The 72,089-nt window shown below is 37.0% G+C and overlaps 3 protein-coding genes and 1 pseudogene across 3 annotated transcripts; 1 reads left to right on the plus strand and 3 right to left on the minus strand.

Annotated features, from left to right (window-relative positions):
- Nucleotides 1–367: 367 nt before the first annotated feature.
- LOC127207782 (uncharacterized) lies at nucleotides 368–562 on the minus strand (annotated as a pseudogene).
- An 8,307-nt stretch (nucleotides 563–8,869) lies between these two features.
- Nucleotides 8,870–18,510, minus strand: LOC127207612 (olfactory receptor 1094). Its single transcript, XM_051167046.1, has 4 exons — nucleotides 18,375–18,510; nucleotides 18,099–18,175; nucleotides 10,898–10,934; nucleotides 8,870–9,819 (listed from the first exon to the last, which is right to left on the minus strand). The coding sequence occupies exons 1-4, from the start codon at nucleotides 18,508–18,510 to the stop codon at nucleotides 8,870–8,872; spliced, it is 1,200 nt and encodes a 399-aa protein (XP_051023003.1).
- Nucleotides 18,511–26,919: 8,409 nt separating this feature from the next.
- On the plus strand, nucleotides 26,920–27,846 carry LOC127207468 (olfactory receptor 141). Its single transcript, XM_051166893.1, has one exon. The coding sequence runs from the start codon at nucleotides 26,920–26,922 to the stop codon at nucleotides 27,844–27,846; it is 927 nt and encodes a 308-aa protein (XP_051022850.1).
- A 41,987-nt stretch (nucleotides 27,847–69,833) lies between these two features.
- Nucleotides 69,834–70,793, minus strand: LOC127207471 (olfactory receptor 5T3-like). Its single transcript, XM_051166896.1, has one exon. The coding sequence runs from the start codon at nucleotides 70,791–70,793 to the stop codon at nucleotides 69,834–69,836; it is 960 nt and encodes a 319-aa protein (XP_051022853.1).
- Between the last annotated feature and the right edge of the window lie 1,296 nt (nucleotides 70,794–72,089).

Consider the following 72,089-nt stretch of genomic DNA (forward strand, 5'->3'; position numbering starts at 1 on the left):
TATATTCTTATTACACTTTTTCCTAAACACACGTTTTAAGGGTTACAATGTATCATGAAAAATAATGTTCTTGATTTAAAACAATTTAACATATGAATCTACACAAACTCTCTTCAGTCATAATAAGACATTTTTTTTATTTTGAAGATTTATCAGTTTATTTAATGTACATGTGTGTAAGAGCTGAGAACTGAAACCAAAGCCACTTTTCATCACACAGAGTACACAAAGATACTCCCTGCAAGTGTAATAAAACCTTACTACCTGAAGTTAATGTACATTAAACATGAAATGGCACAACTAGCTTATACACCAACATGGAAAGCTTAAGAAAAGAGCTTTCACATTGATAACCACAAGAAATAAGTCCACTCAGACTGTGTTCCCTCCCTCTCACTCGCCCAAGGGAGAGAAGAATGATCATGAACGGCAAGAGGCAGCTGCAGAAAGCAGCATCTAGAGCTGGCTTCATGCTCAGGAGGGAACACCACGTCTCATCCTCATGGGACATTCTTTAAAAAATCTGTAACCAAACAAAATGGAAAATACAAATTTTTGTTTATTTTTTATTTTTTTACCTGTGGCTTCAGTGATTTTTTATTCTTATTATTGAACATAGATTTTTAAATAAAATATGTTCTTATCACTTTTTCCTCATCCCATATTTCTACCATATCTCCCCACTTACCCAAATCTATACCCTTGTTTTCTTTCTCGTTAGAAAAAAAAAAGACAGGAAATGAAAGAACAAGAAAAGCAAAGTAGGCCAAAACAAACATAAAAATGGGCTAAAGAAAAAGCATGAGAAACACATTGAGATTCAGAGACATACACATTCATTCATACAGAAAATCAGAATCCCTAATATGTGAGCAAAGAAACAAGACCACTCTTATCTTCCTGTTTCAACCCTCTCTCCCTTTTCTGATCTATTTCCCTCTTCTAGATTTCTGACTGGTGGGGTCCTCCTCCCCCACCATCTGACTACAGCTTATCAGGTCTCATGTGGATAGTCTGTATCCCCTTCCTCTGTTTTCCCACAGGGCCTCTTCTCTATGGAGCAGTGATCAAACATTAGCCCCAGAGATCTTTTCAGAGGCAGTCCACATACCCCGCTCCACCCAATCCTTTCCATCCCCATGTGGAGAATGATCTGTCCATTGGCTCCACCTGAACAGGGCATATAGGCCTTCTACTTGCATAGTACTTGATTGGAGCTTCAGTTTGTGAAAGACCCCCTGGGTCCAGATCCAGGTAGTGGCATTGTGGAGCTTCTGACAACCGCCCTTGTGCTCTTCTCATCTTCTCAAACCCCCAATCTTCCAAACAACCCTCAGCTCTTCACTCAGAGTCAAGATGCAAATCCCAGTATCTCTCCTGGTCCAACACTGGGTGGAGTTTCTCAGCGGACACTAACAATTGAGTATATACTATGCCTGTCTTCTGGGTCTGTCTGGGTGACCTCACTACAATGGTGATCTTTTCTAGTTCCATCCATTTGCCTGAAATATTCAAGATTTTTTTGATAGCAGAATATTATTCCATTGTGTAAATGTACCACAGTTTCTTTATTCATTCTACCTATTGAAGGACATCTAGGTTGTTTACAGATTCTGGCTATTATGAGTAAAGCTGCTATGAACGTAGTTGAGCAAATGTCCTGTTGTATGGTATACAATCTTTCAGGTATATTCCCAAGAGTGAAATAATAGGGTCTTGAGGTAGCACTATTTCCAATTTTTGTGAGAAATGGTCAGATTGTACAACTGGGCACTCCTACCAGCAATGGGGGAGTGTTCCCCTTTCTCCACATCCTCACCAGCATGTGCTATCACTTAAGTTTTTTATCTTAGTCATTTTGATAAGTGTAAAGTGGAATCTCAGATTCATTTTAGTTTGAATTTCCCTGAAGACTAACGATGTTGAGCATTTCTTTAAGTGTCTCTCAACCATTTGGTATTCCTCTGTTTCGATTTCTCTTCTTAGATCTGCACCTCATTTTTTGGTTGGATTCTTTTGTTTGGTAGTGTTTAGTTTCTTAAATTCTTTATATATTTTGGATATTATCCTTTATCAGATGTAGAGTTGGTGAAGATCTTTTCCCAGAATGTAGAATGTCCTTTTGTTCTATTGACAGTGTTCTTTGCTTTAGAAAAGATTTTCAGTTTCATGAGGCCCCATTTATTAATTGCTGACCTTACCCTGAGCTGTTGGTGTTCTTTTCAGGAAGTTGTCTATTTTGCCAATGATTTCAAAATTCTTCCCCATCTTTTCCTCTAATAAATTTAGTGTGTCTGGTTGTTAAAGTCTTTAATCCACTTGGGCTTTACTTTTGTGCAGGGTGATATATATGGATCTATTTGCATTTTTCTACATGTAGACATTCAGTTAGAAAAGCACCAATTATTGACGATGCTATCTTTTTCCATTATTTGGTTTTGGCTTAATAGTAAAAAATCAAGTGTCCATGGATGTGGGCGATTGTTTCTGGATTTTTGATTTGATTCCATTTATCAACCAGCCTATTTCTATACAAGTATAATGCTGTTTATTTTAAATTGTTGCTTCATAGTACATTTTTTAGATCAGGGATGGAGATTCCTCCAGAAGACCTTTTATTTTAAAGGATCATTTAAGCTATTCTGGTTTTTTTCCATATGAAGTTAAGAATTGAACTTTCAAGGTCAGTAAATAATTGTTTAGCTGTTTTGATGGGAATTGCACTGACTCTATAGATTGCTTTTGTTAAGATGGCCATTTTTTACTATGTTGATTCTCCCTATCCAGGAACATGGGATCTCTTTACATATTCTGAAAACTACATCAATTTCTTTCTTTTGGTATTTGAATTTTTTTCATATGAGTCTTCCACTTTCTTGGTTACAGTTATACCATGATACTTTATATTATTTGTGGCTATTGTGAAGAGTGTAGTTTCATTAACTTGTTCATCAACCTGTTTTTTATTTGTATACAGAAGAGCTATTTTTTTTAATTGATTGTGTATCCAGCAACTTTGCTGGTGGTGTTTATCAGCTGTAGGAGTTCCTTGGTAGAATTTCTGGGGTCATTTATGTATGCTATCATATCATCCACGAATAGTGATACTTTGACTTCTTCTTTTCCAATTTGTATCCCCTTGATCTCTTTTATTGGTCTTAGTACTCTAGCCAGGTGTTCAAGTACTATAATACAGTGGAATTTATTTAAGTCTCTTTCCATTTAGTTTCATGTTGCCTATATACTTGCTGTGTATAGCCTTTACTATGTTTAAGTGTATGCTTTGTATCACTGCTCTCTCCATGTCTTTTTACATGCATAGGTGTTGTATTTTTCAAATGCTTTTTCAGCTTTTAAGAAGATGTTCATTTTTTTCTTTCAGTTTCTATATGATGCATTACAGCTTTGAATATGCTAGTTTCCGCAGTCTACTCTCTTGGGTATGTCTGCTTTTTTTTGTTCTAGAGCTTTCAGGTGTGCAGTTAACTTGCTAGCATGGGATCTCTCCAATTTCTTTATAAAGCAACTTTGTACTATGAGCTTTTCGCTTGGCACTTCTTTTATTGTGTCCCATAAAGTTGGTTATGTTGTGCCTTCATTTCATTAAGTTATAGGAAGCTTTTAATTTATTTTTTATTTTGTCCCTGACCCAGAAGTCATTGAGTAGAAAATTGTTTAGTTTTCATGATTTTGTAGACTTGCTGTTGTTTCTGTTGTTGTTGTGAACCAGCTCTAATCCATGGTGGTCTGATAAGATGCAAGGGATTATTTCAATTTTTGTGTCTGTTGAGGTTTGCTTTGTAACCAAGTATATGGTCAATTTTGGAGATGATTCCATGAGGTGCTAAGGAGAGGGTGTATTCTTTTGTGTTTGGGTGAGATTGTCTGTTAGGTCCATTTGATTAATGACATCTATTAGTTTCATTGTTTCTACATTTAGTTTCTGTCGTGTTGGTCTGTCTATTTGGGAGAGTTGGGTGTTGAAGTCTCCCACTATTAATGTGTGGGGAGTTGATGAATGATTTAAGCTTTAGCAATGTTTCTTTTATGAATGTGGGTTCTCCTGCATTTGGGGTATAGATGTTCAGAATTGCGACATCAGCTTGGCACATTTTTCTATGATGCATATGAAATGTACTTCCCCATATCTTTTGATTAGCTTTGGTTGAAAGTCTATTTTAGTAGATATTAGAATGTCTACCCCAGTTTGCTTCTTGGGTCCATTTGCTTGGAAAATTGCTGATATGTGCTTGTTGTAAGCAGCAGAATGATGGGTCTTGTTTTGGGATGTGTTATGTTAGACTGTGTCCTTTTACTGGGGAGTCAAGGCCATTTCTGTTGAAAGATATTAATGACCAGTGGTTGGTAGTTCCTATTATTTTGATGTTGATAGTGACAGAGAGAAAGAAGGAGAAAGGGGGGAGGTTCCTTTCTTTTGGATTTGTGGATAAAGGGTTATTTACTTTCTCTGTTTTTCTGGGTGTAGTTAGCTTCCTTGGGTTGGAGTTTTCCTGCTAGTTTCTTTTGTGGAGCTGGATTTGTGTCTGGGTAGTGTTTAAACTTGATTTTGTCATGGAATATCCTGTTTTCTCCATCTATGGTGATTGAAAGTTTTGCTGGGTACATTAGTCTAGGTTGGCATCTGGTGTCTCTTAGCATTTGCATGATGTCTGTCCAGGCTCTTCTGGATTTCATAATCTCTGTAAACAAGTCGCGTGTAATTCTGATAGGTTTGCCTTTATATGTAACATTTCCTTTTTCTATTGCAGATTTTGATATTCTTTGTTTTCTATATTTAATGTTTTGATTATTATGTGGTAGGAGGATTTTCTTTTCTGGTCCAATCTATTTGGAGTTCTGTGGCTTCTTGTATGTTTATGTGCATTTTTTCCTTTAGGTTAGGGAAATTTTCTTCTTTGATTTTGTTGAAAATGTTTTCTGGAACTTGGAGTTTAGAGTCTTCTCCTTCTATTCTTACTTTTCTTGAGTTTGGTCTTTTATACTGCCCTGGATTTCTTGGGTGTTTTGTGTCAAGAACTTTTTAGATTTAATGTTTTCTTTGACTGATGTATCAATAATTTCAATAGTAGAATCCAACTTGAGATTCTCTCTTCAATCTCTTTTTTACCATTGACTTTGCTCATGTCTATGGTTCCTGTTCTCTTCCCTATGTTTTCCAACTCTAAGATTGCCTCCGATTGTGTTTTCTCTGTTGCTTCTAATTCCTTCTTTAGATCTTGAATAATTTTACTTATTTATTTCATGTCTTTGCTTGTTTAATAGAACTCCCCTGGAATTCTTTATATGACTTATTCAATTCCTTCATCTGTTTGAATGTATTTTCCTGAATTTATTTAAGAGGTTTACTTTCTTCCTTCAAAGCATCTATCATTTTCATCACCTCAGGTTTCATACCTTCTTATTGCATTCCACAAGTGTTCATGTTTCCAGGGCTTGCTGTGGCATGATCATTGGTTTCTAGTGGTGTCATATGGCTCTGCATTGTGTTGCTTTTCTTCCTATGCTAGCCTGTAGCCATCTGGTTGTCTCTGGTGTTAGCAGGCCTAAAGGTTCCTCCAAAGTGGTTGCTGTCACTGTGCCATGTGGGGCACGTAGGTTGAGAGCAAACAAAGAGAGCTCCAAGCTGGAGATTGTTTTCCAGGGCTACACAGAGGCCACCTCAGGTTCCCTGTGTTTATCCCAGTTTGGTCTGATAGTACAGAAGCAGGCTGAGAGAGAACAAAGCCCAAAGATCTTTGGGTAATCCATAGTCTTTCTCAAGATGGCAGCTAATGTGTTTTGTGGCATGCTCTGGACTCAGCTCTGCCTATCTGCTCTGTGTCCTAGACGGGCCACGCCAGTGAGCTGCAAGTGGGAAGAGAGTGGTTCGAGCCTAGTGCTGCTTGGGTGCCACTCAGGCCTTCTAGTGATGCAGGCATCTGCCTATCTGCTCTGAATCCCCAATGGGCCATGCTGGTAAACAGCAGGTAGGAGGAGAAAGATCTGAGCTCAGAGATGCATGATTTCTCACACTCAATGGATTTTCTTTTTAACACTTCAGGTTTTCTTTTCCTCAAAATGTATGTTTATTCAATTCTATTTTAAAATTCAGAATTATGTTCATTATTTTACTAAACTATTTGTTTTGTCCTTATCTTCATATGGCTCTTATTTATTCCTTCTATAGATCGTTTGAATACACTTATAATTGATATTTAGAAAACATTATCTTTTGTGTCCTCTGAGCTTCCATGTTTATGGGGTCATTAATATTATAGGTAATTCATATTGCCTTAACTAATTCATATTGTTTGTTTCTGGACTAATACCCAAACATCTGGACACTGATTGTCAATAGAATTTCTCAGTTTAAAAATCTGGTCTCATTTTTGTTGATTGAGTGTGTGGAACTCCATTTTATTTTACCTTCGTGTATCGGATTATAGTTCAACTAATGGTATTTACTTTCAGCCTTCAGACACCTAAGTGTTGATGTTTGAATGGGGTGTGAGAGGTCCTCCCCAGACCAGCTAGGACTAGGTATAGTTTCTGTAGTATTACCTCCAACAGCTTTAAATTTTCAGGGCTTTCCTTCAGGTTTTTGATACATTTTAGCTGCATTTATTAAGGGTGAAATATGAGGACTTAGTTATGTTTTATGACTCCAAGGGTTTGAGAATTGGAGATCTGGCCATGGGCTTAGGTGGGTGCTGGACCCAGGTGAAGTTGCCCCATCTCCTCACCTCAGCTGGAGAGCTAACCTCACTAGCCTGAGTGGGAGGGAGTAGTTAAGCTAACCAACTCAGCTACCACCAGATCCCCTATCCAAGGCTTTAAGTTTGTCTATCCCAACATCTACCCCATCTATAAAAAAACTAAGCCTGTGAAGGGGGTGGTCGTCTAGAAATAAACCTGCAGGATCCATGACACAGCACAAGTACAGGAAAGCCAAGAGGAGTCCCAGTGAGGATCCAATCCTGACAACATTGCAGAAGCCAGAGGCCTTGAACCAAACTGATAACTCACTGCTCTGAACACTTACAGAAAAGTTGTTTGGGTAAAGGATATAATCTATAAGATGTCAACACTCTGTGACATAGTGCAGCTTTCATGTGAATTTTTTTTTTCCTTTGGAGAGAGAACCTGCAAAGCCAGAGGGTGAACACTGAGAAACAGGGAGATGAGTGAGATTGAGGAGCATGATGAAATGTACAAAAAAATCTATAAAGAGTTAACAAATACCCTTGGGGTAAAAAAATAAAAAATAAAAAAAAAATAAATAAAAAAGAGAAAAAGAGCATAGCCATAACATAATAAAAACTTTAGATGGTATTGAAATTTTTCAAGTGATTTTAAAACATATCCATAAGGACAAGGAAATTCAGAATTCTGATACTGAAATGGAACTGAGATGAGAGGAAAGAAGAAAGGTTTATTCACTTGAATGTATTGACTGGAACAAATAGCAAGCCAGAAAGATAAGTCATGCCACCTGTTGGTTTTTGTGAATACTTATGTTTAAAAAGAGAAGATGAGTAGATAATTGAAATGTTGAAGAAAAGTAACACTGAGTGTGCGTTATTCATAAATTTATTAAAAATTTAAAATATATACTTAATTATGAAAAAAATCATTCTTATTCTTTGTGTTCATCTTTTTCTTTCCTTGATAATGACTATGCTTGTTCATTTGAAAACAACTACAGAATCATATAAAAATCCATTCCCACCAAAAATTTTAAAGGCAGATATATTTTGATACACTATTATAGAATATTTTTAAAAATAACTATGGTTCACTGTTATAATTTTAGTTTAGTAAGATAGGAATATTAATTTTATTTATGTAGTAGGAAATTCATTTACTCCATAATACCCACCTCAAAATATAGTAACATGAAAAGTAATGATGGAGTGGTGTTGAGTACATTACTTTTTATAAAATGACCTCTTGTCTGCAGTGATGATTTATACTGTGTCTTTATAAAATTAGATAACTTTAAGAAGGAAAAATATGAGGAAGAGTGGTTAAATGGGGCAGAAATTGTGTTTACTAAGTGGAAGAAATAACATTAAGTGATATACCTAATACTAAATAACTGAAAAAAGCCATATGGATATACACCAATATAGAATCTTCCTAAAACATGCAATGTACATATTGTTTCAGTGTGTTTATTTTAATTTTGTATGGGATTATTAATATTTATTTTATGAAAGAATGGAAACTTACCTTTGAATAATAATTTTAAAATCTAAGGCTAATCTGTAATGGTGGCTGTCACTTTTAATTAAATCACTCAAGAGGCAGACACAGACATAGGCATATCTCTGTGAGTTGAGGCTAGTCTCATCCACAAAATGATTTCCTTAGGAGGCAAGGATATATATAGAGAGACTCTGTTTTGACAAACAAAACAAAACAAACAACCCCAAAATAAAAAAAAAAGAGAGAAAAAGTCTATGTAGTAAGTTGAACATGGATAAAGCTATTAGAGGTGATTAGTTCCTTACAAGAATATTAGGAGAAATTAAGAAATTGCACTAAAGCCAGGGGAAGGAACTAAAGAATGACGTATTAAATGTAGAGTAGGTGAATTGGCTTATTACAAACAATATGGCAAAATTCAAAGGCACAGCCTCCTGATGACATAAATGCTAATGAAAAATCAAATAAATTAATGACAAGAACATATATATCAATAGCACTTTATTATATCTGTGTTTGGATTTCTTCATATCTATGTAAGTGATGCACCCATTACTACTATTGACAAGCAGGGACAGATTTACTATTATCAAGATAGCTCTAACATTTTGAAACATAGTCACAATTAACAAAGACTCAAAATTGTTTTTCTCTGTACATTTTAAAAATGTACTTTATTCATGAAGCAGTTTCTTTCACAAATTTTTTTCATTGCCTCTTTTACATCTTTGTTTCTCAGACTGTAGATTATTGGATTCAGCATTGGAATCACAATAGTGTAAAATGTGGACACAATCATGTCATGCTCCAAGGCATAGTTGGAACTAGGTCTCACATACATAAAAAGAATTGTCCCGTGATAAATGGAAACTCCTGTAAGGTGAGAGCCACATGTAGAGAAAATTTTTCTCCTCCCTTCCGTAGAATGCATCTTAAGAATTGCAAAGAGTATGAAACTGTAGGAGACCAAAACAATCAGGATGGTGATAATCTCAATGGAACCCACACAATAGAAGAGCAGAAGCTGGTTTATATCTGTGTTAGAGCATGAAATCGCGAGCAATGGAGGGATGTCACAGAAGACATGCCTAACTTCATTGGATGCACAGAAAGAAAGGCTAAAAGTAGCCACTGTGTGTATAGTAGCATGCGTGACTCCACCTGCATAAGATGCTATTATGAGAGGTATGTAGACACTTGGTGACATGCTCACAGCATACAGAAGTGGGTTGTAGATAGCTACATAACGGTCATAAGCCATTGCTGCCAACAGAAAGCATTCTGTAGTTCCAAAAGTAACAAAAAGAAACATCTCCATCACACATCCAGTGTATGAGATAGACTTATCTTTTGAAAGAAAATTTACTAACATTTTGGGGGTGACAACTGTGGAATAACAGGCATCTAAGAATGATAAAACACTTAAAAAATAGTACATGGGATTGTGAAGCCGGGAATCTCCAATGACTATCAAAACCAATCCCAAGTTGCCTATGAGAGTAAAAAGGTAAATAACAAAAAACAAGAGAAATAATAAAACTTCTAGGTCAGCATCATCTGTGAATCCTGTCAATATATACATGGTGATATCTGTCACATTGTTCACTGGAACTCTTGGTACAGCATAACCTAGTGGTTGTCTTGACATTTCTGACTTTTACAATTTATAAAGTCAATGTCCTTTGAGAACTGTGTCACTCATCACCTTGCTGAACTTGTGTTTAAGAATTCCTTAGTAAAGCCTTTCTTCTTGGTGGCAGCAGCTGAGATAAAGTAGTTGAGACTAGGTAGATGCATTACCCTGTTAAAAATAAAACGGAAAAAAAAACATGTTTACATTTTTGCTGTGCCTTTTATATTTGGAATCAGCTAATCTATGAGTTTAGTGGGGTTAGCCTGCTCTACATAGCCATGTCCAAACCAGCCTGGGCCATAATGAGACCCTGTCTCAAAAAACAAAACAAAATAAATAAATAAATAAAGATATATCTTTGGATTTTTATATGAGATACATTTTTTTCGTGATAATGCTTAGTTGTTCTCTTAGTACTAGTTCTATGGAATTGATAAATCTACTGTAAGCTAAATATCTATCTCTCAGGAGTTAGAGAAATAGTTCTTGAAAGAAATGTTATGATATGAGCCACAAACATGCAGCAACAGGAAATTCTGACAACACAGTAAGTTTTGTATTGAAACTTCTATTTGTCAGCTGTAGAGCAGTTGGACTATTCTAAAAGAAGGAAAACACTTGTTTTTTTATTCCAGAAGAAATCTTAGATCTGTGATGAAGGCTGGTTTGTTTTAGAGTTAATAGTGTGTGGTTAAGCAAACAAAGCACTTACTAAGTTCTTACACACAATTTTAGTAATATAAAATAAAAAATACCAAAGACTCCCAGTTTTGTGTAAAGAAAACTTATGCATTTTGATAAATAAAGATATAAAAATAACAGCTTCTGCTTTAGTTTGAATATATTAATGAAAATAACTATAAAGCCAAGAATAAACATATAGAAATACATGAATAATAGCGTATTTATCTAACATCATATAAACTGTGTTTCAGTTCAGTAAAATGTATTGTCTTTTTTCCATTCCTTATCTTGTACTTACAGGATCCTAAGGTCACATGAGGAAATAATCAGTAAACGTTATCAGGAACACAATATAAATTTGAGAGGTCAAACTGTACAAAGAGACAGTAGACGGTACCCCATTTAGACTCTTAATGAAACACATCTGAACACTTTGACATATCACAGCAAGAAAAATCTCAGCTACATCCTAAACTTTACCTTCACATCTTGAATAGGTGATAAAAGATGGTTATAAGGAATTAGAAACATATTTTGAATGAAAATTCTGTGTTTAAAACTCAAATGTGTGACTTATTTTTCATTAATACAGGGAGAATTGTTCCTTCCGTATTTAAGCATAAATAAAATTTTAAAAAATTGTTGGTGGCATTATACCATGTTCAATCTTAATAGTGTAAATGAATCATGAACATTCTGGAAGACAGAAATAAAATGAATTAGGCACTTCCGTCAGAATAAAATATTACTCCAGCGGCATCAGAAACACAGAAATCACATGCAGAAAACAGTTACTTCAGCTGCTGTGTTATTTTCTATTATTAGAGGGGTTGATAGGATTGTGTGTGTGTGTGTGTGTGTGTGTGTGTGTGTGTGTGTGTTGTCTTCTACAGTCTATATGACAACTTGTAAAATAAATTATTCAACATACTTTCATTAAAGTTAGAACTGACATTCAGTGAGACGGTGTCACAATTAGCAAAGCTAGGTTCCAAGCCCAGGCCTCTCTGTGTTTATATCTGTGTTTTTCTGGTGGATTTGTTGTGGAATTTTTAAGATGTATCAATACTTAGGAATCGTTAACTTCTGGAATCAACAGAAAATCACACACCTGATTTATTTTACAAAATAGGATAGTTTATATGATAGATTAGGATTTTGAAAAAGGCCGAATAACTTCTACGTAGAAACCTGACAATTTAGAAATAAAAGGTAATGTTTTAAAAATTATTTAATAACAAAAGGATTCCTAGAGAGCATAAACCAATTTTTTGTTTTGTGGTCTTACATATTTTATGCATTCCATATATGTAGTAACTTGAGCTGTAATTATCAAATTTGTTTATCAAATCTCACTTTTCTGTTTAAGTAAAAACATATTCCTAATTAACAAATCTTTGGTGGAAATAAGACACACTAAGTTTCCTAGGAGACTTACGCTGCATTTGCAATATACATTTTCTTAGGTAGAATCTTATCATCAAATCACATGTTAAACCAATTGATGTGCTCTTCCTATGGAAGTACCACCTCTCCTGCACACACATTGCCGGATTATCAGTCCTTGGAAACATAAATACAAGTAACATTATATATTGTTGGCTATATATAGAAATAGAGATGTACACATATGTAATATATATATGTATGTAAAATAAAAGATAGTAAAGAGAAAAAGAGGCCATGAATTTGAATGACAGCAAGTATTGATATATAAGAGTATATGCAAGGAGGAAAGAAAATGAGGAAATATTGTAATTACATTACATTCTTAAAAGTAAAATAAAAATTACTACAAAAATTTAAAAATTAAAAAGTCATGTTAAATCATGTAGTATCTATTAAATTGAAAGATACAGTTTCTAAATATTTTGTATATGATAGATTTTTCCTCTTACATTGGAAATGATTTTATCAGTCATACTAAGCAGGCTGTGAATATTGCATATTTTCCTTCTGACAATAGCCCTCTTAAATTTTCTCAAATTATATAAGATGCCCTAGGGAGGAAAAATGTTCATTCTCTCAGGATAGAAAAGTACCCAGGTGGTTTATGTATCCTCATAACAAGAAAATGAATAATATGCAAGTGAATACAATGTAAAGTAATTGGAACCAAATAAGCTTTCAATGAAAGCATATACATAGGAACAATAAATAAATATAATAGAAAAGAGTCACAGTTCCAATACTAAATATGTGCTTAGATTATTTATCTGAGGAGCTAGAGAGATGGATTAGTGGTTAAGAGCACTATCTGCTCTTCCGGACGTCCTGAGTTAAATTCACAGGAACTACATGGTGGCTCACAACAATCTACGATGTGACATGATGCAGTTTTCTGTCCTGAAAGTATACGTGCAGGCAGAGAACTGTATAAATAATAATAAACAAATAAATCCTTCTGAAAAAGAATATTTATCTGAATATCTCAATATCTTTATCCCAATAGTCTATAAAATTACATATAAAGATCATATGAAATCACTGCATGACTAAATTAACTCAAATATATCAAATTTACTTATATAGGTAAATATATAAAAATATCAAACATATTGCAAATATCAGCTTAGGCTTCATGTGGGTCTTCTAGTAAGGGAAACAGGGCTTACAGGGCTTACTGTGACATAGACTCTGTTGCCATCTTTTTGATCATTTCCCCTTTGTGTGACGGCCTTGCCAGGCAAGTGGGGAAGAGAGTAGGCTCATCCTGATGCAACTTGATAGCTAGAGTGGACTGAAAGTGGGGAACCCCTATTCTAATAGATAAGGGATGGGGAGAGAGGGAAAGGTGGGACTGAGTGGTGAGGAGTGATGAGGCTATGACCAGGATGCAAAGTGAACAAATAAACAAACATTAGAGTAGAAAAATATATTATGTGTGTGAAGAATAACCTTACATTTGAATTCTATACCACAGTATTGAAAATTAAACTTATTTTATATCTATATACAAAATTATAGACCAGGGAATTAAAAATAATCTTGTGAGTGAAAATTGAGGCATTAAGTTGAGGAGTAAATTCACTAATTTACCTTTTGTTCTATCTTCCCTGTATATTTCTATATACCTCCTTCTTTCTTTTCAACCCCTGTCTCCAAACATAAGAATGCAAGATGAAGGAAAAGAGAGACATCCCTGAGTCCAATCTTGTTTTCTCTCAAAATAATACACACACACAATATATATTATATTGTGTTTGAAGAATAATTTTAAATATGAATTCTATACCAATGTATCAAAATTAAACTTATTTTGCATCAATGTATGAAGTTCTGTAGCAGTGAATTAAAAATAACTGTGTGAGTAACAATTAAGGCATTAATTTGATGGGTAGACACAATAATCTTCTTTTTGTCCTATCATCCCTATATATTTCCATATTCCCCTTCTTTCTTTTTAACCCCTATCTCCAAACAAAAGAAAAAAAGATAAGGGAAAAGAGAGACATCCTTGAGTCCAACCTTGTTTTCTCTCTGAGTAAGACCATTAATAACTTGTAATTAACTCCCAATGAAAATAAAGCTCTATAGGCAAGAAAGCAACCAAAACCCTACCCAAGTCACCTTAAGGGAAATAGGGCATGGTTCTCTTAAGGTTTCTTTTGGCTGATTTGGGACAAATAATACCTTTGTAGGAGACTAAATAAAGTGAGGGAAAATGGGTAAACAAGCTAGGAATAGCGTTTTTGGTCCAGTTTCTAAATGTTGAGAAATTCCAGGACAATTAGAGTCCTGTGCGATACAGCCTGTATTGTTGGAACAATTGGGATAAGAAGCTTTCTTTGAACCTGTCCTGTGAGCTGTCCTGCTCTGATGAGGAACCTCAACTTAAGCACTTGGTACTGGACCAAGCAGGATGTTAATGTCCAGCATGAGGAGAGGAATGATTCCTGTCAGGTTTGATCCAGTTCATTTGTTCTGAAAACATATAATTTCTCATAAGCATTGTAGAGTCCTAACTTTATAAATATATGAGGTGTGCATAAAGTACAGAACAATTAAGGCTGGTTCTCTGCATTTGTATGAGCAGAAGAAAGACATCTGTAAATCTTCATTCATGCCACAAGAAGAATGGCATCTAGTCCAAAGCCACAGGGATTCCATAACCAACAAGAAGCATTGTCTATGCATAGACATTCATGTCTTAGCCATTCAATATTCCTCTGTTGAGAGTTCTCTGTTTAGTTCTGTACCCCATTTTTAATTGGGTTATTTGGTTTGGTGGTGTTTAATTTCTTGAGTTCTTTGTGTATTTTGCATATTAGCCCTTTGTAGGTTGTAGGGTTGGTGAAGATCTTCTCCCAGTATGTAGGCTGTCATTTTGTTTTGTTGATATTGCCCTTTGCTTTACAGAAGCTTTTCAGTTTCCTGAGGTCCCATTTATTAATTATTTATCTTAGAGTCTGAGCTGTTGGTGTTATGTTCAGGAAGTTGTCTCCTGTGCCAGTGAGCTCAAGGCTCTTCCCACTTTTTTTCCTAGTCTCCTAACTAAAACTTCACAAGTCAAGAAGGTGTCACAGGCACTGGAATGCACATTTTATGACACATTTAGAGAAGAGTGATAACAAAATAGTTCTTTTCCTATTCTTCTGTATGTTAAGGAAAGGGGGGAATATATAGAAGTTCTTTTCACAAAACCAGTATTACTCTCAAACTAATACTAGATAGGCATTTGCCAGCAAGGCAAATATGTACCAATGTCCTACATAAACAAAGACCAAAACAAAAACCTAAAAAAATTACAAACCAAATAGCTGCATATCAGAAAGATCATGCAGCAGGTTCACGGGACCAGGCATGTCTTTCTTCTTGTAGCAGGCTTTAATGTAGATTTTTTAAAAAGTAATTGGTTACTCAAGGACATTCATGCCAACATTACTTTTATGAGCATGTCTGACCATTCTAGTCATTTTATTGTAGCTCACAGAGTTCATAGCTGGGTAATGCAGTTAATGGATTTTCTCTTCCAGAAGCCTGAATAGAACCTGCCAGTACTATGGAACTGAGGAAACTGAGAGGAAGCTTCCTGGTTAGTATTAATTAAGTTTTTAGGACTCATAAACAAAGTCTTTACTGCAATAGGCTCTGTCCATCAAGTTCTGTTAGGAAACCAAGTACAGTAGCTCTAGTCTGTAATATTCAGGTACCTGGGTTAACACTGATAAAAATTCAAAGGGAGCCTTCTCACAACTGTCACTGGTTTTGTACTTGGCTACCTATGGCTTCTGAGAAGAACAGTATCAACTCTGTAGGATAGCCACAACTCCTTTATATGAATATATTTTCATACAGGTGTGCATATACTTATGTATGTATGAATTTTCTAAAAGAGTAGGTTTACTTGTTAACTTTTTCCTGAATTTTTAATGATGGTGATTGCGAAGCTTACAGTGAACCTACTTTTATTATTTTGGCCAAGCTACACAGTGTCAAACTGCCCTAAAATTCCTACCTTTCCATCTACCAGCAACGTACATAGACTTCATCAAATTAATTACTTTGCCTGGTGGAGAATGGTTAATTCTGTTAATTGGATAACAGCTCATCAAAATTTAGAGTTGTGCCTGTGGTGTGCACAGCTATAAATAGACTTTTTATTCAAACCCACTGTCCTCAAGTCTCAGGCAACAAAAATGTGCTAAAAGTCTGTAAAGACCAGAAACAGAAGAGGAACATAGCAAATTTTTCTTTAGGGTATATTGGAACCTTTGCAGTGACGAACTCAAACTCACGGTGGTTGTTGTTGCAGATGATGAAGTCAGCATGAAGGGGGAGGGACTCATAGGTTCCCAGTTTTAGTTGAGAAGATATTGCCAGTTGATGGCTTCTGATGAAGAGAGAATCAATTTTCTTTAAGGGTGTGGCTCTCTTGGTAGAGAGGGACACTTCAGTTGGGAGCCTCAGAACTGTGAGTAGAAACATAGTGATCTCAAATTGGACATGCAGCTGAGAGAGATTGGGGTGAAACTAAGAGAAGTTTGAAGGGGGACTTGAGAGGTAAATATGGCTACCATACATTGAATGCAATTATGAAACTCTCAAACAAATAAGAAGAAAATCGTCTTAAAAGGTGAAATAGATCAATCATCCTGACAAACTAAGATTTACAGGAATATGAGGGAATTATTTAAAGTACACAAATTCATAAGTGTTATACATTGCATAAATTAGCTTAAAATAAAAATTACATGATCATCTCAGTATATGAAAAGAAAGACTTCAGATAAATTCAACATTCTTTTATTATAAAATTCTTAGAACAGAAGTGCTAAAAACACACCTCAGCATAACAAAGCTACATGTGATGGCCAACACCATCTCAATATAATCAGAAACAAGTCTTGTATTTCCTCTAGCCCCCTTTTTTATTTAATATATATTATCTAGAGTAATAGACAAAGAGTAAAAATAAAACAAATGATGGGTAGGAATATAATTTAAAAGTTGTGTTTTTAGAGAACATGGTGCTTTTACTCAAGATTTAAGTATTCTAGCAGAAAATGTCTAAAACAGACCACCACTTTCACAAAGCAGCAGGATTTAATATAAACAAATAAAAACAAGTGACATTTCCATAAATCAATGATAAACATATATTAAAAAATCAGGAAGACAATGCTATTCATGATATTATTAAAAAATCAAAGAGCAACCCTATGTAAGTCTGAAAAACACTTCTAAGATAAAAAATTTAAAATTGTGAAGAAAAAAGTCAGGAAAAAGGTAGAAAATGGAAAAATGCCATGTGCTTTGTTACTAGAAATATTACTACATTGAAAACCTCTAGTCCATCAAAACCAGTTTACACAATTAGTGTTTCACCAATCAAAATTTTTATGTCATTCTTTACAAAAAGGGAGAAATAAATCTAAAATTCATTAAAAAAAACCAGAAAAGATGAAAATAGGGATTTAGCAACAGACACAGAGGAAATCCAAAGAAGCATTAGGTTTTACATCAAACGCCATAAAATTTAGAATCTAATGATATGGAAAAGTTTCTTGATAGATTCCACTAACCAAGTTGACACAAGTTACAGAAAAACAAATTAACTATTTCTTTATCTCCTAAGCAAATAGAAGCAGTTATCAAAGCATTCACATTTGAAAAAAAAAAAAAAAAGCCCAGGGACAGATGGTTGCAGGGCCTAATCCTACCAGACCTTCAAAGAAGGGTTAGGACCAATACTTTTCAAACTATTCCACAATATGGAAACAGAAGGAACATTACAAAACTCATCCTATGAGGCCACAGTCACTTTGATGTCTAAACCACACAAAGACCCAACAAAGGAAGTGAATTTCAGACCAGTTTCCCTTATGCACATTAACACAAATATACTCAATAGATAGTCAAAATCTGAATCCACGAACACATCCCAGGCATGCAGGGGAGGTTCAATATATGGAAGTTCATCAATGTAACCCACCATATAAATAAACTGAAAGAAAAAACCCCACATGATCATCTCCTTTAATGTCGAAAAATCATTTGAGAAAATCCCACACCCATTCATGTTAAAAGTGTTGGAGAGATCACTGATTTATAAACTAGGTCGCATACTCACTTGATACAGACGTGGATTATAGACAGCAACATAGCAGTCATAAGCCATTGCTGCCAAAAGAAAGTGTTCTGTGCTCCCTAAAAACAATGAAAAGGAAAAATTTTGTTACTTAATCAGAATGTGAGATGAATTTGTCTTTTGAAAGAAAGTTGACCCACATCTTTGGAGTGAGAGCGTTCCAGTAACAGGCATCTAAACATGATAGAGGACTTGGAAAATACTATTGGGATTGTGTGGCCAAGCAAACCCAATTCACATAAGACCAATTCCAATTACCTATCCAAAGCAAGAGGTGCATTGCAAATGAAAAGATTTGTAGGTTCTTATTATTCATGAAGCCTGCTAGTATAAACTCTGTGACCTCAGTCACATAGCTCACCTGAACGTCATCATCAAATGGTGCACTTGGCATTTTCTGCTTTGTTTACAGGTTATAAAGACAGTGTCTTGTGAAAAGTGTGTCTATCCGATCATATCCCCATGCTTGCATTTTGCATAGGAGTCATAGAGATACTGCTCCTGATGGGAGCAGTTAGGATGAAGGAGTGAGATGCATTACTTTGGTTATATAACCTAAAGAAAAACTTTTATATGTTTTTTTCTAATTCTGTGTTCCTAAAATAATCCTGTACAGCTCTTAATATTATCATTTTATTTTCTGTAAGAGATCTTGTCTACATATCATATTATATTGTGTTCAAACTCAGAAAGCCGGAAGATATCTTAAGATTCACACACAATTCACAGAATGATTTACTTTAATATTTTGCTGTTAGCTTTGTGGTCAATGGCACAAAAGGAGAGTGAATGGACATTGCTCACCAGTGTGGATATCTTTCTGTTGATATTATCAGAACACTTGAACATGCACTGTATTTCAATATCATTCAGACTAATTTTTCTCAGCAAAACATTTTAAATCCTTTCTTATCATAATTATTTCATTCCATTAGGACATTAGGTACCATGATATAACATAAGCACTTCTGGATATTGGGTATATCTCACATAAAAATACAGATTTACTGTTATTTTTTTCCATTTTTAGTCTAATTCTCTTTTTTTAAACAAGCACTTAACTTATCCAAATATTCTTCTTAAATATATATAATTTAATCAATTTATTTTATTTTATTTACCTTCATCCTTATGTAGGCCTCAAACTAGTCATGAACTCAATATGTAGTCAAGGAAGATATTCAATGTCCTGTCCTCCTGTTTCTACCTCTGAAGTAGTGGCATTCCAGGTGTGTGCCTTCAGCCCTTAGTCCTGCTCTTCCACAGGATTCCCAGAGTTCCACCTAATGTTTGGCGGTGTGTCTCTTCATCTGTTTCCATCAGGTGCAAGATGACGTCTCTCTCAGAAGACAGTTATGGTATCCTGCTTTTGGCAAGTATAGCGGAGTATAGTAAATAGTATCAGGGTTGTCTCTTGTTCATATGATGGGCCACAAGTTGGACCCGTATTGGCTATTCTTTACCTCAGTTTCTGCTTGCTCTTTCTTCTTGTACCTTTTATATACAGGACAAATTTTGGGCCAAAGGCTTTGTGTGTGGACGGGTGTCCACAGCAATCCATTGGAAGTCTTGCTTAGTACAGGAGATGGCTATTTCAGGTTTCATGTTGCCTTTTGCTAGGGGTCTTAGCTTGGGTCACCCTCTCTCTCTCTCTCCCCCTGTTCTCTCTCCCTCAGTCTTCCCCACATTTGAGCTCTCCTATTCCCCTCATCACCTCTCTCACACTCAGTTCTCTCCCTCCATCCACCTCTTGTGTCTATTTTATTTCCCTTTCTGTGTGAGATTAACGCATCCTCCTTTGGTCCATACTTGTTACTTAGTTTCTTTAGGTCTGTGAATCGTAGCAGGGCTATACTGTATTTTATGGATAATATCCACTAATAAATGAGCACATGCCTTGTTTGTCTTTCTTGGTCTGGCTTACCTCTCTAAGCAATAATTACTTAGAATAGTCTACTATTAAGCTTAATACTTCTGCTTGATTTATGTCAAATAGTTTAGGTTATAATTTCAACTGAATAAAAATATGATGCTTTAAAAGCTCATAAACCCATTCATTAGATACTCTAAATTATTATGTTTTTTACATTTTTGTAGCTTACCATAATTAACCAATTAATTGCAACATTATTTATCTTGTCTTATGAGTGTTAGGAAATCAAATATCAAGAGAGTAAATTCAAAGCAAATTTTCTTTTTTTTGTTTGTTTGTTTTTTGTTTTTATTTCTATTTATTTATTAATTTAATCTCTTTTTTATTAATTTATTCATATTACATCTCAATTGTTAGCCCATCCCTTGTATCCTCCCATTCCTCTCTCCCTCCCGCTTCCCCCCTTCTCCCCTCCCCTATGTCTGTGACTGAGGGGGACCTCCCCACCCATATATGCTGTTAGGGATCAAGTCTCTTCTTGGTAACTTGCTATCCTTCCTCTGAGTGCCACCATGCCTCCCCATCCAGGGGACGTGGTCAGAGATGGGGCACCAGAGTTTGTGTGAAAGTCAGATCTCCTTCTCCACTCAATGGTGGAGAATGTCCTGTCCATCCGCTAGTCTGGGTAGGGGTTCGAAGTTTACTGCCTATATTTTCCTTGGATGGTGCCATAGTTTGAGGAGGACCCCAGGACCCAGATCCGCCTGTCATACAGTTCCTCTTGTAGGTTTCCAGGACCCTCTTAATCCTTCTATTTCCTCATTCTCCTGGGCTTCTCTCACCTAAAGTCTCACTAGGTGAGACTTTCCTGGTGAGTAAAGTTTTTCATGGGACCTGCCCCTTGTACAACCACTTTGGAAATCTATCTGGCACTTTCTCAGAAAAATGGCAATAGGGCTTCCCCAAGACCCAGCTATTCCACTCCTTGGAATATACCCAGAAGATGCTCTACCACACAACAGGAACATATGCTCAACCATGTTCATAGCTGCCTTAATCATAATAGCCAGAAAATGGAAACAGCCTACGTGCCCCTCAGTAGAAGAATAGATAAAGAAACTGTGGTACATTTACACTATAGAATACTACTCAGCTATTAAAAACAAGGAATTCCCGAAATTTGTGGACAAATGGATTGAACTAGAAATTATCATAATGAGTGAGTTAACTCAGAAGCAAAAAGAGTTAAATGGTATATACTCAAAGCAAAATTTCGAAGCCATGTCATAGAATATCCCATCTCTGAAGATTTTCTTGCTAATAATCAAACATTTTAAAGGACAGTTTCAATGTTATCATTTGAAAATGAGACACCAGATAACTCGATTTATTTTTATGAATATCCACCATTAGTGTTTTTCTAAGATATCAAGTAATTTAAAAATTAAATATTTCACCATGCTGTTATTTTTTTGAAATTTTTATTTTTTATTATTTTTCTTTGTACATATACCTTTATATTATTAGACATATATACAATAAAGTACCTAAAGTGAGAAGAACCACGATACAGTCATGAATTGTATAGTTTTTTTTTAGCTATTTGTAGGTGGCAACCTTGAAGAAAACATCTTTCCTGTCTTGTTGCATGTAAAATTCTAACTGTAAATCCATATCCATCATATCTTATCTTTATCAACTTAGGACTATCTAAACCTAAAAACATTTTAACCTTAAACAACTAAGCTTAATTGTAAAACTAAATCTGTTCAAAATAGCCAGATCATGGAAACAACCGAAGTGTCCCTCAGTAGAAGAATGTATAAAGAATGGAATACTACTTAGCTATTAAAAACAAGGGATTCCCAAAATTTGTGGACAAATGGATTGAACTAGAAATGATCATAATGAGTGAGTTAACCCAGAAGCAGAAAAAGTCAAATGGTATATATTCATGTTGTTATTTTTAACTAGTAGCTAATTGGCGTAAATTCCCCTGTGGTCACCTTTTGAGACTTCATCAACATTTGTTTAAGTAGATATAAATATTCTAAAGTAACCATATTGTTTGCACAAATAAACATGAATTTGCTGGCTCCACGGGTAAGAAATTTTAGGTCATTTTCAGAAGATTTTAGGAGACCTATAATATAAGATCAAATACTTTTGCACCATAATTTTAGAGATTTTACACCATGTGAAACTTTATAATTATTAATTATTGCATGGGTTAATAAAATGTACTCATCTTTACCTGATTTACACAAGTTTTACCTAAATAATAAAAAGCAACACTTTTTTCGAAATAAACCAAACAATAAGTTTGAGTACCTATAAAAATGCTCCAAATTTCATAGTATGTGTTTTAATTCTTCCATAGGAGACAGAAAATTTCAAAGAATGAACAATAATATCAGCCATAGATGGAAAAGATACATTCAACCAATCAGGTTAGTGAGACTTGTACTTTGAGAAAATAAAATATCAATAGTCCTATAATTTAGAAGCCACTTTGGTTTACTACTTATTGCAGTTGTTTCTTTGGTCTCAAGAATCTTAGGAAATACAATTACAACAACAATATTTTATTCTTTAAAGTCCTTTGTGAATGATGGAAAATTTCATGTAACCTGTAAGGTGAACAATGATTTCAGCTTTTGTTCAACATTATTTTTTGAAATTATAATTACATAATCCCTTTCCTTTATTTTCCTGCCTGAAAAATGTCCAATATAAACCACCTTGCTCTTTTTAAAAGTAATGAAACTTTTTATTCATTGATTGCTTACATACATGTATGTGCATGTATATTATATATGCATATACATATGTATACATTTCTAAATGCATAGGTATAACCCCTCATTCTGCATGTATGTTTTCAAGGCTGATCATTTAATACTGATTTGCAGTAGTTCTAAAGATGGTCCTGTATTTGTACAACAGAGTAGGTAACCTGCAGTTTACTATGTTGCTGATGATGAGCTGAAATTCACAATAAATCTTTAGTGTCAGTCTTCACAGTGCTAGAATCACAAGTACAGGCTACCACACCTCACGTTCAACATTACTAAACTCCTCAATAATTTCTTGTTTTCATTTTTATAACTCTCAATTTCTCCCTGGTATATTTATCCTGATCAACAAACATAGCTCTTCCTTAGGACAGATGCACCTCAATGTCCCAAGAGCCAAGTTTTTACAGTTTTATTGACTGAAAACAAATTGAATTCATTATAATGTATCAGATTGAGCTGTGGTTATCTGTGTCTTGATGTGGTGGTGATGACATCACAACAGCTCTTATAATCTCAATATAGAAATAGAGAAGAAAATTCATAATTAAAATATAATATTCAAAAAGTTTTGAATGATAAAATAAAATTAGAATATATGTTATGTACATTTGAAGGATTAAGTATTTGACTTTGAAGTCTGGTCAGATATTTCCTGATAATATCATTTTAATGTTTTTTTTTGTGATCTAATATTGGATTCTTTCTAAATTAGCCTATAGTATTACACAATCTCATTTCATACTCATCTTGATTTATTGCCCCTTCTGGTATGTAATAGAGGCTTTTTTGAAAAATTTCTCTATCATTTATTCATTTGACTTTGTTATCCAGTAACATGCACTTTACTTGTCAAATGCACTGACATTTTAAAGAGGAGCAGATTTTGGGAGAAAGCCTCTCATCTACCATCACACAGGGCATATACTCACGAGGTAGGAAAAGAGCTAACACTTTCAGTTCCCTTGTTCTGTATTCACATCTCAGGGTGGAGACCTCACTGAAGAACTAGAAAGGGTTGTATTGAACATGATAGTCTCTTATGATTCCTGGTTACACTAAAAACTACATTTCATAGTTTGTATCTAAGATTTCTTTGCAAAGTATGCCTGTACCTCATCCATGCATTCTTATTTTGTTCCACACATGAAATAAATGAATACATTTATATACACATATAATTCCATTATAGAATCATGTTTCATCACTCTTTAAGAAGTCATTTTAACACCTGTGCATCCATTATTTTAACATTTACATGTAAACTATGTGGCAATTTTCCCAGACTATGTAAATCTCATCACCTATCCTTAGGAAAACAGCATTGCCATATTTTATGTACTTCCAAATAAAATCAACAGTAGGTTGATATGCAATTGTCTATTGACTTCTTTGTTATCCCAGTAATCCACATTGTTGTTTTCTATCACATACACACTCTCACACACACAAACACACACAAACACTCATACAAACAAACACATATAATTTAAATACAACTTCTGCTTATGAGAAGAAATATGTGTTCATCTTTCATAATCTAGTTCATTTTGCTTAAAAACTCATCGCCAGCTTGATTTATTTCTCTCACATGATTTTACTTTTAGTTATGGATGGTACAATTTTACTTTGACTATGCACCATATTTTCTATATTTATTCACATGCTGATGTGTACATAGGCTAGTTCCATTTACTTTGTGAACACTTTAGCAAGAAACACAGATGCACAATTAATTACCTCTGTGGTAAACCCCACAGACCTTTGAGTTATAAATGTCCGCAGCAGTCGCACATCGTCCCCCATGCACTAGACATTTTAAGTTTCTCCAGCACTTGTTGCCATTTGATTTTTTTCGTTGATAGGCATCTGACTGTGTTGAGAAAGAAGATCAGAGTACGTTCAGTTTGTGTTTTTTCTAAGAGTGTTGAAAATTGTTTCAACTGTCTTTTGATTATTTCTTTTTTGTTTTTCTTTGAGAATTATCATAAGGAGTGAGTTAACCCAGAAGCAGAAAGAGTCAAATGGTATAACTCACTTATATCTTCACACTAGCCCGAGGGGCATGTCCCATGAAAGTCTCCACTTACCAAGGAAATTGGGACAGAGGGGAGGACTTCCTATGGGAACTCTAGGTGAGAGAAGCATGGGAGAATGGCAAAGTTGAAGGATCCAGAGGATCCTAGAAACCTACAAGAACATTATGATAGGCAGATTTGGGCACAGGGGTCCTGCCCAAACTATGGCACCAGCCAAGGACAATACATGTAATAAACTTCAAACCCCTACCCAGATCTAGCCAATGGACAGGACATTCTCCACAGTTGAGTGGAGAGTGGGGCCTGACTTTCACACGGATTTTGGTGCCCCATATTTGAACATGTCCCCTGGATGGAGAGACCTGGTAGCACTCAGAGAAAGGATAGCAGGCTACCAAGAAGACACTTGATATTCTATGAGCATATACAGGGGGAGGAGGTCCCCCTCAGTCACAGTCATAGGGGAGGGGAGTAAGGGGGAAATAGGAAGGAGGGAGGAACGGGAAGATACAAGGGATGGGATAACCATTGAGATGTAATATGAATAAATTAATAAAATAAAAATTTAAAAAAGATAGAATTATCTATATAGTTCTTTGGACCGCATGTTGCTTGGAAGGCTTGATTTGTTGGCATCTTATTACAAAATTATTTTTATGATAAGATTTCTACATAGCAATAATTGCTTGAGCTGTAAATAATGAACAAATATTCATGTTTTTCAATGCATAGTCTTTTCATTCTGATGATTACTTCTTTTGTTGTACAGACATATTTTTACTTCTTGTAATTCTTTTCTCTGGAGAATTATATTATATGCTAATAGAGTTGTTTTCTTTTTTTCATTATATTTCTTTTTAAACATGTACATGTATATTATTACATATAAATTATCAAGAATTATATAACTGTTATATTCATAGTGATTTAGCCATTTGTATTTGATGAATTTGAACTAAACATATTTTCTATATTTTTTATTCTAAATTCTGAATAAAACACACATCTATCTTATCTCATCTCTATTAACTAAAAACATCTATTTAGATATATAAATATCTTAACCCATAACCAAGTAAGCCGAATTGCAAGACTAAACTACCTGGTTTTCAACCCCATAAGACACTTTAGAAGGAATAAAACTTAATTATCTGAGTATACCAGAAGTGCAGGTAGCACCTTCCAAAATGGAAAAATGACAGAGACAGTTTACTGTCTGAACAGTCACCCCAAACTCTCTATAGTGCTGGAGCATCATCTTCAGCCTTCTCATCAAATATAACTGACAGACATATTTGTGAGGACTTGCTTACCTTGTCTTGGCAACATTTGGCCATCAATTCTGCCTGCATCAAAGCTTTCCCATTTTAAAGCAAAATTCTGTCTGTGGGAGAACTGAGGACAATTTGTTCAGTGGCTTGTTTGCCACATTTGATGCCATCTCCATAAGGAGGGTTATGATAATTATTACATCTTGAATGACTTTTATGAATAGTGGCAGATTTGTTTCTAATTTCATTCTTCTATATATAACTGTCTTATTTCTCCATCACCTCCCATTGAAGAAGATTGTTTTTAATATATGTTTTGAATCCTCGAGTATAATTTTATAATTCTGTGGGTTTATTTCTGCATTTCTTTCCATTCCATTGGTTCACACACGTGGTTTGAAGTGGTAGATACTGCCTTTGATCCTACATTTTCTGTAATGTATTCTGAGATTAGGTATTGTGGTAGTTCTAAAATTTTTCTGTGACAATGACTTTTGTTGTTCATAGAGAGAATTGTCTTCTCCATTTAAATTCAACATTGCTTTATGTGAACTCTGCAAAGGATGCCATCAAAATTTTGACTTTGTGCCAATAGACTATTTTAAGTAATGTGTTCATCTCCACAATAGTAAGCACCAGTACTATTTAATTGTACTTAAATGTCATATATAATTACACCAACATGGAGCCACCTTTTCCTAGGCCGCTGATTGGAGCATATAAGGCTGTAGTCTGTGTTCATTGACCTGCATTACCATCTGCTGTTACCATAGTACTATGGGCAGTAACCTGAACGTCTCCAACGCCGTTGCAGGAGATTCCAACATGAAGAACATCACAGAAGCAACTACATTTGTTCTCAAGGGACTCACAGACGACACTGAACTCCAGATCATTCTCTTTTTTCTCTTTCTAGCAATTTACCTTGTTACTCTAATAGGAAATGTAGGACTTATCATTTTAGTCGTTGCAGATCCTCAACTGCACAACCCAATGTACTGCTTCCTCAGTGTGCTGTCCTCTGTGGATGCCTGCTATTCCTCAGATATCACCCCAAATATGCTCGTAGGTTTTCTGTCCAAAACCAAAATCATTTCACTCCATGGTTGTGCAACACAGTTGTTCCTTGCTATTACATGTGGAACCACAGAATGCTTTATTTTGGCAGCAATGGCATATGATCGATACGTAGCCATTCACAATCCACTTATGTATGTAGTAAGCATGTCTCCTAGAGTGTATGTGCCACTCATCATTGCTTCCTATGCTGTTGGAATTCTGCATGCTGTTATCCACACAGTGGCCACGTTCAGCCTGTCTTTCTGTCGGTCCAATGTACTCAGACATATATTTTGTGATATACGTCCGTTACTTACAATTTCTTGCTCTGAAACTTATGTAAATGAGCTCCTGCTGTTCTTCTTTGTAAGTTTTGTGGAGCTAGTCACCATCCTGATTGTTCTGGTCTCCTATGCTTTTATTCTGTTGACAATTCTGAAGATGAATTCAGCTGAAGGGAGAAAGAAAGTTTTCTCAACATGTGGAGCTCACCTCACTGCTGTGTCTATTTTTTATGGAACAATCCTCTTCATGTATGTAAGACCAAGTTCCAACTATTCTTTGGAGCATGACATGATAGTGTCCACTTTCTACACCATTGGAATCCCCATGCTCAACCCCATTATCTACAGTCTGAGGAACAAAGATGTAAAAGAGGCAATGAGAAGAGTATTGAAAAAAATTTCATATTAAACATTGAATTAAAATACTAAACTAATTTTGTTTCTTTTATTTCAAGTTCTTAATAAGAGTTTTTGATACATTTTCTTATATTTTCAAAATCTTTAATTCATTCAAACATAAAATCATTGTTCATTATTACTTCTTATACAAGGTAAACTGATCTACAATATTGAAGGTAATTTTCCTGCCTCCATCCCTCATCTCAGCATCTCAAGTTAGAAACACTGTGATTAGAGATGTCACTTGTCACCTTAGGCTCTGTGTAGGTTCTAGGGATTCTAACTCACAACCGTACACTTGCATAGCAACCACCGTATACTGAGCCATATAACATTGCTTCAAATATTGAGTTTTGATGAGCACTTGGCATGTATAAAAGCTGTGCTCACAGATATTCCAGACAGAGCCATCACATCCAAATATGTTGAAGTGGTTGTAGTAGTTTTGTAGAAATACCTTAAAACTACACCATATGCAAAACTTAATTTTTTCTATTTCTGGATATTAAATATCTAAAATCCTAAAATCTGCATTGATAATTGAGTTTAGGTATTTCTTTGTAGATTTCAGATGTGAATCTTATTCAATGTCTTCATTGAAGTTTTTTTACCTGTCTCTCTTTTTTAAAAAATCAGTTCCTATAGAAATATTAAAAATATTGCATTAGCACTGAACAAAAGACTTCATTGTAACTATATTTAAACGACAGTGTCTCTACGTGAAGATATATGCTGAAGCGCCAGGTGGTTACTTTTAACATCGAATTCTATGTGTGTGTGTGCATGCATGCACACATTTGTAAATATATGATGCATATTCATGTGATCTTTGTTTGGAAAACAAGTGTCTTGCTTCTCCAATGGAAAAAAGATTCTAGGTTTTCTCTATTTGACCAGCTTGGTGAAGTGCCATCTAATCAAAAGGTCAATACATATTTCCTTCATGAAATCCCAGTTTCTTACTCCATTACCTTTGTAATCCCTAATCCCTCTCATCACACAGGAGAATATATCTAGGGCATTAAACATGGCCATCAAGGGTTTAATGGCAAAGTTGCACTCAAAGGCGCATGTTACTCTCTTTCTATAGCAATTTAACTATAACCTATGGTCAACCAGCACTGATAGTTTTTCTGTTGTCCTTAGTCTTCTAAGGAGCGACTATGCTTTTAAATTTTTATCATGAAGAACATAAATCTCAATTTTAATTCCTCAGAGAGAAGAAAACCAGACATTAATATTTGATAGAATTATAATAATTATAATAAAACTCAAGAACGACAAAATTAAATCATGCTTTATAAAATAGAGCACATGGCAGATTTTGCCCTTCCTTGATAAGCCTCTTTCCACTTCTGTGCACTGCCAGTAATTTATCCCTACTCTGGATATGTGAGACTCATAGAAATGGTATCATCCTTCATTGTCTACATCCAAAGATGAACATACAAAAAGATCATTTAACTATTTTTCTTTTAAATAGATGTCATTTACTTAGCAATGAGATCCCCTCATTCAGAATTTGAAGCTAATGTGCCAAATATGCACATTCTTCTTTCCCCTGTTCCTTCGTCCTTACTTTCTTTGATTTTTGCTTAATTATCTTTATTATATTCATTTGAAGTGTATTTTTCTTTCTTCAAATATTAGTATCAGGTGGTATACATGCAGTGTCTGTATCTGTACCTGTCCATGGGGGTGATATGAATGTCACTATGGAGACAACAGGTCAATTTCAGATATTTTGTTCATCACATTCCACTTTCTTTTTTGAGAAAATTACTTAATAATTGTCTAGATTAACAGGGGAGTAACTCTCCATGATCTTCCTGTCTGTCCCCTGAGCACTATAATTACCAGCTTTTTCCATCACACCTAGCTTTTACATTCATTCTGAAGAGCAAGAGCTTCACATGGTTGTTTAACTTACGTTTTCTTTCTTTTTTTTCCACTATAGGCTTTTTATTAAATATTTTTATTATATATATATTTATTCATTACACATATATACAGTAAATTATATATAGCATGAAGAACTATGACACAATCATGAATCATATAAATGTTACATTCTTAGTGTTTTGGCTATTTGTATTTGACAACCTTGAAAAAAAATCTTTCCTACCTTGGTGTGTCTAAAATTCTGAATGAAAATCAATCTCCATCACATTTTGTCATTATCAATTTAAAACTGCTATATATATCTAAAAACATTTTAAGCCCTAAACAACTAAGCTTCATTGTAAAACTAAACAACCTGGTCTTCAAGCCCAGGATCAGAAGAAATAAACTTCATTACCTGAGTATACCAGAAATGCAGATTAGTAGCTCTCCAAATGAGATGATGACACAGACAGTTTGCGACCTGAATAGTCACCCAAAACTCTCTATAACATTGAATAATCACCTTCAGCCTTCAAGCCCAATATATCTGACAGACATATTTGTGAGGCAGGAACTATTGAGGACTTGCTTACCCTGTCTTTCCAGAGTTTGGCTGTCAACTCTGCCTGCATCCAAGCTTGCCCTTTTCTAGGCAGAATTTTGTCTGTTGTAGAAATGAGAACATTTTGCCCAGTGACTTGTTTGCCACATTTGAAGCCATCTCCATAAGGATAATCTTTGATGATCGTCATCTTCTGTTGGATAGGCTGGGTATTTCCAGGAGTAAACCTGTCTCATTGTCAGTGAATCTTTAAAATAATAAAAACATTTTAAAATGCCATATTCTGTGTGTCTATGAGGGTTTTGAAGACCTGGTCTAACTATTTTACCTTATCTTTTTATAGAATTATATCTATCTATTGCACTTAAGATATATATTTTTGTGATAAAAATAGACTAGTAATTGATATGACTGTGATTTGATCAACTAACAATTAACTTGTATAATTTATTTATCCTAAAGAAACTTCAAAAGCACTTTCAAAGTAAAATGCAAAGTAAGTCTTGTATTTTAATTGAGTTATATAGGGACAATACCTCATATTAGTGTGTGTGTCTGAAGAATAATCTTGAATTTGATTTCTATACCACTGTATGTAAAAATTAAACTTATTTTGCATCTATATACAAAAAATATGTACCAGTGAATTAAAAACAACCTTGTGCGTGGCAATTGAGGTATTAAGTTGAGGAATAGATTCACTAATCTACTTTTTGTTCTATCTTCCCTATATATTTCTATATTCCCCCTGCTTTCATTTCAACCCCAATCTCTAAACCTAAGAATGAAAGATAAAGAGAGATACATTTGAGTCTAACCTTGTTTTCTCTCTAAATAAGACCAACAATAACTTGTAACTAACTGCCATTGAAAATTACCCTCTATAGCCCAAAAAAGAAACCAAAAATCTACCCCACTCCCTTAAAGAAAATTGGGTCATTGTTCTCTTAAGAACCCTTATGAATTATTATTAGATTCCATTCTTCATATGGCATGAATAAAGATTTACAGGTTTCTTTTTTCTGCTTACGCAAAGAGCAGAAAACAAGACTTAATTGTTCTGTGCATTACACACACACCTTATACCCTTATAATTTTAGAACTGTATAACACTTGTGAGAAATTATATGCTTTCAAAAAAATAAAAAAGCTGGACACTGACATTGAATTAGATCTGACAGAATTCATTCCTCTCAGCATGCTGGACACTGTAATCCTGCATCTTTCATGTTTCAGCACCTAGTGCTTCAATTGCTGTTCCTCATCAGAACAAGACAACTCCCAGTACACTTCCTTTCTTTTTGTTTTTTTGTCTTCCATTTTTCCATTTCTCCAATTCCAGTTGATCCAGCATTTCAGACTCTCCCACACAGGACTCTAATTAAGCCTGAAATTTCTCAACATTTAGAAAGTAAACCACTAATGCTATTCCTAGCTTGTTTAACCATTTCCCCAATTATATTTAGGCCCCTACAAAAGTATTCTTCATCCCAAATCAGCTAGAAGAAACCTTAACTTCTGTTTTCAAAAAGAGTCAAAGATACCTCTTTTCTTCCACTAAACCCAATGTTCTAGCATTTCTGGGATAATATGAGGATCAGAAAGGAGGAATGAATGGAGTCATGAAGATCTGCAATTAATGTAAGGATTTTTCTGGCCCAAGGGCATCATGGCAGTAAAGAGTCAAGGAATATCACAAAGTCACACCACACAACTAAACCCAAAAGGAATTTGTTGGGGAGAAAAACAGGGCGATGGCTGTCTCTGAACTGGCAGTGAGACAAAAGAAGGGTGGGTAAAGTAGAGCGATTTTATGTGGTTCTTGGAGTGTGTGTAGTGAGCTAGTGGGAAAAAAAGTACAGTATCCCATTCTATGTTGGATTTGCATTGATCCACTGGCCAGAGGCAATGAGCTGTTCTTTATGAGTTTGGGGATCTATATGGATCCATCAGATGTTACATTTTACTATTCCCAATGGTTGACATATAAGCAACATTCCTCCTTCATGACAAAGACTACCCTGCTACAGTCTTAGTAGATCTAATGCTCACTGATATAGCACTATGGAGTTCAGTGAGCATTTGTCCCTGGAAGGTGAGGACTTTCTGAGTCACTTGGTGAAGACCCTGAAAGAACTGGCACAAAAAGTTAAAGCAGATATTTAGGGAATAGTTAGCTCCACTGTTCCATTGGTGTTGCAATTATTTATTCTCTGGACATCAAGAAACAGTAGGACGTGAACCATTTATTTGTCATGTTGTGCCACTACAAATCTCTGTGATGGAAAGTAGCAAGGACTCTTTTCTGGATACCTCTAAGTTTGGGGAAAGGAGCACAAGGGCACAGGTCCCTGAAGATCCAGTGGATAGGCAGTAGCAAACTTGAGTGTCACAGAGGATCAAGGCCTTGTGAATAATTGGACATGGGGGCTGCATGGTAGATATCTGAGTCATGGTATTACTGCATTCTAAGGAATCCAGTACAACCATAAAGTGTGTCTCTGTGGGATTACAGCTGTCTACATTACCAAAGATATAGACGTAGGAGTGATAAAGGGTGGTAATGATATTTGACGAAGAACAGTTAGTGATCAGTGAGCTGAAAGTATAATAGTCCAGTGGATGAGGCCATGATTGGTGGCTGTAAGTTTAATCCAGGAGGGACATACAACCAAAATTCTCCAAAATGCCCAGGCAAAGTGTTATTTAGTAGCTGATATGTGGGTGTTAAGAACAGAAACAAAGAGATGGAGTGACCATGAGGACAGAGATGTTGCACTGGTCCTGACCAAGAGTGAAGACATTAGGAGCGTAGTAATCTTCAATGAAGATTGGAGCCCATCTTCTATTTATTTCTATACCTAGATTATCCTATCATTAGGGGCAAGTTGGCCAAGGTCCCTGAAAGAAGGAGTGGGATTGAGGGGACAGAGACATGAGGAATGGGGCTAAAACAAATCCTGATCAAGGCTTGACTTCATTTAAGCATGCACGGCTTATATAGCAAAAACACCACAGTTCTTGTACAATCTCATTTTCTCCTAGCCTCCTAGGTAAACTGAAAAGTATACATTCCTCTGAGTAGTTTCCTATCGAAACTTCCTTGTTCCTTTCAAAGGTCAACAACTCAGAGGTCACAGCATGCAGCCTAAACACAATGATTTCTTCTAGCATGGCTCTCCACACTAGATGTTGAAAAAGTGGGTGAAATACTCTTTGTATTTGACAGTGCTTGCCAGATGCCTGCTACACAGTTCATAATACAGTTTGCCAGTGATACTCTCCTCCCATTTGGCATCCCATTTGTAGAGGTGGAAGGATAAGCCCTGTATGTAAATATGAGAGGGGAAATTAGCATGGCCCATATATGGCCCATGGTATTGGCAATATCAATATGAAAAACTTCTGTATTTTTCTGGTCAATTTTATAATAATCTTCCTTTGATAATAGAGAAGCAGGTATAGGAAGGTAGGAAGAAAGGAAAGAAGGAAGGTCCAATGAAGGACAGTATCAGAAGATCCTGCTTTTAAGGTCATAGTCCACCATGTTGAGAAAGCTCTCCAAGTTCAACATAAAACAGAGGACTCCCTTTCTCAGTGTGGCTTTGTCTGGAGAACATCTCTAGCCACAGATGCCTAAACATATTTTTAGTATGACCCTACACAGAACTACTCATGACTTGATGAATGAGTCCTATTCCTTTGTCCATAGGATATTAGGTACTATGTTCTGACAGTTCTTGCCCATATAATTAGGTACTGTGTTCTGACCAATTGTAGGGAGATTATCTTGTGTAATGTACGAATGTAATACCTATCCAAAAAAACAAAACATATGGCCTGTAGGAATCAGTGGAATAGGAGGTGGGTAATATGGTAGGCAGAAAGAATTCTGGGATAGAGCCTTGAACAGAGAGAGTCACTGAGGAAGATATCAGGATGTCAGGATCCGAAATTCGCCATTGCAAGATGGCGCCGGTTTCCGGGTTCTTCTAGAAGTCAGCAGTGGTAAACAACTCTTATGCGCATGCGTGAAGCCCGCCAAAAGCCATGCTAATGAAGCTTTGAGACGTGAACCAATCGAATCTACACAGGCCTCCCTTTGCTCTATATAAGCGGCCCAGTTCTGTGCTCTGGGTCTTCCGTTCTTAGCTGTCAGCTGCGCAGCCAGGCATCATGATGTATCCCCAATAAAGCGTGCTTCAGAAGGATCCTGTTGTGGCATCTTCCTTGCTGGCGAGGTGGGCGCGACAAGTGGTGCCGAAACCCGGGAACTGAATTAACACCAACGAGGCACCAGCGGAGACCCCTCTTTGAGGAGGATTCAGAACTGGCATGCGGGAAGGATCGGATCCGACTTTCTACTGAAAGGTATGCTCGTTGCAGGTGTACATCCTCTCTTTACGCTTTCATTTTCGTTTGTCTGGTCATCGTTGTTCTTATAATTTGCCTTTGTCTGAATTGTCATCGTCCAGGGCATGAGTGTGTCTGTGGGGAGCCATAGAATTGCTGTAAGTCACGGGTAGATAACCGTGCTGGCCGCCCGCTCTTGTAGATAAAAGAGAAACATGGGCAACTCCTCATCAAAGACATTGGTGCAAGCTTTGAAGGAGCTCCTCAAAGAGAGGAAGTTAACGATTCCAGAACAGACCTTAAAGGGGTTTATAAAAGAAGACGATCGAGCGGCGCCTTGGTTTATAGTTTTGGGATCGTTGACTATACCATGTTGGGATAAACTGGGATGAGACTTAGCACGAGAAAAGGAACAAGGTACCTTGGGCCCAGGTGCCTATCCTATATGGAAACTGATAAAGGCATGTTTATAAGACAAAAGATATGGAGAAAGAATAAAGGAAGGACAGAAACTATTAATAGAGTATCAAGAGAGCATGTCAGAATCAGATAGAAAGGGAGAAAAGTCTAGACATAAAAAGATAAAAAAGGGTAAATTAGAAAAGGAAGAAAAAGATCAGGTGATTCCAGAAAAAGGGAAGAGGAAAGAAAAGAGTCTGTATCCTTTATTAACAGAATTCACAGATTTTCAGGTGACAGAATCTGAGTCCAGTTCTTCTGAGTCAGAAAGAACCGATATGTCAGGGCCAGGGATGCTGGATACTTCAGATGAGGAGGATCTGGAGGAGGAAGCAGCTAAGTATGAGGAAGAAAGGTATAGACCACCTCCATATGCTCAATTGGCCCCTCCAGCATCTGAGGCAAGGCCTAAAACAACCACAGGGGCAAAAACATCTTTTATAAAATCCAAGGATAGGAGAAAAATATTGCAGACATTCCCAGTTTTTGAAGATGAGAATCAAGCAAGGTTCCATAGACCATTGGAACATAAATAGTTAAAGGAACTTGCTGAATAAGCCAGAGCATACGGTGTTAATGCATCCTATACTCAGATACAGATTGAGAGACTGGCAGCCACAGCCATGATGCCCAATGATTGGCATTCTACTGTAAGGGCTTGCCTTACTATGGGCCAATATTTGGACTGGAAATCAATTTTCTATGATCTTTGTCAGAATCAAGCTAAGGCCAATGTTGCCGCAGGCCAGCCACACTGGACTTTTGACATGCTTACAGGACAGGGGCAATGGACAGCAAATCAGATGGCCTTACCTGTGGAAGTATACACACAAATAAATAATAATGCCATTAGAGCTTGGAAACGTCTCCCTAACAAGGGAGAGGTGGCTGGAAATTTAACAAAGATCATTCAGGGTGCTGACGAGCCTTTCTCTGATTTTGTAGCTAGGATGGTAGAAACAGCGGGAAAGATCTTTGGTGATCCTGATGCATCTATGCCTTTAGTGGAACAATCGATATTTGAACAATGTACTAAGGAGTGTAGAAATGCTATCACACCCTGGAAAGGAAAAGGATTAAATGCATGGATGAAAGCCTGTATGGAACTCGGAGGCCCTCTGTCTAACTCCGGAATTGCGGCTGCCGTTCTTGCGGCTCAGAGGTCCAATAACGTGACATGTTTTAATTGTGGAAAGAAAGGACACCTAAAAAGACAGTGTAGACAACAAAAGAAACCACCTGAAAATAAAAAGATACCAGGAATTTGTCCCAAATGTAAGAAGGGTAAGCATTGGGCAAATGAATATAGGTCTATAAAGGACATAGAAGGCAGACCAATTGAAACCAGACCTGAACGACTGCCAAAAAACGGACAGTGGGGCCCATGTCCCCAGGGCCCTCAAATGTATGGGGCCATCCAGCGGAACCTGCCGAAGGTGTCATTCAGACCCCCGGGCCCAGAAGAGCGACTCCAGGTTCGGCAGGACTGGACCTCAGTTCCACCACCACAGCAGTACTAACGCCACAGATGGGATGCCAGCCTATACCCTCTGATTTCTTTGGACCTTTACCTAAAGATACGGTAGGGTTGGTGCTAGGAAGATCCTCATCTACACTTAAAGGGTTAATCATTCATCCTGGAGTCATTGACTCAGACTATGAGGGGCGGGTTAAAATATTATGTTCTTCCCCACGAGGAATTACATCTATCTCTCCGGGAGATCGCATTGCCCAACTGCTAGTTCTTCCCAGCTTGCACAAACTGTTTACTGCTCATGATGCTCAAAGAAAGATAAAGGATTTGGCTCCTCGGGAGGAGGTCATACGTATGTCTCCCTAGAAATGGATGACCGGCCCACCTTAACGTTATACGTGAACAATAAAAAATTTACCGGGATATTAGACACTGGAGCTGATACAAGTATCATCTCCACTCATTGGTGGCCGAAAAATTGGCCTTTAATGTAGGCCTCCCAGACCCTTCAGGGATTAGGTTATGAGTCCTCTCCATCAAAAAGTGCCTCCAGTTTATCATGGTACGATGAAGAAGGAAGGGAGGGAACTTTCAAACCCTATGTCCTTCCTCTTCCAGTAAATTTATGAGGAAGGGACCTATTAAAACAAATGAATTTTAAGTTAACCAATGATTATTCTACTCAAAGTCAGAAAACTATGAAGAATATGGGCTGTATTCCTGGAAAATGATTGGGAAAGTACTTACAAGGACGACTAAACCCTGTTGATGTACAACCTAAAGAAGATAGGACGGGTTTGGGTTTTTCCTAGGGGCCATTGAAGAAACTATTCCTACACCATGGTTAACAGAGGATCTGGTGTGGGTTCCTCAATGGCCTCTCTCCTTCGTAAAATTAGAAGCAGCTAAGCTACTAGTAGAGGAACAAAACTCGATGGGACATCTAGAGGTTTCCCAATCACCTTGGAACATGCCTATTTTTGTAATTAAAAAGAAATCAGGAAAATGGAGGTTATTGCATGATTTAAGAGCAATTAATAATAAAATGCAAATCATGAGACCCATTCAAAAGGGCCTGCCACTTTTATCAGCTTTACCAAAATATTGGGACTTGGTTATTATTGACATTAAGGATTGTTTCTTCTCAATTCCTCTACATCCCGATGATAGATGCAGTTTTGCTTTTACTATACCCTCTACTAATCATGAAGAACCAGATAAAAGATTTCAATGGAAGGTATTGCCACAAGGTATGGCAAATAGTCCCACTATGTGCCAATTCTATGTAGCAAAAGCCATCGATCCAGTTCGCAAAAAATATCCAAAATTGCGTATATGCCATTACATGGATGATATTCTACTTTGTAGTAATAATCAAGAAATGCTGCAAGAAGCTTTTGTATACCTAAGTCAAGAACTACAAAAAAGGGGACTGAAAATTGCCTCTGAGAAAGTACAGGAAGGAACAATAGGAAACTTCCTAGGAACAAGAATTTATTCAGATAAGGTTACGCCTCAAAAGATTACTATTAGACGAGATTCGTTAAAGACTCTTAATGATTTCCAAAAATTCTTGGGTGATATTAATTGGATTAGGCCATTTTTAAAATTATCTACATCAGAATTAAAACCTTTATTTCAAATATTAGAAGGTGATTCTCATATTTCGTCCCCTAGACACTTGACCATTGAGGCAGAAAAGGTATTAGAAAAAATAGAACAAGTAATTAAAGACTCACAACTAACTAGGATTAATGAACAACAACCATTTTCATTATGTATTTTGCCATCTCCTACTCCACCTACAGCAGTGTTATGGCAGCAAGGACCCTTGTTATGGGTACATCCTCATGTCTCACCAGGAAAAATTATAGGACATTATCCCACTAGTGTTGCTGACTTGGCCCATAAAGGACTACAATTAGCCATCACCCATTTTGGTCGTTATCCTGAGACTATTATTAGCCCATATACTGCTCATCAAATTCAGGTGTTATGTGCCAACATCGATTCTTGGGCTATTCTTAGATGTATTTTCCCTGGTATTATTGACAATCATTATCCTAAACATCCATTACTTCAATTCGCCTTAACTAATGCCCTTATTTTTCCAAGGATTACTAAGCCGGAACCTTTAACCAATGGTATTGATATTTACACAGATGGATCCAAAACAAGTATTGGTAGCTATGTTATAGATAATAAACCTTGTCAAATTCAATTTGAATTACATTCTCCAAATTAGTAGAATGTGCAGTGGTGGCCTATGTGCTCGATAAATTTTCAGCCCCCATAAACATTATTTCAGACTCACATTATGTGGTCAATGCTGTTAAATCACTTGAAGTTGCAGGACCAATCAATGCCAAGAGTTTGGTAGCCCATCTTTTTTCAGAAATAAGGACTAAGATTCAACAACAACATAGCCCATTTTTTGTATAACATATCAGAGCACATACATTATTGCCCGGACCTATGACTAAGGGCAACGCCATTGCTGATGAAGCCACACAAAAGATGTTATGGGTAAGTATAAATTCTGATGCTGCAAAACAGTTTCATGATCTATAGTATGTACCAGCTCAGACTTTGAGATTAAAATATAATATATCTCGCGCCGAAGCACGAGATATTTTTCTTCAATGCAGCAATTGTGCTGAATTCCGATCCATGCCAACCATCGAAGTTAATCCGCGGGGCTTAAGACCATTACATATTTGGCAAATGGATGTGACACATATTTCTACATTTGGAAAATTAAAATATGTTCATGTTTCTATAGATACCTGCTCTGGTGTTATACATGCTTCACCACTGGCAGGGGAAAAGACAACACGTGATTACCCATTGCCTGGAGGCTTGGGCAGCTTGGGGTAAACCCCAAATCCTAAAAACTGATAATGGTCCCACATACAGTTCAAAAACTTTTCAACAATTTTGCAAGTGACTTGGTGTAGAACACCGCACGGGTCTACCCTACAATCCCCAAGCACAGGAGATTGTGGAACGTGCCAATGGCACCCTGAAAATGTATTTACAAAAACAAAAAGGGGGAATAGGCCACTCTATGGGACCTAAAGGCACTATCTCCCTTACCTTATTTACCTTAAATTTTTTAAATTTGGATACAGCAGGACATTCTGTGGCGGACAGACATGTTATGTCTCCGCCACCTATCAGAGAACAAGTAAAATGGAAAGATGTTCTCTCTAATCAATGGAAAGGCCCGGATCCAGTAATAATAAGATCCAGGGGAGCTATCTGTGTTTTTCCGCAGGATCAAGAGAATCCTATCTGGGTACCAACAAGATTAACAAGAATTGTGAAGGCACTCGAGCATGATGCTACTATGGAAGAAACTTACACTGATGGGAGCGACACTGCTGACGCTGATAACCAACCCAGGAGAGACGATCCAACTATGGGCAGTGACAAAGACGTGGCCAGTGCCGATGCCAGTGCATAGTGAATCATCAGTTCTACGCACATTTTTATCAATGTGATCGGGAAATACCCTGTTTCAAACCTAATGCTGAAGGAACCAAAAAATAACTTTGTGAATTGCAATTCTACTGAAAGGACTTGCTATCTAGCGGAATGTTGGAATGGAAAAGATAAGAAGAATGACACTGCCATTGTGGTAAAACTGCCAACCTTTGTCCCCATTCCAGTAGAAGCGAATGAACAGATATTTCCTATTCTAAATCTTATGAGACAAAAAAGAGACTTTGGAGTAACTGCAGCCATTATATCCGCAATAGTCATCTCAGCGGCTGCTGAGACTACAGCGGCTATAACAATGACTCAATAGGTCCAAACTGCCGCGGTCATCAATGAGGTGGTCGAGAAATCTGCAACAGCACTAGCAGTCTAACGAGAGATTGATTCACATTTGGCATCAGGAATTCTCTTGGTTAATAAGTGAGTAGATTTGGTACAAAGCCAAGTGGATGAGTTGTTCAATGTTATCCAATTGTCATGTGTGTCCTCGATGCTGGGCCTTTGCATAACCCCATTGGCATATAATTCTTCATTTAGAAATGAGAGTATGTTGTTGTCTAATTATCTAAAAGGCAACTGGACTATTGAAGGTGAAAAATTGTCTAAAGATCTGCTAATGTCTATTGCTAATTTGAATGGAACTAGACTAGAACCACTTTCCATGGGAGCTTTTGTTGACTGGATTAAGGATGCTTTTAATTTCTTTAAGGAATGGGCAGGGATTGCTGTATTGGGAATTCTAATGCTTATCTCTGCCTGTATTTGTTTCTGGTGTTCTTGCAAAATTACAAAAAAAAAAAAAAAAAAAAAAAAAAAAAAAAAAAAAAAAAAAAAGAGCACATGATGATGCTATTGTTGTGCAAGCTTTGGCAGTATTGAATTAGGACAATCCCCAAGCATATGGCTGGCCGCTTTGAAAGAGTAATCATGTGATCGATTGCATTGTCTCTCTGGCTTATCGCTGTCTCAACACCACCTGCTCTCGTCTCCCCCTGATAAGTTGTTGATGCATTTCTTCTCTGCTCTCATGGCCTTTGCACTCTGAGGGTTTGTCCCATTGCACCAGAGAAGGCATGGAAACATCTTGGGATGTCAGCCTTTGCACGTCTCTGAGTCTTACCTCATTGCATGAGACAAGGTGACTCCCCCACTTTCCTAAGGGCGTCTTGATCGCTGAGCTGTAGAAGGCGAGGCTTGATCGACACCCATTTCCTCTTTCGGCATCTTGATCGCTGCGCTGTAGAAAGCAAAGCTTGATCATCACCCATCTCTTGTCATGCATCTTAATAAATATTTAAGGGGGAGATGTCAGGAGCCGACATTCGCCATTGCAAGATGGCGCCGGTTTCCAGGTTCTTCTTGAACTCAGCAGTGGTAAACAACTCTTATGCGCAAGCGTGAAGCCCGCCAAAAGCCATGCTAATGAAGCTTTGAGACGCTAACCAATCGAATCTAGACACGCCTCCCTTTGCTCTATATAAGCGGCCCAGTTCTGTGCTCTGGGTCTTCCGTTCTTAGCTGTCAGCTGCGCAGCCAGGCATCATGGTGTATCCCCAATGAAGCGTGCTTCAGAAAGATCCTGTTGTGGCGTCTTCCTTGCTGGCGAGGTGGGCGCGACATCAGGAGGACATACATGATACCTGAACATAGGTAACGAGCCACATGGCAGGATGTATATTAGAATAAATGGGTTAATTCAGTTACAAATTAATCAGGGATGAGCCTAGCAGTTTGCTCTATATATTTATAAATATGTTTTGAGTTCTAATAACTATTATGTATCTTGAGGTCAGAAGGAAGAACCCCACAACATAAGGTGTACCTTATATGGAAAAAATAATAAAAAATAACCAGAGAAAAGTCCCAGATAGAAGCACAGTGCAGAAGAAGAAAAAAAAGCTTCAAAGCTTTGTCCCTTTAAGATAAGAGGCTGAGGCCTGTTTTTTGTTTGTTTGTTTGTTTGCTTCTTTGTTTGTTTAAATAGGGCAAAAGCAGGCCACAGCCTCCAGCTCGTCCTGAAGGTAAAAACATCTCAGAATAGCAGAGTGAAAAGAGCCCAGGAAAAGTTTCTGGGATAGATAGATAGATAGATAGATAGATAGATAGATAGATAGATGGAGATAGATACATAGATATTCTTCAAAAACTCAGAGACCTACAGAATATAGTAGAGGTTTGCCAAGGCTGGGTAAGCAAACATGTCTCTAAGATATTCTGGGCCAGAAGGATGAAAAGATGCTCCAACATCATCGTGAAATTTTGAGGAATGTCCATGGAGCCAATTTCTCTTACTTCTATATTTTGGAAGTTTCTCCCCTGAACTTCCTACCTAGTAGGTAATTTTATTCCTTCTCAAATCTTTGATGGGGTTAAAAACTAGTGAGTTATCATCTTAAAATTAAACTTAACTTGTTTAGTATTTAAGAAAAATTTAAAAAGATAAGTTTAATTCTAAGCAGATATTTTAGGTTGATAAATGCAAGCTAATAGAAAGTGATTAACCATAGAACTTTGAACTCACCAAGACGGGATAGATAGTAGAGTATGGACTGGACATTATGAGTGTAATTCTTACTTGATAGATTTCATATTTCTTTCATAACTGTTCTTATTGTGTATGGTTTATTAGGTAAGGAAAGGAGTATTTTATTGTACTAAAGGGAAAATTATAGAAAGACTATCTTATCTATTTTATAAATGCTACACCTGTCAATAAAATGGGTTAATAAATGGTTTAAAGCTAATCTGGGACAAGCCTAGCTGTATGGCATAAGTATTTATAAATATATTTTGAATCTAAATAGCTATTAAAGGGCTTGAGGTTTGGAGGAAAAAAAAACCACAACTAATTCTTCCTGCCTGTAACCCGAGAACCTTTCTATACCTCACCATGAAACAATAAAAAAGAGCTACCTCTCTGAAGCTGATCCCAGAAGTCTTGTCTATGGTGCTCTTGAGCTCTCTGAACCTCAGAAGCTGCTACTGCTCTCCTTGTCCTCATTCGTCAGTGGCCAACTGAGAAAGGAGAACACCAGCTGGCATTCACACAGGGAGCCACAGAATGCAATAATTTTATGAGTTCTCACTTTAGGGGTAGCAGCATTTTTGCTTGACCATTGAGGATTGGACATCTTTCCTTTCTTTGCTTTACTTTCAGTTTGCAGTTACTCACGTGAACACCAGCTAGATATGGTTTACAGACAACTGCACCCTTTCTGTTGTGGCAGCACTCTAATAGTGCCTATACATCCTCCTAGCCTCTTTAAGACCCCAAGAGCCCCATTGGGTGTTGTAATAACCTTTTGCCTCTGGTAAAAATCCAGTAATACAGAAGCCAGTTAAAATTCTCCAGGACAAGAATAAGTCTCTTAAATCTGTGCCAATGCTTATGATCTTTGTATTTTAATCCCCTATGGCCCAGGAGTGCTGTGCATCTCTAGCAATACATCCCCTCTTTTCTATAAAGGGGAACTAAATATCATGCAAGTGAAACTCCCAGAATCACTTTTTTAGAGCCTTACATAAATATAGATGATTAAAAATTTCCCCAAAAGAGTGCCTAGACTTCTGAAATGAGGTGTTCCAATTCACACTCTGGGTTCTGTTGATGTATATTTGGAATCCTGACATCAGGACCTGTGTTGCCTACCTGACTCATAAACAGGGAAGTACAAGAATGTCCTCTTCCTTGCCCCTTCCCTTCCTTCCAATAATAGTTCTCTTCTGACAATTCATAGTGAATACCCCAGGAGGACTCCTAAAGGAGGAAAATAGAAGATGAGTCTCAAGTGACGCAAAGAACCCTGAGGATTGCAAAGTGGCTGACCTAGCCACTCTAGAAAAGTCAATTGTCTCAATCAAACACAAGCTATGCCCCAATCCACAACACTCCTCCCCTTTACACACCTCTTTCCCTCTACTAGCTTTCATTGCCTATGGAAGACTAAGACTCAGAAGTTAGGAAAAAGGCTACTAAAAATATACAGACAGAGCCCTCATCTCTGTGCCATCTATAGAACCACCATGCATGGACATTGAGCAGCTTAGTAATATCAGAGTTGATGACAATGTTCCCAATACCTTAGCCACAATGGCCCAGTGCTCCCAAGTGGGACCTTCCCCATTCATCTACAGCTAACCAGATAATATCTGCTGACTTAGTATCCTCTCCCAGCAACTGATTAAAAATATTGTGCCAAGCTGTTTGCTTGGATGAAATTCATGTACCATGGACCAAATCTACTTTAAAAAGTTTCATAGGACCCTTCTAACCCTTGAAATGGTATACATTGATCTACTTCCCCTAACCCTCTGTTCATACATTAGAAATCCTACTTAGAATGAATGTCAGATGCAGTCAAGGAAAAACAAATCACATAATCAATAGGTAGATGCACAGCAACAATAAAACTCTTCTGCTCAATTAATAAAGTGGAATCATGATCAGCTCAGCTAGGGTATCTTCTCCACAGGGATTCTGTAGACTTTACTCCCCGCTGGCTGCTTTAAGAAGGTGACTAATGTGCACTCTGGGCCTGAGATGATATAACATCCTTGTCCACAGGGCCTGGAGAGGCTTCCTCACTGACCTTTCTAAAACAAAAGCCAAAAGACTCTCCAGGATTTCATACGAAGGTACAAGTCAATTACATAGAAAGATAAGAGACCTGTAGCTGGAGCAAGGCTCCTAATCAATCTTATTTTGGCAGAAATGACCAAAAACAACGGCAGACAATCCCAGGGACAAAAAAAATGAACATTATGAAAAATGGATGGTGACTACTTGTGATATTGGGACTGCCTCATATCAGGCCACCTGTCTCATCCAAGCCTTTGCAGCTGAAACTTTGTCCAATTCAGCATATTTTAAATGTGGGGAGAGTGGTCATTGGAAGACATGCAAAATTTAGCAACAATTAGTTAAACATCAATTAGATATTGGGCACATTTGTCCCTTTAGAAGCCCCTGTTATACCCTTGTCTTGTAATTAAAAGGAAAATGTGAACCTGGAGGCTTCTCCAGCATTTAAGAGCAATCAATAAAACCATGAAAATTAAGTTCTTTCCTCAACGTGACCTCCACTCTGCCTCTGCCATATCTATATATACCCTGTTCATAAATTCAGATATTAAAGATTCCTCTTTTCAATACCACTCCATGAAAAAGATTGCAAATACGTTGCCTTTTCAATATGTAAAAATCAATAATTCGGGGCAAGTAGATAGATGCAAGTGAGAATACTCCCTCAAGGTCTGGCTAACAACCTTATGATTTGCCAAAAAGCTGTAGCTCATACATTAAAAAAACCTCCTTAAAACAGGCCTCCATGTATATCAATACGTGGATGACCCATTAATATGGCAAGATAAAAGACAGGACAAATATTAATTTCAGGAAACATGAAACAACAACCCATAAATTCACTAAAAGAAGCTTTACAATAGCAGAGGATAAGATCCAACTCCTTCCTCCCAACACATTCTTAGGGACTAAAGTTAATCTAGCCTTAGTCCAGCCAGCTAAACCTGTGATTGACCTTCCTAGTCCATTAACCCTAAGTAACCCTCAGACAATCTTAGGTAGCATTAGTTTGTTTAGACCTTGGCTGTCCATTCTGACCAATCAATTACAGACTCTACTTCACTTACTCAAGTGTAACAAAGACCCCCTTCTCTCGCAGCTCTTTAACACCAGGAGCAAAGGAAGCTCTTCTATTAACAACCGCATTAAAAATTCCTCTCTGACATATTAAGAGCCACATAAGCCAATACAAGTCCCTACATCAAATTCCTCTCCCATGGTAGTTGCAGCCTTATATAAACCTCAGTGGATCTGATAATGGCTCCATACACTATTAAGGGAAAAACTTTGATTATTAACTGAGGTCAATGCTTTTTGCACAACAATAAAAACAGGAAGAGAACACATATTACAAATTATAGGCAAAAAACCTGAAGGAATTCTCTTACCCTTCCCCCTCACAGATATCCAAATGCTCCTGAGAAACCACAACCCTTTTGCAAGTAGCCTTGTTGGCTTCGCAAGACAGATCTACAACCACTATCTGAAGGACAGATTGCTGGCAGTCATACCATTCCTTAGATGTATACCTCTTCGTTCATTCTTTTGATCCACTGTCCAAAGGGCTCCCAAGACTTTTACAGGTGGGCAGGGGACAGATGCTGCCTACATTTATCAAAAGGACACTGACTTTGAGTCACATTTCCCCCTAACAAATCTCCTCAGTTCAAAAGCTGTATGCCACATTTCTGTCCTAACAGACCTAAAAGAAGAATGTAATATGTATTCAGATGTCATTGATGCAATCAACTTACTCCCCTTTCTAGTCTGCTCCTGTGTCAAGGTTGACGGTAATTCAATTTCTCTCCTATTAATAAATAAATAAGTAATAAATAATTCTTCAAACAAGAACTGTAATACTGAGATCTCCCAGATCACCCAGATCTCAAGATCCCTGAAATGACCATCAGAACTTGACACCGATGCAACCTACACAGGTCCTGTAGTACAGGCTCAGAGCTCAGGTCCTTCCGGCCTCAGAGCTCAGGTCCTTCTGGCCACAGCAGGGTAGGAGATGACCCAGAGCTTCAAGATCAATAGGTTTATAAAGGGAAAAGACCATAAGCAGGCGATGTGGGGCACATGAATGTCGACCTGTAGGCAGGTTGGGTGGAGACTGAGTCTAGAGGGGAAGGTTTTTATTTATTTATTTTTTAGTCTCAGAGGAACATTGGGAGCTAATTGTATGTAATCACTCCAGTAGACTTTCTGGAGACTGCTGGCAAGTGTCATTCTGGAGACTGCTGGCAGGAAGAGGGTGCTCACAGATATTCCAGACAGAGCCGTCACATCCAAATCAGCTGAAGTGGTTACAGTAGTGTTTTAGATATAGCGTAACACTACAACATATTCAAAACTTATGTTTTTTCTATGTCTGGATATTAAATATCTAAAATCCAAAACTCTGCATTGAAAATTGCTCTTAGGCATTTGTGTTTAGATTTCATATGTGAATCTTATTCAATGCCTTCCTTAAAGTTTTCTTTTTTTCTGTGTCTTTTTTAAATCAGTTTTTAAGGGAATATTAAGTATATTGCATAAGTACCTAAATAAAGACTTCATTATAACTACATTGCAATGACTGTGTTTCTAAATGCAGACATATTCAGAAGCACCAGGCGTTTACTTTTAATATTGAATCCTGTGTGTGTTTGGGTGCATGTGTGCATGCAAACACTTATAAATATATGATACATATTCATGTGATTTTTATTTGAAAAACAAAGTGCCTTGCTTCTCTAATGAAAAAAAAATATTCTATGTTTTCTGGGTTGTAATTGAATAGTGTCATGAATGTATTTGACAAGCTTGGTGAAGTGCCATCTAATAAAAAGGGAAGCAATACACACACACACACACACACACACACACACACACACACACGCACACATTACCTTCATGAAATCCCAGTCTCTGACTCCACTTCCTTTTGTACACTGTGATCTCTCTCACCACACAGGAGAATATACCTAAGACATTCATTACACAGGGCAATCAAGGGTTTTATGGCAACAATGCAGTCAATGACTAGAGGTATTCTCTGTCTATCTATAGCGATTAAATTATACTCAATGGTCAACCGCCACAGATAGTGTTTCTGTTTTATTTAGTCTTCTAAAGTATGACTATGTTTTTAAAATTGTATAATGTAGAATATATATCTCATTCTTTAATTCCTCAGAGAGAAGAAAATCAGACATTAACATTTGTCAGGATTATATTTAACCTCAAAAAAAAATCAAAATTAAAACATGCTTTATAAAATACAATACATGGTAGATTTTGCCCTTCCCTGCATTAGCCTTTTCTCTCTTCTGTGCATAGACAATAATCTGGTCCCTGCTCTGGATATAGTCATGTGAGACTCATAGAAGTGATGTCATCGTTCATTGTTTACATCCAAAGATGAACATACAAAAAGATCATTTAACTATTTTTCTTTTAAATACATGCCATTTACTTAGCAATGAGATCTCCTCATTCAGAATTTAAAGCAACTGTGCTAAATATGCACATTCTTCTTCCCTCAGTTCCATCTGCCTTACTTTCTTTGATTTTTGTTTAATTATCTTTACTGTATTAATTAAAAGTATATTCTGCTTTCTTAAAATTTGTGGGAGGTGGTATACATGCAGATTCATACTTAGGTATCTGCACCTGTCCATGGCGGTAAATTTGAATGTCTCTATGGAGACAACAGGTCAATTTTATGGTTTTTTTTTTTTTTTCATTTTTTTCAATTTTTTTTTTTTGGTTTTTTTTTCAATTTCATGTTTTTTGATAATCACTTTCCACTTTCTTTTTTTGAGATGAAATGCTCAATAATTTTCTAGACTCACAGGAGAGTAACTCTCCAGGATCTTCCTGTTTCTCTCTCCTGAGCACTATAATTACAGGCTTTTCCCACCATACCTAGCTTTTACATTCATGCTGGAGAGCCAGAGCTTCACATGGTTGTTTAAATTGTTTTCTTTTTCACCATAGGAAGTTTTTTATTAAATATTTTTTTACTTTTTACATATATATTTATATTATTACACATACATACAGTAAACCACCTATACCAAGAAGAAACATGACAAAATCAGGAATTATATAAATGTTATATTATTAGTGTTTCAGCTTTTTGTATTTGACAGCCTTGGAGAAAATATCTTTTGTATCTTGGAGCATCTAAAATTCTTAATGTAAATAAATCTCCATGACATCTTGTCTTTATTAACTTCAAACATCTACCTAGACCTGAAAACATCTTAACTGCTAAACAACTAAGCTTCATTAAAAACTAAACCAACTGGTCTTCAACCCTATCGGAGGCTTGAGAAAGAGTAAAATTGATTAGGTGAGTATGCTGGGAATGCTGGTCGGTAGCTTTCCAATGTGAAGATGACGGAGACAGGTTGCTACATGAATAGTGACCCAAACTCTCTATAACTTTAAAGCACTATCTTCAGGCTTCTGGCTCAATATATCGGAAAGACGTATTTGTGAAGCAGGAACTATTGAGGACTTGCTTACCCTGTCTTGGCAGTTTGGCCATCAACTCTGCCTTCATTCAAGCTTGCCCTTTTTAAAAAAGAGTTCTGTCTGTGGTAGAAATGAGAACATTTTTCCCAGTGGCTTGGTTTCCACATTTGAAGTCATCTCCCTAAGGAGGTTCTTTGATGTTCATCATCCTCTTTGAGGTAAATAAGTGTTATGGGAAGTTAACCTGTCTCATTGTCAGTGAATGTTTAAAATAATAAAAACATTTTTAAACGCCATATTCTGTATGTTTCTGAGGCTTTTGAAGAACTTATCTAACTATTTAATCTTAACATTCTATAGAATCCTATGTATCTGTTGCACCTAAGATAATACCCTTGTGATTAAAAATAGACTCATAATTGATATGACCATGATCTGGTCAACTAACTACAACTTGTGTAACTTACCATATTCAGCCTGAAATAGAACTTTCAAAGTATTGGAAGTAAACTTTGTATTATAATTGAGTTATGCGGGCATAATACCTCATATTAGAGTAGAAATATATATACATACATATATACATACACACATATATATAGTGTATGAAGAGTAATCTTACATTTGAATTCTACACCACTGTATCTAAAATTAAACTTATTTTGCAACTATGTACGAAATTCTATGCCAGTGATTTTAAAATATCCTTGTGAATCACAATTGAGGCATGAAGTTGAGGAATAGATTCTCTAATCTACTTTTTGTTCCATCTTCCCTATATATTTCTATATCCCACTTCTCTCTCTTTTTTTTTAATTAATTTATTCTTGTTACATCTCAATGGTTATCCCATCCCTTGTATCCTCCCATTCTTCCCTCCGTCCCATTTTCCCATTATTCCCCTCCCATATGACTGTCCCCTCCCCCTGTATATGCTCATAGGGGATCAATTCTCTTCTTGGTAACCTGCTGTCCTTTCTCTGAGTGCCACCAGGTCTCCCCCTCCAGGGGACATGGTCACATGTGAGGCACCAGAGTACGTGAGAAAGTCATATCCCACGCTCCACTCGACTGTGGAGAATGTTCAGTAGAAGAATGGATAAAGAAACTGTGGTACATATACACTATGGAATACTACTCAGCTATTAAAAACAAGGAATTCCCAAAATTTGTGGATAAATGGATTGAGCTAGAAATGATCATAATGAGTGAGTTAACCCAGAAGCAGAAAGACTCAAATGGTATATACTCACTTATATCTGCATACTAGCCCAAGGGGCATGTCCCACGAAAGCCTGCACTTACCAGGAAACTGGGACAGAGAGGAGGACATCCTATTGGGACTCTAGATGAGAGACACATGGGAGAATAGCAAAGTAGAAGGATCCAGAGGGTCCTAGAAACCTACAAGTAGAACAATATGATAGGCAGATTTGGGCCCAGGGGTCCCGCTCAAACTAAGGCACCAGCCAAGGACAATACAGGCGGTAAACTTTAAACCCCTACCCAGATCTAGCCAATGGTCAGAACATTCCCGTTCTTTCTTTTCAACCCTTATCTCCAAACCTAAGAATGTAAGATAAAGGAAAAGAGAGACATTTCTAATCTAAACTTGTTTTCTCTCTAAACAAGACCAGTAATAACTTGTAACCAAATCCCATTGATAATAACCCTCTATAGCCTAGAAAGGAAGAAAAAACCTACCTGAACCCCATTAAATGAAATGGGACGTCTATGAATTATTATTAGAAGCCATTCTTTCCACTGCATGAATGAAGATTTACAGATGTCTTTTTTCTATTCATACAAAGAGCAGAAAACAAGCCTCAATTGTTCTATGCATCATTCACACCTTATACACTTATAATTTCAGGACTGTATAATACTTCTGAGAAATTATATACTTTCTGTACAAATAGAAATGATCATAATGAGTGAGTTAACCCAGAAGCAGAAAGAATCAAATGGTATATACTCACTTATATCTGCATACTAGCCCAAGGGGCATGTCCCACAAAAGCCTTCACTTACCAGGAAACTGGGACAGAGGGGAAGGCATCCTATTGGGACTCTAAATGAGAGACGCATGGGAGAACAGCAAAATAAAAGGATCCAGAGGGTCCTAGAAATCTACAAGTACAACAATATGATAGGCAGATTTGGGCCCAGGGGTCCCGCTCAAACTAAGGCACCAGCCAAGGACAATACAGGAGGTAAACTTTAAACCCCTTCCCAGATCTAGCCAATGGTCAGAATATTCTCCACAGTTGAGTGGAGAGTGTGATACGACTTTCTCACGTACTCTGGTGCCTCACATTTGACCATGTCCCCTGGAGGTGGAGACCTGGTGGCACTCAGAGGAAGGACAGCAAGTAGCCAAGAAGAGACTTGATACCCTATGAGAATATATAGGGGGAGGTAATCCCCCTCAGGAACAGTCATAGGGGAGGGGAATAATGGGAAAATGGGGGGGGGAGGAATGGGAGGATACAAGGGATGGGATAAACATTGAGATGTAACAAGAATAAATTAATAAAAAAATGCAAAAAAAAAAAAAAAAAGACACTGAATTAGATCAGATCAGACAGGAATCATTCCTTTCAGCATGTGTTTGAGGCTAATGTTATACAAAAGACTTTGTGTTTCATTTTGTAGAGTTTGCAGTGTTGAGATATGTACACATGCTGATGTATCATACACTGGATGTACATTCAGAATTCCAATGGGTTTTTACCTTGAATTCCTGAAAGGATGATTCTGAGTCTGGACATTTCTTGTAAATGATGACAATCTTGGAGGCACCTTACCGGTTGGGGCTGATAGTGCTTTGGCTTTTGTATCCATTGGAACAGAGCAGTTTTTGGACTCTGCTGTATAAAAACTTGTTACAGATATAACTTATGATTCTATAGCTCATGCAGTTTTGGAGAGATCTAAGGATAATTTAAAAGGTGTTCATGGACAAAAAGGGGGATAAGAAATATCCCAGACCTCAGAGTGGTAGTGCATGCCTATAATCCCAGCACTCAGGGAGCAGAGGCAGGAAGATGTCTGTAATTTGGTGGTCAGCCTGGTCTACAAAGTGAGTTTAGGACAGCTGAAACTACACAGGAAAAGCCTGTCATGAAAGCAAAAATAAGAGAGAGAGAGAGAGAGAGAGAGAGAGAGAGAGAGAGAGAGAGAGAGAGAGATCTTATAGATAGATTAAATGGAACTTTATAGACTTTGAGTTTTAAAAAAATCAATGAAACTGCACAGTTCATAAAAAGCACTGGATTTTAGAAAGTACTGCTAAATTAGATGAGCCTATTAATATCTTAACTTAAATATTGAAGACAGAAAATGTGTTAAATTGGGGAGGAAGTTTACATTTCTTTCCACAGGAGAATTAAAGGTATGTATTTCTTTCAAACTGTTGAAAATTATATTTGACAGAGGGAGTCCCTCTGAATATCTTGATGACAGACAGGAAGAAGTACATGGAAAAGGCCCGTATATATAATGTACATGCTGACCCTTCTGCTTGGCAGTAGCTTTGATACTGGCTAAGACATGAATGTCTTTGCATATCTAAAAAATTTTGTTAGCTACAGAGTCCTCAACATTTATTATATGACATCTATTCATATGGCATGAATGGAGATTTATCTACTCTGAAGCCAAGAACAAAAGAGAGAGAGGGGGTTGGGGAGAGAGAGAGAGAGAGAGAGAGAGAGAGAGAGAGAGAGAGAGAGAGAGAGAGAGAGAGAGAGAGAGAGAGGAGAAAACAAAACAAAAAAGAAACCAAATAACAAACAAAAACTAACAACCAACCAAACCAAACCATTTTATAACCCAATAACATAACACCGATACAAAAATTTTAAATTGATACAAATACAAAGTTTTTTGCTTACATTTATATAGAGTTTTGTATATTGATTCAATCTTAAGGTTCACATTGGTTTACATTGTGTGGGTTGATCTGGTTGCTGTCCAAATGAGAAGACTCATGTATCCCAAAATGATGGTTGTAATCTTACCTATAAGTTTATTCTTCTTTGACCAATAAAAATTCAACATATCTGGGCAGGGCAAATGGGATCAGCCTGACTAAAGTTCTCAGGCTTTAGAGACACAGAGGTTATTAGGAAAGGAAGCTGTCAGAGACTAGAAAAGGATCTTGGGAAGGAGAGATGAGAGAGGAAGGGAAGGAGGAAGGGGGCTGCTGCCATGGATGAGGTAAAGAAAAAGCCGGTGGCCAGTGTGGATGGAGGATTTTCCTGAGATGATGGATATTAGCAAATACTTGGGATTATGGATGGTAGGTGGCTCAATAGAATGTATTAGATGGCATGGGATTAATGCAAAGAGATATGGGAAATATTTGAGAGGATTGATATCTGCCTGCCCATGTGAACCTAGGCTATTTTAAAATATAACAGGTGTCTGTATTTGTATTCATTAATGGTGGGTTAGAAAATACAGCCGTAGTAATTATAGCCTAATAATAAACATTTCCTGACCACACATTTAAATTAACCATAGTATTAGATTATGTATATTGATACAAATTTAAACTTACTTTGTACATATAATGTGTATATGCTTCAACTATTGCATAATGTATTTATAAACACAAGATTTAGTTCCAGTCCTTTAAAGCTGCCATTAAGTAATGAAATTCAATAGTCTGTCAAATAAATTAATGGTCATGTCATATACTAGTCTAGATAATCGCAAAAATATACATCCTGGCTTCAACAGGATATAAATAGCTAGAAACAAACAACATTTGCCTATTCAGATGTGCAATAGATAGGTAGATAATGTGGATGATAATAGATAGATAGATAGATAGATAGATGATAGATAGATGATAGATAGATAGATAATAGATAGATGGGTAGATAGATAGATACATAATCTTCAAAAACCTAAGAGACCTATAGAATATAGTAGAGATCTGTCAAGACAGGGTAAGCAAGTCCTTCATAATTCCTATTCCACAGATGTGTCTCTAAGATATTCAGGACCAGAAGACTGAAAATGATGCTCCAACATTATACAGAACTTTCGAGGAATCTCCATGTAGCCAAATGTCTCTTATTTCTATATTTTGGAAGTTGTTTGCCTGTCTTCCTACTTAATAGGTAATTTTATTCCTTCTCAAGTCTCTGATGGGGTTAAAAACCAATGAGTTATTATCTTAAAATTAAGCTTAACTTGTTTAGGATTTAAGAAAATATTTTAAAATCTAAGTAGATATTTTTAGGTTGATTAGTGCAAGCTAACAGGAAGTGATTAAGCACAGAACTCTGAACTCACCAAGACAGGATAGACAGGAGTCTATGGGTTGGATATTATGAATGTAATTCTTACTTGATAGATTTCATAACTATTTCTTAAGTGTTATTATTTTATACAGTTTACTAGGTAAGGGAAGGAGTGTTGTATTGGATTAAAGGGAGAGTTGTAGAGAGAATATCTTGTCTATTTTATGAATGCAACATCCATCAATAAAATCAGTTAATAAATGGGTTACAAGCTAAACTGGGACAAGCCTAGCTGTATGGCCTATGTATTTATAAATATATTTTGAGGCTGAATAGCTATTATAGGAGCTTAAAGTTGGGAGGAAAAAAAATCCACAACAACTAATCTTCTTGACTGTAACCTAGGAACCTTTCTGTACCTTACACCATATACAATAAAAAGAGCTGCCTTTCTGAAGGTGACCCCAGAAGTCTTGTCCATGGTGCTCATGAGCTGTCTGAACATCATAAGTTGCTTCTGCTCCCTTTGTCCTCATGGGTCATTGGCCAATTGAGAAGGGAGAACCACAGGTGGCATCCACACCGGAACTCCCAAAGTGAAAAAAAAAATTATGAGTTTCTACTTTTGAGGGTAGCAGTATCATTGCTTGACCATCACACCTGAGGATTGGACATCTTTCCTTTCTTCATTATACTTTCAGTTTTTTGCTGTTGAGAGCAGTTGGACACTATTTACAAACTGTAACCTTTCTGTTGGGGCAGCAATCTAATAGTGCCCATAGATCTTCAAATCCTTTTTTTTTGGCCCCACCAGAGCTTTTGGGTGTTGCAATAACCTTTTGCCTCTTTTAAAATTCCAGTAACGCAGAAACCAGTTAAAATTCTCCCAGACAGTCATCAGTCTCTTAAATCTGTCTCAATGCTTGCGATCTTTGTCTTTCAATCCCCTATGGCAATTGCCACAGGAATGCTGTGCAACTCTAGCAATACTTCCTCCCTTTTCTATAAAGGGGAACTGAACATCATGTAAGTGAAACTTTCAGATTTACTTTCTCTAAGAAGCCTTACTTAAATCCAGAGGGCTATAAATCTCCCATAAATAGTTCCTAGAATTCTGGCATGATGTTTTTCAATTCTCACATGTGTTCTGTTGGTGGATATTTGCAATTCTGATCTCTGGACATGTGTTGCCTACCTGACTCATTAAAAAAAAAAAATAAGGAAGTCTAAGATGTTCTCTTCCTGATCTCTTTTCTTCCTTCCCATAATAGCCACCATCTGACAATTTCTATGGAATAAGCCCAAGCCCAAGGAGGACCCCTAAAGGAATAAAACACAAGAGGAGACTCAAGTGAGGCAGAGAACCCTGAGGTTTGCAAAGTGGCTGACTTATCCACTCTAGAAAAGTCAAGTGACCTAATCAGACAGAAGCTATGCCCCAATCCACAACGCTCCTTGCCCCTTTACCAACCTCTTCCCCCCTACAATCCTTCATTGCCTATAGAAGACAAAAACTCAAAACATAGGAAAAAAGCTATTGAAAACACACAGATAGACCCTCCACCTCTGTACCACCATCTGTGGCACCACCATGCATGACCATTGAGCAGCTTGGTAATATCAGAGTTGCTGACAATGTTCCCAACACCTTAGCCACAATGGCCCATTGTTCCAGAACCTTTGCCTACTGGGACCTTCCCCATTATTATACACTTCACAAAACAATGTCTTCTGACTTAGTATCCTCTTCTTGCAACAGATTTAAAAATGTTGTGCTAATCAGTCTGCTTAGATGAAATTCATGCCTCGTGGACCAAATCTACTTAAAAAGAGTTTCATAGCACCCTTCAAACTCTTGAAGAGATATATAATGACCTACTTCCTCTAGCTCTCTCTTAAAACATTGGGAGGCCCTATTTAGAATGAATGTTAGATGCAGCCAGGAAAAAATAAATTACATAATCAATAGATAGGGGCACGGCAAGGTCAAAACTCTCTTGTTCAATTCATAAACTGGAATTATGATCCACTGCTCAGCTTGGGTAACTTCTCCACAGGGATTCAGTAGCCTTTACTCTCCTCAGACTGCTTTAAGCAGGTCTACTTCTATGCACTCTGGGTCTGGCCATGTAACATCCATGTCCACGGGGCCTGGAGAGGCTTCTCCATTGACCTTTCTAAAACAAAAGCCAACAGAGGCTCTCTAGGATTTCTACTAAGGTACAAGCCAGTTACTCAGAAAGATAACATATTCTGCACCCAAAGAAAGGCTCCTGAACAATCTTATCTGGGAAGGAATGACCCAAAACAAAGGAAGGCATGTGAGGGATTAAATATTGAACATTATGAAAATGGATGGTGACTGCTCATGATATGGGACTGCTTCCTATCAGGCCACCTCTCTCATCCAAGCCTTTGAAGCTCAAACTTGGTCCAAATAAACATGCTTTAACTATGGAAGACTGGTCACTGGAAAGGAAACTGAACAAAAAATTATCCAACTTATATAAAACCTCCTAAATCTATTTGGTCTCACTGTAAAAAAAAGCCTTTTATTGGGAAATGTATCTATAAATCCAAATATGCCAAAGAAGTAAATCCAATGCTACCATTCAACTACTTAGGAAAATCCTTCAAACCAACAATAGGGAAAAAAGCACACATTTGCTAGTCAATAACATTAGGCAAATCTAACTCTAACCTTTCAATAACTTTTGATAATAAATGTTTTAAATGTCTGATAGACACAGGAGTGGATAAGACCTTCCCAAGATGAGCTGAGGGTCCTTCACATTGGACCCTTCTATTACGGCCTAAATAATGAGAATAGATGATCTCTCCTAAACATTTATTACAAAACACTTTAATAATTTGGAAGATACAGATAAACAAATGGGATCATTAGAACCCTTGTGGCTGATGTGGCCATAAATTTAGAGATACTGGGTAGAGATATTCTGGAAAATTTCAACGTGGTCCTTGCTAGTGAAGAAGATGGAAAATGCCTCCAACTAGAGGATTATTAAAAGTATCAACATCTAAAGAAGACTCAATTCAAAGGTCCGCTGTTTAATAACTTACTTTCCACCTCAAATCTATCAACTAAGATCAAATCTGGGTAGAAGAGCTGTCTCCAAAGAGGGAGAAATTCACAATTTTTCAATAATTAGCTAAACATCAATTAGACATGGGAAACATTTGTCTCTCTAGAAGCCCATGATAAACATTTGACTTTGCAATTAAAAGGAAAACCTGGACCCGGAGGCACCTTCAGAATTTAAGAGCAATCAATAAAACCATGAAAATTTGGGTCTTACCTCTGCATGACCTCCACTTGCCTCTACCATACCTGTAAATACCCTGCTAGTAGCTTTAGACTTTAAAGATTTCTTATTTTCAACACTGTTCCATAAAAAAGATTACAAGCACTTTGTCTTTTCAATACACAAAGTCAGTAATTTAGGGCAAGCAGATAGATGTAAGTGGAAAATATTCTCTCAAGGTCTAGGTAACAACTCCCTAAATTAAAACCCCTCATTAATCAGGCCTCCATGTATGCCATTACATGGATGATAGATTAATATGGCAATATAAAAGACAGGACAGATATTAACTTCAGGAAACATGAAGCAACAAGCCATAGAGTCACTAAAAGAAAGAAGCTTTACAATAGCAGAGGATAAGATCCAACTCACTCCTCCCATCACATTCTTAGGGACCAAAGTTACTCTAGCCTTAGTCCAGCCAGCTAAACCTGTGATTGAATTTCCTAGCCTATTAACTCTAAGTAAATTTTATAGCTTCTAAGGTAACATTAATTGGTTTAGACCTAGGCTTTCCATCCTGACCACTCAATTACAGTCTCTACTTGATTTTGTGTGTGTGTGTGTGTGTGTGTGTGTGAATTTGTATTTTTATCTTTTTTTTTTCTTTTACTCAAATGTAACAAAGACCCCTCCTCTCATCACTCTTTCACACCAGCTGCCAAGGAGGCTCTTTGTTCTACTAACAACTGCATCAAATATTCCTCCCTGACTTGTTAAGATCCACAGAACCCAATACAAGTCCCTATATCCAATTCCTCCTCCATGGTAGTTGTAGCCTTATATCAACCTGAGGGGATCTGAAAATGACTCCATACACCATTATGGGAAACAATTTGATTATTAATTGAGGTCAACGCTTTATACACCATAATAAGGACAGGAAGAGAACACATCTTACAAATTATAAACAAAGATCCTGAAATAATTGTCTTCCCCTCCCCCACCCCAGATATCCAAAGGCTCCTGAGAAACAACAATTGCTTTGCAAATAGCTTCATTGGCTTCCCAAGACGGATCAACAACCACTATCTGAAGGACAGATTGTTGACAACCATCTACTCCTTAGATGTCTTCGTCCTAGTTTATTTTCTTGATTCACCAGCCCAAAGACTCACATTACTTTTACAGATGGGAGGAGAACAAGGAGCTGCTTACGTGATATGTCAAAGAGACCTGATTTTAGTCACATGTTCCTCCTAACAAATAAATTTCCTCAATTCAAAACGCTGTATGCCGTTTTTCTGTCCTAACATATCTAAAAGGAGAATTTAATATGTACTCAGATAGCAATTATGCAGTCAACATACTCCACTGCGTAGCCCAATCCTATGTCAAGCTGGATGGTATTTCCATTTCTTTCCTACTAATAAAGATTTCAAAAATTCTTCAAACAAGAGCATGTCCTACTTCTAAGTGAGTATATACCATGCATTTCTTTCTGGGTCTGTGTTGCCTTACTCATGTTATGGTTTCTAGTTCCATCAATTTGCCTGCAAATTTCATGATTTCCTTGGCTTTGATAGATGAATAGTATTCCATTTTGTAACTTTATCAGAGTTTCTTTATCCATTCTTCTGTTAAGGGACATCTAGGTTGTTTCCAAATTCTAGCTATTACGAACAAAGCTTCTATGGACATATTTGAGCAAATGACCTTTCAGAATGGTGGAACATCTTTCAGGTATATGCCCAGAAGTGGAATAGTTGGGTCTTGAGGTAGTACCATTCCAATTTTCTGAGAAAGCATCAGATTGATTTCCAATGTGGTCATACAAGTTTACACTCCCATCAGCAATGGAGGAGTGTCCACCTTTCTCCATATACTTTCCAGCATGTGATATCACTTGAGTTTTTGATCTTAGTCATTCTGAGAGCTGTAAGATAAAATCTCAGAGACATTTTGATTTGCATTTCACTAATGGCTAAGGATGTTGAGCATTTCTTTAAGTGTTTCTCAGCCATTAGATATATCACCTGAAAGAGTCCACCAAGCAGGGGATCAGGATAGATACTGCAGCTTGCAACTGGACACTGGGAAAAGCTGTGAACTGTATGCAAGACATAGGGCAGTAGAAGGATGGGGGTGTCATGAGGTCCACCAGGAGACTACCAAGGCTGATGGATAATGGACCCTGGGGATCCTGTAACAACCCAGTACCGTACCAGCAGGGGATCTGGACCCATGTTCAGGTGTGGACAATGGACAGCTCATTCTCCACATGGAGAGGAGGAGAAGGAAGACTGCCTTTGACTAGATGTCATTCTGGCGGCTGGCTTCACCCTGCTTAACACAAATGGCCTGACTTTCCTATCATTCAATAGCTAGCTCCCACAGTTATGCCTGTGCTAATTCATCATAACATTGTTTTACAGGAAAAGAAAATGGAGAAAAAAATTAGATCAACAACATATTTGTGTAAATATAGTCACTATTTTCCTGATATCCTCCCAGTCAAGACACATGCTAAACCCTCACCCTAGGGTTTCTTTTACACCTCTGGCACCTACCCCTGCTTGCTGCAGTACCCATGAATACTTCTGTGAAAATATGAGTAGAGAAAAATGACGCCTGTCCAGATGTTCATGGTGTCCTCCTTTTTTAATCAAATATCCAACCTACCCTTTAGCCTTTTCTCTAGGGACATGTTTCCAGTGAAAATGTTACCAGATTAACTTGTGCATTATCCCATTTTTTTCCTTTGGTATAAGGGAAAGATAACCTCCTGTATAAACATCCCCATATTATTGCATTCCTCCTGTGAGTATTCCACAGGTTTATCTTTACAAGGAAGTGGAGATGACTATTGCCAGGAAGCAGACAGAGACAAGGAGATATTCCTTAATTTTAAGTAGAAATAGGACTTGCCATTTCTCTTAGATGTGCCAAAACTCTGACAGGGGGCATTGTTAAAACATACCATTTGGCTGGAGGCTGTCAGGACAAACTTGATAACATGACACCACCTACAACTAACAGCCTTAAATAAGCCTAGGGACAGCTAAACTGTTTCGTTGGGGCCGTGCCCCAGAACAAGAGATCACTAGACCTATTAACTGCTGAACATGGGGGGGGGGACTTGCATAGTATTGGGAGAAGTTGCTTTCATATAAATTAATCAAATGATGTTGAGACTAACATTAAAATCCTCAAACAATTCTGTCACAATCTGCTCCCAAAATTTTAACACATTGAAACACTAAGTTGGTTCAATAACCCATTGTTTTCCTGCCTCTGTCCCTTATTAGCCCCCTAATTGTGCTATGTTTTATATTGACATTTGCCCCTTGCCTTATACAATTTCTACAATGACAGATTGCTACCAATGCTAAAATTACCACCAACCATGGTCCACTATCAGATCCTGAAACTGTCTGACAAAGGTTATAAGGGTCACAAAACCTATCATGACACTTCTGCATTATAAAATAAAACAGGGGAACATGTTGAAAAACCCTACTCTCAAGTATGTGTTCCTCCATGTCCCGATTGTTCTCTGAGCTTAGAGCAAAATGGAGGACTCCCTTTCTCAGCAGGGCTTCCTCTGCTGTGCCTGACCTTATCTGAAGAGTGTCTCTAGGCATAGATGCTTGACCATATTTCGAATTTGACTCTGCACAGGAACTACATGACTGAACTCATGAGTCCCACCCACTCCTTTTTTTGCCCATAGGATAACTAGGTACTATGTTATGAACAATCAGTCCTTCCTGCCTATATCCCTTAAAAAACTTTTCTATACTCTACCCCTGAAACAATAAAATGAGCTGTATTTTTGAAGTTGACTCTCGAAGTCTTGTCTGTCATTCTCATAAGCTATCTGGACCCTATTCAGAGCTTCTACTCCCTTTGTTCTCCTGTGACAGTGAGCTGTAACCCCTGTGTTAAGATAGGACCACAGATAAGGGAGGTATAGGTAACTGGATTGGCCTTTAAAGCCTGATATAAAGCAAATTTTTGACCTCAGCAGCATGGGCAGTTGCTTAAAGGTGACGTTATTACTGACATTAAACACCCATAGGTAAGAGCTACCATATACAGGTGAAGATAGGAAGAAATAGACAAGATTAGCAAGTTTACATCAGGAAACAATAGGAAAAGAGTTAAGTAGTAAAGCATTGTTTTCACCTGGATTCTTGAATCCTGATTGGTATATTGTAAGGCAGTCCAGGACTGGAAGCGGTTTTTTTTTGCTTGTTTGTTTGTTTTTGTTTTTGTATTATTTCTAGGTGCATTCTTGATTTTCTAACCTGCTACTCTGGGTTATTGTAGTACCATGCCTTTGAAAATGCTGGTCGGCGACTGCCTAGACTCCACCCAGGTGAGCAGCATTGGTTTGGTGCACTTCATGGGCACGTGCTCTGTCCTTTCTAAAGACGTTCTTGAACTCCTCAGGAAGAGGGTTGTTGGTGAGAATAATGTAAATTTCATGGAAGATAAAGTTGTAAGATTGGGTAAAATATTGGAAAACTCTACTGAAGGCAGATAAATTACTGTTATTAGATGCTTCTTTTACATTTTAATTTTTATACGCCTTATTTTTTTTTTTATGATTTCTCATCATCTGTTACTCTTTTTCTCAGGACAAGAATTACCATACAAAAATTCAACCCAATCCAAGATATCCTGAAGACCTAATGTTGCCTCTTTGGTTAGCTTACACAATGTGGTCACCTTTATTCAAAGTGGTAGTGAAGTCACATGGCATCAACCCTCTCCAACCCTAGCACACGTGATTGCCTGCCATGTGGCTGCCTCCCTCCACTTCAGAAACAACATCTAACATGGCAGCTAATCACAGGCTGCTTATATCCCAAAACACTGTCATGTCACGTGGTTCCTTTAGGATTACTTATGAATAGATTTGTTTTAACCATCAAGCCTTGTGTTATGAGTTCTAAGTGAACCCCTAGAATTTACAGACTTTTAATGATCCCCGATATATTTATAAATCTTGAGGTACAGAAAGTTTACACAATAGTTTAAAAAATCTTAAGAATCACATCTTAACAAAAGTTTTAGAGCTAAGCTACAACCAAAAGAAATATGAAATGAGAACCAATACTCTCCATTAGGAATAGTCTATCATTCTGTCTTGGTTTGCTCTCATTCTTGGTCACATAACCAGGTGGCCAATCTGATACAGGACAGAAATTTTGTAAGAAATATTTAAACAAGCACACTAGGGCCTAGAGGATAGGGAGCCAAAACTCCATTCCAGAGCAAACTTTTCATTGAAGCGAAGAAGAATAAAACAAAAATTAACCTAAAAGATACATAAACCCCTGTAAAACTCAGTCTAAAGTCAAAGAAGGCTTAGAGATAGGAAAATAATTAAGCACTAGCTATAGAGGGTACTGCAGGAGAAAGCTCTGAGAGGAACCAGCCAGTGAGATGTGCGTGTGGGCATGCCTACTCCTTTGCTCTCTTCCCAACCTGCTCTGTTAAGCTCCTGGATCTTACATCTGCAACAAACTTACAAATTCATCAACAGTTAACTTAAAAAGACGGAACTTTCACACAGAAGCAGATAGTGTCCAGGCAAAAAACAAAGAGACCTTGCATAAAATACATGAGAAAGTTCGGATATAGGAATTCTCTTTCCATTTCCTGATTGCTCACAGTAGTTCTAAAAGCCCCAAGTAATGTTGTGAATGAGGGTGACAACCAAGGGTGTGTATTTGAATTGGTAAGGCACCAGCCAAGGACAATACAGGAGGTAAACTTTAAACCCCTTCCCAGATCTAGCCAATGGTCAGAATATTCTCCACAGTTGAGTGGAGAGTGTGATACGACTTTCTCACGTACTATGGTGCCTCACATTTGACCATGTCCCCTGGAGGGGGAGACCTGGTGGCACTCAGAGGAAGGACAGCAGGTAGCCAAGAAGAGACTTGATACCCTATGAGAATATATAGGGGGAGGTGATCCCCCTCAGGAACAGTCATAGGGGAGGGGAATAATGGAAAAAGGGGGGGGGGAGGAATGGAAGGATACAAGGGATGGGATAAACATTGAGATGTAACAAGAATAAATTAATAAAAAAAATTTTAAAAAAATGAAAAAACAAAAAAAAGAATATTCAGGCCATATTTTAATTGTAAAAGTGAATAAATTTGGGGCCCTTCAGGTCAGGTGCCAAGTGGAGAGGCTAGATGTTTTATAAGGGAGAATGAAGGTGTGGATGTCACCATTCCGATAGAAAGGGATGAGGAAGTCTGTAGTCAAGGGCATCCCCAAAACTCAGGAAGGACAAAAACAAGGACCAAGATGTTTAGTGGTTCATCACTAAAAGCCTGAAGAGACTCAGCACTGGGCACCAGGGCTTTCAAAGTAGGTCTGCAGCTTTGGGGAGGCAGCTTCAGAGCAGGGTTGGGGTAGGGGATTGGAAAAGGAAGACGAGAAGAGTAGAAAGTGGTTTCAGCAGGGGTTTCCAGTAGGTCCCAAGGAAGCTGCAGAATTGCAACTATGAGGGTGAGGTAGATGGGGTCAGTGAAGAAGGCCTTATGGATCTACGGCTTGGGATACCTCCACTACCAAGAATACCAGACAGGTTCTTGGAACTTAGTGGTCATTTCTTCAGACTCAGGAGGGTGCTTACAGTTAATGAAGGGACACTTAGCTTAATTACTGATGGAATTCATGCACTCAGGTAAGCCTGTTGTTGGCAAGTGAAGATGGTAATAGTATCCAAGTGTGGCTCAGACCCTGTGGGGGAAACACAGGTACCAGGAGTGCTTCTGTAAGTAATGATACCAATTTAAGGGCTTTTTGTTCGTTTGTTTTTTTCTTTTTTCTAGTACAAAGACATATTGGTATTTTTGGACTAAGGAACACCACAAAGTAACACCACACAACAAAAGCAACACAAGAGATTTAATGGTGAGATATCCACGGTGAAATCTGTCAGTGAACGAGAGAAATCAGGGCCCTTGATCAAGGGGATGGACGTTTATGGGATTCTTGGGGCAGGTGCACTGTGTTAGTGGAAAAGTACACTGCAGCTGGTTGGGTTTTCTTTTTGTTTTTGTTATTCTTGGCAGAATCACTGACAGGGGGAAGGGGCATTTCCAAGACTCAGGAGTGAAGAAGGTCAGGAGGAGAAAATATCCACTAGAGATGGGGGAGGTAGACAGGAGTCTCCAACAGCTGATTTGCTACAGACCTGGGGATCAGCCTCAGGACTGGATTCGGAGGAGCAGAAGGAGAGATGATTGCAGTTAACCTCCATCCTTCCCTTTCCAAGTTCTCCCTCCTTTCTTTCTTTCTTTCTTTTTTTAATTTGCATTTGTTTCCGTTTTTTGGGACAATCGTCAAGTGACTCCTCTGATGCATATCCCTCATGAACAAGGATCTTATTATAACCATTATGAACATAACAATTTTCCATTTGCATCTATGTTCTTTCATTTTTATATGCATTTATTCACTTAGCTAAGTTTCCTCTCATGCATTCTAAATGACATTTCACCAGTTATACAATCTACTTAATGGACTTTAGAGTAATGCCTGGGTCATATTGCTTTTATGTAAATATGCCCTTGGTGAGATGATTTATAATATAAACTTAACACTTTATAAGTCTAATTTAGAAATGTAAAATAGCTAATGATTTATTTAGATAGTTAATATTCTTCAAATCCCTTGTTTTTTATATTCAATTGCTTTTTCTTGACATTATGTTTTCAATGTTCATGTTCTTTTTTATATTACTGAAACATACATTTAGTTTTAACTAACATTTTAAAGTTGAAATACAGAATGTTTGCTTTTATAATTACTTTTTCATATATATAAAATGTAATTATACTTTGCCTGTATTTGTTTTCCTCTTCCACTGTCATTCCTACTTAAGTATCCCTAGAACATATAAAAATGTGTATATATTTACATATATACATAAATATACATATATATGTATGTGTTTGAATACTTAGATATACATTATTCCCTTTATTGATTATTTGTCAACAGCAAAAGCCAGACAATCTATCCACCTGCCTTAATAGCCAGCCACAAATTATAATGAACCTTGACTAGTACAAATCATATTACTGAAAATGGAAGTATGACAGAGTACTAAGCACAAATTTTTGTAGCTGGTTTGAGGTTTTTGGAAGCAATTATCTTAACACAGCAAATCGTAATTCATTAAAGTGAGTACTAATAGTTTGTGGTAAGGTGTGGGAATGCAAACACTTACACTTACATAATCAAACACTGGTCAGTAGATCTATAGTGGACAATAGTTTAAAAATACTGGTTAATTTGTATATAACCAGAGTGGAGCAGCAGGAAAAGCTCACTGACGACATCTGGGGCATGTGCTACATAAAATCATGTATGCTGTAAGGTGATCCCCAGATCATCAATTAGTTCATGAACTCACAGGGAAAAAAAGATGGTGAGAAACATCTTCAGATCATATCTTTGAGTGGCAGACACAAGATAAAAATGGAGTCATCCTTTCATATACTTTTTTTTGTTTTGTTTTGTTTTGTTTGTTTGTTTGTTTTTGTTTTTGTTTTTGTTTTTTGAGGTTGACATCCATCCTTTATTGTTCTGCTTTTTGTTTTTGTTTTTGTTTGAGGTCTTTTTTTTTTTTTTTAATTTATTCTTGTTACATCTCAATGTTTATCCCATCCCTTGTATCCTCCCATTCCTCCACCCACCCCATTTTCCCATTATTCCCCTCCCCTATGACTGTTCCTGAGGGGGATTACGTCCCCCTATATATTCTCATAGGGTATCAAGTCTCTTCTTGGCTACTTGCTGTCCTTCCTCTGAGTGCCACCAGGTCTCCCCCTCCAGGGGACATGGTCAAATGTGAGGCACCAGAGTACATGAGAAAGTCGTATCACACTCTCCACTCAACTGTGGGGAATATTCTGACCATTGGCTAGATCTGGGAAGGGGTTTTTAAAGTTTACCTCCTGTATTGTCCTTGGCTGGTGCCTTAGTTTGAGCGGGACCCCTGGGCCCAAATCTGCCTATCATATTGTTCTACTTGTAGATTTCTAGGACCCTCTGGATCCTTTTATTTTGCTGTTCTCCCATGCGTCTCTCATTTAGAGTCCCAATAGGATGCCTTCCCCTCTGTCCCAGTTTCCTGGTAAGTGAAGGCTTTTGTGGGACATGCCCCTTGGGCTAGTATGCAGATATAAGTGAGTATATACCATTTGATTCTTTCTGCTTCTGGGTTAACTCACTCATTATGATCATTCTAGCTCAATCCATTTATCCACAAATTTCGGGAATTCCTTGTTTTAATAGCTGAGTAGTATTCCATAGTGTATATGTACCACAGTTTCTTTATCTACTCTTCTACTGAGGGACACTTAGGCTGTTTCCATGTTCTGGCTATTATGAATAAGGCTGCTATGAACATGGTTGAGCAAATTTTCTTGTTGTGTGCTGGAGCATCTAAATGGGACCTCATGAGGCTGAGAAGCTTCTGTAAGGCAGGAGACACTGTCAAGAGAACAAAGCGACAGCCTACAGACTGGGAAAAAATCTTCACCAACCCTACATCTGACAAAGGTCTAATATCCAAAATATATAAAGAACTCAAGAAATTAAACACCACCAAACCGAATAACCCAATTGAGAAATGGGGCTTGGAACTAAACAGAGAATTCTCAACAGAGGAGTATCAAATGGCTGAGAAACACTTAAAGAAATGCTCAACCTCCTTAGTCATCAGGGAAATGCAAATCAAAACAACTCTGAGATTCCATCTTACACCCATCAGAATGGCTAAGATCAAAAATTCAAGCGACACCACATGCTGGCGAGGATGTGGGGAGAGAGGAACACTCCTTCATTGCTGGTGGGAATGCAAACTAGTACAGCCACTTTGGAAATCTATCTGGTGCTATCTCAGAAAACTGGGAATAGGGCTTCCTCAAGACCCAGCTATTCCACTCCTTGGAATATACCCAGAAGATGCTCCAGCACACAACAAGAACATTTGCTCATATACTTTTAAATGACATTTGGGGATAAAATATGACCATAGAGATTAAAAAGAAACATGTAATAAAATACGGATTGAACTTGGGATTTTGATTTATTTTGAGTGTTTTTATAAATAAAATATTCATACTCAGTTTAAAAAATCATAAAGAAAGAATATATCCATATCCATTGAAGTTGATGAACTCTACTGCATGGAACTGCTGAAATGTATTGTGATGGAAAATTTCCCTGTGACATGAGCTGGCAGTCAATGAGACTGATTTACAATAATTTTTAAATTTCAATCTACTTCTAGGCTCATGCTCCAATGACTTCTAAAAGTATAAGTTATCTAAGTGTGCTTGACATCTAAACATGAACGGTGTCCATTTTCTTATTTGAACAGGTGAAAAAATAAGTTCACTCATGTTATTAGGTATAATATAAGAAGAGGAGCAGTGGTCAACCACACAGGAAGCTGATGTCCTATTCCCTTCAGAACATGCAATCTGTTAGAAGAAAGACTCCTAAGTAGGGAATGAATATATGGAAACGACACAAAATATAGCTATATAAAAGTAACAGTTTCTTAGAGAGGAGCAGCTTCCCTTTCAGCCCAGGGGAAAGTGACATGGTGGTAACTAACAGCTTTCTAATTGGAGTTAATACCCACTCAACAAGAGGTGAACCACAGCTCACACTGGAATCAAGGTTAACTACTCAGTGCTAATGAAGTTACAGCTACTGCAGGAGAAGCTTCTCATTGCAACCGATAGAGACCACCACCAAAAACAACACCTAATAAAAATAGGGAATTGTGGAGTCCTAATGGGTGCAACTATGAAACATTCCCAAATCCAAGGGTCTCATAGCATTACCGAAGTGAACTGAGACAGATCGCAAGCCAGAAAATTGTGTTTATAGCAATGGTGGAAGAAAAGAACTGACCGCATCCTGGTCTGTCCTCTGACTTCCACCTGTGAACATGCAAGCACACACTCACAATGAACAAATGTGACCAATGATTTTAAAGATAAGACTTTGTTTAGTTATAATGTTGTAGTAACATAATTCTGTTTATTTCAAAGTATAAAATAAGCCTAGGGGTAAAAGAGGGAAGTGTGGAAAACTGTACTAGCTATTCAAGTAGACAAATATTAGAATAAAACTAAAATAAGTAGAAATATCAATAAATTGGTGGCTGTAACAGTATAGTATTTTTTTTTCATTCTCTGTCTTTTTTTTTTAACATGGACACACTTTATCTGGAATGACAATATATGGTCATGTATCATAGACACAGAGATAATAAAAACAAAGCTTCTAACTGAGAAAGGATCTAGTTCATAGATGTTCTTGGTATTAGTCTATGGTTTCAGCTCTCAGGGAAACCTATATTCATACATGGGCATAAACTATACATACATACATTCATATGCATATGTATGTATACATATATACAGACTCATATATATACATATATACATATGTGTAAGTGAACTTATGTGTGTATCTACACTTATTTATATGTAAACAAATGTTTCTTTTCTAGTTTAAAATTTCACGTGTTCTTCCAAACTTTAGAGGTACTAGTAATGAGAATCATCACACATATTATCACTGTGGTGAAGTAGGGACAGAATGGGTCAAATCAATTAGTGTGTTTGTTGAGGAAAGAATTTCTTAGCAGAAAAAAATAGATGCAAAGATAAACAGAGAAACACACACGCAAAAACATCATGTTCAGAGTTTGGGTGGCTGTTACTCTGTTAGAACTTTTCTGTGAGAAAATATCCTTTGAGAGTTCTTCCGTAAGGATTCTAGAATGGGGACTAGGTTACATAGCGCACACTAACAGTTTATCAAGAGTTACATGAGAATCACTTCAGCTCCTACGTACACAGCCTCTACCTAGGAGAAGCAAAAGTCACTCATAAAATTGTGACCAAAACCAATATTGACATACAAATATTTATTATAAGCTTCATCAACCCAATTGCTATATAAGAGAAAGAATTAATTATTGATCTAAGATGATTAATGATTTTAAAATAATTTCTAATATATAAGAAACAATAATTTAATAATAGCATGTTTGTAATTTGCAACCATGTACATGTTATATAAATTTGGATTCACAACTTAACTTCATTTTGTTACATTTTAAATGTGTCCATTAATTATGAACCAAATTTTCTCCACAATTTCTTCATTGCCTCTCTTACATCTTTGTTCCTCAGACTGTAGATGATGGGATTCAGCATAGGTATCACAATGGTGTAAAATATTGACACTACCATGTCATGGTTTGAAGCGTAGCTGGAACTTGGCCTCATGTAACTGAAGAGGATTGTGCCGTGGTAAATAGACACTCCAGTGAGGTGAGAGCCACATGTAGAAAACACCTTCCTCCTACCCTCAGCAGAGTGCATGTTGAGAATGGCAAAGAGGATGAATCCATAGGAGACCAGAACAATCAGGATGGTGACCATCTCAATCAACCCTACCAAATACAGGAGCAGGAGCTCATTTGTGTGGATGTCAGAACAAGAAAGAGCAAGCAACGGAGGGATGTCACAGAAGACATGCCTGATTTCATTTGACCCACAGAAGGACAGGCTGAAAGTAGCCGCTGTGTGTATAGCACCATGCACAATTCCACCAGCATAGGAAGTGACGATGAGTGGCACATAGACTCTGGGTGACATGGTCAGTGCATATAGAAGTGGGCTGTAGATAGCTACATAGCGGTCATATGCCATTGCTGCCAACAGAAAGCATTCTGCGGTCCCTAAACTAACAAAGAGAAGCATTTGTGTGGCACATCCAAGGAATGAGATGGACTTATTTTCTTCCACAAAGTCGACCAACATTTTGGGGGTAACAACTGTAGAGTAGCAGGCATCCAAGAAAGACAGAACACTAAGGAAATAGTACATGGGGTTGTGTAGCCGAGAATCCACAATGACCAAAACAACCAGTCCAAAGTTTCCTATCAGAGTGAAAAGATAGATAGCAAGAAACAGTAAAAATAGGAAGACCTGCAGTTCCAAGTCGTCTGTGAAACCCAAGAGTATAAACATGGTGGCTTCAGTCACATTCTCTGCAGGAGTGCTGCGGATATCCAGACGTGAAGCCATCCTTTAAGGCTTGGTTTCACTTATTTACTACACATGAAAAGTCCCTTTTAAAAGCTGTCTCATTATGTCTATGTTTGGGTCTTAGGGCATAGTGACATCCTTGGTAATAATGAGGTAGGCACTGGCAAGTAATTTGATGAAAAAGACAGATTTCACTATATGAGGTTAAAAAAAAAAAGATAATTACATTTACGCATTAGATAGATTTATAATGACAAAACTCCATCAGTAAAGTAGTTTTATTGTTTAAATAAATTTCTATCACTGTTCAAATTAAGCATTTTCCATTTTTCTGTTATACTGCATTTTCTTTCTTGAAAAATATTGTATGTATGTATGTATGTATGTATGTATCTATGTTCAATACATCTAAGTGAAAGAGAATTGCATCTTGCTTTCATCTCCTGTCCTCTCATTCCTTTTCGTTATCTTACTGCTAAATTTCTTTCATGTCCTTGTATACACACTCTCAACTTGATAGCCTATTTTATTATTGTTCTCACAAATATAAATATGCATACACACATTTTTTATAGTAATATTAATAAATTAGCCTACAAAGTCAACTCACTAATTATACAAATATGCAAAATATACATTCATACTTAGAGAAATACACTTAAAATATTTCCGTTAGGTCTCTTTTCTCCCTTCTCATTATCTCTCAAGACTGTTAATGAAATTTATCCAGATATGTCTACTGAAGAGGGCAGGGACCAAAAAGAAATACTCAAATAAATGTAGACATAGTAAAATAATATATATGCAAATAGCATTTCAAAATAGTAATAGTTTATTTATAAGCTTATAAAAATGAATGTTAATTTATATGCACATATATTGTTATTTATAATTTGTTTTTGATATAAAGCAATTGTAGAGGATTAAGGTCTGCATTCAGAGTATACATTCTGATTTTAGAATCTCAGAGAAAGGCTTCAATGACAGATGGTGTGAACTTAGGAAATGATAATTAAGTTTAACATAGTGACAATTGACTTTTTAAATTTTTACCAAGTAATCACAGGCCGTTGCAGAAGGGTTTTATGGATGATCCAATAAGATGTATTTTTTCAGAATAAAAGTTTAATAATTTATCAGATAGAAATGTATAAAATATAAATCCTAAATTGTATTCATGTAACAAAAATTTAAGGACATATAAAGTGATTATTCAAATAAAACAAAAATTAGTGAAACACAAACATTAAAAACTTATATATACATATATATAATCTCTTCTTTTGAGATTAAATATAATAATTCTCTACATTATTATTTGAGAATTGGGAAGTC

The sequence above is a fragment of the Acomys russatus genome, chromosome 24 (genome assembly GCF_903995435.1).
Source record: "Acomys russatus chromosome 24, mAcoRus1.1, whole genome shotgun sequence".
Taxonomy (NCBI): domain Eukaryota; kingdom Metazoa; phylum Chordata; class Mammalia; order Rodentia; family Muridae; genus Acomys; species Acomys russatus.

What these genes read in the sequence shown, in the direction of transcription:
- LOC127207612 (XM_051167046.1), bottom strand. Translation starts at nt 18,510, where the DNA reads ATGCCAAGTGCACCATTTGATGATGACGTTCAGGTGAGCTATGTGACT. An exon ending in GCACCTCTTGCTTTGGATAG is followed by an intron (nt 18,176 to 18,374) that starts GTAATTGGAATT and finishes CATTGTTTTTAG; the next exon opens with GGAGCACAGAACACTTTCTT. An exon ending in GTCTACTGTCTCTTTGTACA is followed by an intron (nt 9,820 to 10,897) that starts GTTTGACCTCTC and finishes CTGTACCAAGAG; the next exon opens with TTCCAGTGAACAATGTGACA.
- LOC127207468 (XM_051166893.1), top strand. Translation starts at nt 26,920, where the DNA reads ATGAAGAACATCACAGAAGCAACTACATTTGTTCTCAAGGGACTCACA.
- LOC127207471 (XM_051166896.1), bottom strand. Translation starts at nt 70,793, where the DNA reads ATGGCTTCACGTCTGGATATCCGCAGCACTCCTGCAGAGAATGTGACT.